Raw genomic sequence first — 71378 nt, forward strand, 5'->3', positions numbered from 1 at the left:
ATAAATGCCATGTAAGGTCAATTCATACATTGTGATAGATTATGTTCTCCACTACAAGTGAATTTAATGACAGTCCCTGTACGTTTGGTATGATTCCTAGGACAAAATATATGAACGGAAGAATTATCAAACAATTATTTTATTTTACATTTCCCTCTGAAGTTTGCATCTCTCAAGTTTACGTACTTCTCGAACCGCTAATTTGCTGGATTTGATGAGCTTCAGGCACTCAATTTCGATTTTGACATGTACGTCGAACGCATATTGTATAATCAATAGGCGTTATCGTAGAAAATGGTTTTCAATATTTTGCCTAACCATCAAATGGTATGCGTAGAAATTCAGTGAGTAGAGGATATGAAGGCATATCCTTCAATGCAATCTTGAATAACCGAGCCAAAGCGTTGTGTTCGTAGCCGCTTTTATAATTCGTGTTAGGAGAACGCTTTTTGGAGTGCAAAACAAAACATACGTGTGCAGAAGTATTACCGGCTTGCATGAATCAATAACTTCTACTTCTACTTTTTATACTACAAATGCTTTAAACTTGAATGTTCTTCTAAACTCTTTGAATTAGTAGTGATGGAACCCGTCTTCTCGTTTTGCAAACAGTACATAACTGATGACCAGCATGGATTCATGCCGAAACGCTCAACATCGACGAACCTGTTAGTATTTTCAAATTATATAGTGGATAGTTTGTCACGGAATAGCCAAACTGATGCCATCTATACGGACTTGACTGCTGCATTCGACAAGATTCATCACGACATCGCAATCGCAAAACTGGAAAAGCTCGGATTCACAGGAAGGATGTTAGATTGGTTCAAATCCTATCTCAAAGAACGAAAACTTCGCGTTACCATCGGTGATAGCAGCTCCAACATTTTTTCTGCAGCTTCCGGTATTCCTCAAGGAAGCCACCTCGGACCCCTGATCTTTCTAATCTACTTCAACGACATTTGCTTGGTATTAGAAGGACCTCGCGTTTCGTTTGCGGATGATTTAAAAATCTATTGCCGTATTAGTTCTGTAGCCGACTGCTGGTTTCTTCAACGACAACTGGATATTGTAGCCGAATGGTGCGCCACGAACTGTATGGTTATAAATCCATTAAAATGTTCCACGATATCCTTCTCTAGGAAAAAAGAACCGATCACGTTCGAATACGTTCTCTCTGGTGTTCCCATTCCACGAGTTATGAAGATCAAAGATCTTGGAGTGATACTGGATTCGAGACTGTCGTACAAAGAACATGTATCGTATGTTGTAGACTTGGGATTCATTATGCGGGTTTCAAAAACTTTCACGGACGTACATTGTCTCAAATTCCTGTATTGCGCTCTAGTTCGGCCTGTTCTGGAATACTGCAGTATCGTTTGGAATCCACACTATCAAACTGGCATTACGAGAATCGAGTCCGTTCAGAGAAGATTCATTCGGTACGCACTTCGCCTGCTTCCGTGGCGCAATCCTCATCAGCTCCCTAGTTACGAAACCCGATGCTTGTTGATCCATCTGGATTCACTGCACTGCAGAAGAAAGCTAGCTAAGTCTTTGTTTGTAGCGGATACACTCACTGGTCGCGTCGATTCTCCAGAAATTTTAAGCCACCTAAATCTCAACGTACCACCTCGACGGTTGCGGAGAGTTCCTTTTCTGCGGACTATACTTCGGCGAACGAATTATGGCATGTACACAGCAATAGCAAGCCTTCAGCGTGCATTCAACACAGTTTCTACGGCGTTTGATTTTAACATTTCGCGTGTTACATTGAAACAACGGTTTTTAGAATTAATTAGAGTTAGATAATTGTATCATTTGGACCACTGTAGTCTGTTGATGCCAGAACAAATAAACAAATTGCCTCTAGTGTCTGCACGATTTTCCCAGGTTCTTAAGTCTAGAAGACCGTGTTAAGGAAACATATTCTAAACTGTACAAAGGCAAGCGAGTATAAAAGATCTCGCATTTTGCATCGAAAGCCGATTTCCCCGGACACCTTGCCAATTTCCACACGCTCCATGGATTTGAAGTCTGTGTTAGGGAAACACATTTCAGTCGGAACAAAAATACCCCCGACTTGCACGTATTTGCAATGCCGATTTCCCCCGGGCACCTTAGTTTAGAAATTTCTGTTAGGGAACAAAAGCTCTCCCTACTTTCATGTATTTGCAATACAGATTTCTCCAACCCTGCTTGGTTTTGAAGTCTGTGTTAGGGAACATATTTCGGTGAGAACAAAAGTCCTCCTACTTCCATGTAGTTGCCATGCTGATTTCCCCAAGGCTGCTTGGTTTTGATGGCTGTGCTGGGGAAACAGTAATTTGGGCCAATCAAAACGAGGCAGTTAGGGCGTTTAGATAACGCATAACATTTTACAATTATTCAATTGTTTATCTAATGAAGAATAACATTTTATTGACTGCGATAGATGCGTAGAAATAATCACTTTCGATTGATGCAAACATCTTTCCGATCCAGTAAGAAATGTTTGAGTTATAAGCATTCGAAATCTTGCATTTTTTCCTGCATGTTCTGTGTTTAGGTTTTCATTTTACCCCCTATATATTCCGGTTAGACGTAGTCCCACGTCAAAATTATGGAAAGTGGCTCGAAACATGAGTGTGGAGTTCTCGCTGGAAAGGGAAATCTCCCGATATCAAAGTACGTCTCACTAGTACGAAGGCCCAAGAGGAAAGAGGCCGAGTCATGGTTGTACATGTAAACTAAAGCATCGCCTGCTATTAGGTACAAGTAGTCGTACGTCATGTTCAATTCGGTTGACACTTGACAAATTCAATAAGCTCATTTCACACTTGCTTAATGACGTATATCACACATCTCCCCTCTACTCATGGGAACTAAATGTTTTAACCGATTTGATGTTTTAGTATATGTGTAATTCCCAAAACCAAGGAATCACCCAACACTATATCGAACCGCTCTTACTTGTGCTGTTGTCCGTATAATGATGGGCAATGATTAGTGCTTGGCAATGATATATCAAGTATGTGCATGGGAGGTACAATATTTCAATAAAGCGTAACAAGCGTTATCGACAAGGTAATAATTTTGAACTTGTGGTGCCACTCATCCTCTCACATCCCTTAAAAAAATTGCCTAGAAGCATAGTCAAGTGTGAAATAACTACAAAAATGATTTCCATTAATTTCACATAACACATTCCTCGGGAATGTGATTACTAGTTCAATCGGTAGATACGATTTCGTCATAACTTGCGGAAATTACAAAACAACCAAATGTAAAACCTTACATATATCTATTCGACACCTTGCTCCGATTCGCACCAAGGGATTCTGAATGTTTCAATCATTTGACGTACTGCGTAGATGGATTCTGCATAGACATTAACTTCATTTAACTTCATCTTGAGTTTTTATCTCATCTGTCGCACAGAAAACAAAAATAACGATCGCAGAAATCCGAAGCAATCCATTCTGAAGCAATTCCGGACTTCAGAGCATCTCCAGAAGAATTGAGCCTAAAGACGGAAGAAAAAAGAAATCAGAACTCCGAAAATTACGATATACGTGAGAATTATTTTTTTTATTTTTGTTTTTCAGCATCCAATTTTTCATTCTCTTCGTTTAGCCATCCTAATACTTGATCTTTCTGTTGTTGGTTTCGATTGTCGCTCTTATTGCTACTATTCATGCTACGGTCAAATGACCCGTGACTCCACGAGCGTTGCATCTACGATTATCTGCAGAACGAGTTTTGGATTAGTAGTACGTACAGTTACATTTAGGGCAACAAGAACGTCGACCAGCTCCATGATTTTTATATTTTATATTCAGCCTTGTTTAGCTTGTGATCGATTAATAGATGCTATGTAACGACGGTTCATTGGATATTTTTCATTCCACGATGCTTGTCGCTCTAATACTACCGCGAACTCCCAAGGTGGCAACGTTTACATTTGAAACTGTTCTTCACGAGTTGCTGGCTGGATGATAAAATACGTTTCGTGGCCAAATGCTTTAAGAGCTGCATTCTGATGCGTCATGAACTATCTCCACCAAACTTGCGTGGAAGGTTATCATTGGTTAATCTGGTCCTTGGTTTAAGGATACTGCCAGCTCCGGAAGAACTATTTGTTCCGTCGTCAGGTGATATCATCCTTGCATAATATGACTGAAAATTGCTCATCGTGATTATTATTCGAGTGATTCCGGCAACTCAACAACCTCTTTGCTCTCGTACACTGTACTTCCGCCAGTTTCAAGAACGCACCTTTACATTCCAATCATGTTAATTCTATGCGGTCGTAATTTCTTGATTTCTCCCGTCTCGCTTTTCTTTCAGCTGAATGCCCTCTCGCTATTTCCCTGCGGACATCCCGTCTCGCTATTTTCCTGCGGACATCCCGTCTCGCTATTTTCCGTGCGGACATCCCGTCTCGCTTTTTTCGTGCGAACATCCAGTCTCGCTTCTGCCGCGCGGACATGTCGTTACGCGCATTTTCCATAAGTTTATTTTCTTTTTTACTTACTTCGTTTGTTCGGGGGATTCCCTTCTTTTCAAGAACGTGATCCAGAAATAATACTCCAAATATAGAACACATTCGACTTTTCGACTATGCCTCCTGGCAGGATCAACAATGTGGAGTTCTCGCTGGAAAGGGAAATCTCCCGATATCAAAGTACGTCTCACTAGTACGAAGGCCCAAGAGGAAAGAGGCCGAGTCATGGTTGTACATGTAAACTAAAGCATCGCCTGCTATTAGGTACAAGTAGTCGTACGTCATGTTCAATTCGGTTGACACTTGACAAATTCAATAAGCTCATTTCACACTTGCTTAATGACGTATATCACACAATGAGAAATCGCTCTTCATCCAATGAAAGCGAGGAATATTCACATCGATGGATTTTGAATTTTGCACGGAAGGTTTGTCCTGATTCCGCTCCTGTGCAAAAAATTGTTCGAGATATACCACAAGATAGGTGCGATCTTGATTCCGAGTTTTCGATGGTAGAATTCTCTCTTGCTCTGCTTTCATGTAACAATTCTGCTCCGGGATCGGATAGAATTAAGTTCAACTTGCTGAAAAACCTCCCTGATGTGGCGAAACATCGCTTGTTGAATTTATTCAATCGGTTTCTGGAGAATAATATTGTTCCAGATGATTGGAGACAAGTACGAGTTATAGCTATTCAAAAACCCGGAAAACCCGCGTCCGACTTCAATTCGTACCGCCCAATAGCAATGCTGTCTTGTATACGGAAATTGTTGGAGAAAATGATCTTGTTTCGCCTTGATCGATGGGTTGAAACGAATGGCCTACTCTCAGATACACAATATGGGTTCCGCAGGGGCAAGGGGACGAATGATTGTCTTGCGTTGCTTTCTTCAGAAATTCAAATGGCTTACGCCGGAAAAAAACAAATGGCTTCAGTATTCTTGGACATAAAGGGGGCCTTTGATTCTGTTTCAATAGAGGTTTTGACAGACAAATTACACTCTCGGGGTCTGCCGCCTCTATTGAATAATATGTTATATAACTTGCTTTGTGAGAAGCATTTGAACTTTTCTCACGGAGATTCGGCAGTAAGTCGGGTCTCTTACATGGGCCTCCCCCAGGGCTCATGTTTAAGCCCCCTTTTGTACAACTTCTATGTAAGCGACATCGACAATTGCCTTACACAAAATTGCAGCCTAAGACAACTTGCAGATGATGGAGTGGTCTCTGTCGTAGGATCAACAGAATCCGACCTACAAGAACCCTTACAAGATACTTTGAACAATTTTTCAACCTGGGCCATTGGGCTAGGGATCGAATTCTCCACGGAGAAAACAGAGATGGTGGTTTTTTCTAGGAAGCATAGACCAGCAAAACCAAAGCTTCAACTTTTGGGTAAACCGATCACTCATGCTATGTCATTCAAGTATCTTGGGGTCTGGTTCGACTCCAAATGTACTTGGGGGGCCCATATTAGGTATCTGAGTAAAAAATGCCAACAAAGAATAAATTTTCTCCGTACAATTACCGGCACCTGGTGGGGAGCCCATCCCGAAGATCTTATAATGTTGTATAGAACAACTATTCTCTCAGTGATGGAGTATGGCAGTTTCTGTTTTCAATCAGCTGCCAAAACACACTTAATTAAACTCGAGCGAATTCAGTATCTTTGTCTCCGTATTGCGTTGGGATGTATGCCCTCAACGCATACCATGAGTCTCGAGGTTTTGGCAGGCCTACTCCCACTAAAAGATCGCTTCAATTTATTATCTCTTCGGTTCTTCATCCGGTGTAAGGTCATGAACCTATTGGTGATCGGAAATTTTGAGCGGCTGATGAGCTAAATTTTCACTCCGGATTCATGAGTTCATATCATGAATTCATCTCCATGCAGGTTGATTCTTCTTCGTATATTCCCAACCGTGTTTGTTTCCCTGACTACATCAATTCCTCTGTGCATTTTGATCTGTCCATGAAGCAAGATATCCATGGATATTCAGATTACCAACGATCGAGGATCGCTCCAACGATCTTCGATGAAAAATATAGGGGTATCAATTGTGATAATATGTACTTTACTGATGGGTCCACTATAAATGAGTCCACAGGATTTGGAGTGTTCAACGAATTTTTTAGCACCTCACACAGTCTTCAGAATCCTTGCTCAGTGTATATTGCTGAATTGGCAGCAATTCATTGAGCGCTGGACAGCGTCGCCTCACGACCTGTTGAACACTATTACATTGTAACGGATAGTCTTAGCTCTGTCGAAGCTATCCGTTCAGTGAGGCCGGAAAAGCACTCGCCGTACTTCCTTGAGAGAATACGAAAAATTTTGAGTGCTTTATCCAGACGCTGTTATGTCATTACCTTTGTGTGGGTCCCTTCTCATTGCTCAATTCCGGGTAATGAGAGGGCTGACTCATTAGCAAAGGTAGGTGCGATTGAAGGCGATATTTATCAGCGTCAAATCGCCTTCAATGAATTTTAATCTTTAGTCCGTAAAAATACCATCGCTAACTGGCAACGCAAATGGAACGAAGATGAATTGGGCCGGTGGCTTCACTCGATTATCCCTAAAGTTAGCCTCAAACCATGGTTCAAAAGTCTGGACTTGAGTCGGGACTTTATTCGCACCTTCTCCCGACTCATGTCCAATCACTGTTCGTTAGACGCGCTACTCTTTCGTTTCAATCTGGCCGGCAGCAATATCTGCGTTTGTGGCCGAGGTTACCACGACATCGAACACGTTGTTTGGTCGTGTGAGGTGTATCTTGTTGCCAGATCGAATTTAGAGAACTCCCTTCGGGCTAGAGGAAGGCAGCCCAATGTGCCGGTGAGAGATGTGTTGGATTACATGTCCCAAATATATGTTTTCCTTAAATCTATCGATGTTCGTGTGTGATTATCCTTATATCCTTATACCCTCCATTTCTTCCATTGTGAGTAATTGGTCCGCTTGCTATAAACAGAAGAATGAAATGTAAATTCACAACTGATGTACGAATAGATTTAAGAATTGAGTGTGTGTGATTATCAACATTGTAATAATTTCCTTATACCCCATCCTTTTCCTGAGAAAATGTCACCCTTTTAATCTCGAGTCCACCACGAGTAATCGGTTTCCCACATTACTAACCATAGATTTAAGAAAATTGTTCATATATATAGTTTTCAAAATATATTTAAGATTTCGGCTCCTTTAAACTTATGTAACTGAGCCTGTAAAAATAAACGAATTTGTAAAAAAAAAAAAACAGCATAATGTTCAAACTCATGACAAGTGTTACACTTTCTCTTTAACGCTGGACATGGATAGCTTCTGTGAGGATATTGATTACATCTTGAGCAACGAATTTGATGATCATGGTCGCTTAGATCTCGGCGATGCTTTTGTACATCCTTGTAGGGCCGCTTTGCTGGAGCTCTCCTATTACGATCATCGAACCAAGTTCGCTTTCTATTATCTCTTTGGTCTCGTGGTTGTTGACGATCACGACTCATTACGTATATTTCAGACGATTCTGTGACAGCTGTTTCAGCCTGAAATGCTTCTTCGCGAGTTGCAGCCTGCACAATGTATTTTGTGTCATATGCGTAAGTACAAGCTGCCTTCACCAACTCCTTATTTCTCAGGCCTTTGAGTAGTTGGGCTCGAACGAATCTTTCTTGGTCTGCTGGGCTGTACTCACACATGCGAACTTTTCCCATTAGACGAGCATGGAATGCGATAGCTGACTCGGATTTCTCTTGCCTCATATTCGAGAATGCCTCATGTTCTGCTGCTGAATCCGTCATCGATTGGAGATAGGATTTAATGTTACTTACGAATACATCGTAGCAATTAGCATCTGTTAAGCTTGGCCTTAGCTTTGCTGCCTTGATGATTTCTTGCAATTCATTTCCAACAGACAGAAACAGAAGTTGTGATCTCCGGATTGGATCGTTAGCATTATTGAGGGTGGCAGCAATTTCGAAGTTTTCAATGTAACGATTCCACTGCTCCCACATTTTGTTTGCTGCCACGCCATTTGGAAATGGTTTTATGTTATCCCACCGGATGTGAGATGAAGTAGAATCGATAGTGCATGCGAGAGTGATTGGAGAAGTCCAGGTCAGGTCGACGTCTTTGGCTGGGGGCTTCGCTCGGAAAAACTCCATTGCCTTTGTGATATCCGCAAGTACATTCTCGACTCTCTGAAGGCGATCGTCGGTACTACGCGTGGTGCAACTTACAATGTTAACTGGTGAAATTCTATTAGTCTCATCAGTTGCTTCACGAAAGTTTGCCAATTCGCCAGCTTGACTGTTGTTATTGGCGCCATCCTCATTGTGTTTGATGTTTAGGTGATTGTGGTCTCCTACTTCGGAATTCATGTCAGCTATAGAATCAGATACAGTCTTGGGATTATGGTCATCATCACTGCTCTCGTACTCCGAGACAGGTGGTGCTCGCACATACTTTCCCTCGTTTTCCATTTTGATAGATTTTGCTGTCCTTGATAACAATCTGCGATATTCGGAAAATGTTGAACAATATTCGTTATTTATCGATTTTTTCTGATCCACTAAAGGAAAGAAAAAAGTTTGGCCATTGCTTTGACCTTTGACAAAGGGATACGTTTCGTTCTTTTAATGACGTAACAAAAAGCATCATTGCAGATAAGCTGTTTCTGTGGCCTTACTATGCCACAGTAACTAAACGATATTTCCTATAATTGTTTTGGGCTTACTGTGCCAATAAATTTTTTGGTGAACGTAGAATAAGGTTACACACTGTGGTCTTACTATGCCACCTAGAGAATAATGAGTTCATACGCAAGATTTATATTTTTTTGAACGTTCTACTGGACACTGTGGTCTTACTGGGCCACTTAGACTATCAAAATCCGGAATTTTCCAACATGGTGGACTTACTGTGCCACTTTGATCTTTGCAAACTTTAATTCCCAAAGATGTCTGACCACTGTGGTCTTACTGTGCCACTTAGAACACTGTGGACTTACTGTGCCACAAATTCTCAGGAATTTTGCGATTCCTATCTGAGCTAGATGCTTGGGCATCAACGTATTTCTTTGTCAACTTTGTCACTTTTTCACTTATATGCCGCATAGTGGGCATGTTGATAGCGCCACAGAAAACGGGAATGCGAAGAAATTAAAATGGCTTACCATCAAAAATGCTGGTTGATTCCTTTTATTCGAAATTTAGCAAAAAAAATATTTTGATTAAAACAAAAAATAGGTTCTTCTACGTTAAAGTAAAGAAAAAAAAATTTTAATGGGTTGTATCTAGGACACGACCGCAGTTTTCGACGTAGAACTACGGAATTATATCATTCAATCCACTTGTTTATCACTTCGGATATTATTTTAGAATGCATCGTAATTTTTGTAATGTCTTTTTAGCTATTTAAACTTTTATTACTTTAGTAGACTCAAAAAAGCCGAGTGAGTCGAAAGCTATCAGCGCTTCTATTTTATTTGGTTCAATTCGCATCAGACTTTCTCCTTCCCACTCAGATATCGATCACAAACTATGATCCCTTTTTGCTCCTATATTCCGCTTGAGATGTGATCGTACCCCACAACATGCAACAATTTATTAAAAATATCAACCAAATAATACCTGTGCATAAAAATCAGATCTGTTTTCTGCATCATATGCCTTAAGCGTCCGAAATAAGATTCAGCACGTTTTTCTAAATAAATTTAGTGTATATCTATATTCCAAAATTCCGGATACTCTTCCATATCCGCACTAGCACAAAAAATTCTCGTATGCTGCTTTTCTTTGTCGTAGCACATCACGATACAGAGTTCTTCCTCTTCTTGTATCGAGCTGTATGTGTATGTGTATGAAATCAGCATTAAGCATGAATGATATCCGCTTGTTGTGTTATGCTAGCTCACTCGCATCTGTATTTTCATTCCATTCTATTTTTGGTTTCCGCCTCTAGCCCTGAGAAGGGCCCCTTGTGGAAAGAAACTCTATTCCATACTCCGCTCGACGCTCTGCGGCAACCATGTTGCTTCGATGACCACCAAACGAGAAGTGGTGTGGCTTCAGGTTAGGTTAGATTTTGTATTATAGAGACTTTAAACTTTTTCAGTTCATTCGTCTCTAGCCTTGAGAAAGGCCCTTGGAAAACTTTACTCTATTCCGGAACTACACCTCCACCCTCATTGCCTTGAGAGAGGCACTCGATCACTCGCCGTCCAGCTCGTCCAGCAACGATGTTGTCCAGTCGGTGTCCACGCAACGAATGTGTGGCTTCAAATCGCGGATGGCTTATTCAAAACAAATATGTTGGAAACGGGCCGAAACGAATGTATCAGTTGCTCGTTATTGACAGCTCTGTTCGGGAATACACACAAACCGACAGAACAAATGTATGGGAATATGAGAATGCTTCCAGTTTACATTAATTTAAAATGTTTAGCCATTAGTGGATTGTACTGTATAGTATAAAAACCGAATCTTAGAGAATTTCCGATTCCATTGGTGTGCAAAGTATCAGAATTTGTTCTCTGTGAAAATAGTTATTAACGTTAACTTTATTTCACAAAAACGTGACCTGTTTTCTGATTTGGCAGTAACACTATTTGTGCAGTAAGCGCATACCACACATAGACATTGCTCGAGGCTTTTGTGGAGGCAGTTCAAATTAAATCCCGGTTAAGGAAAAGTGGGAGGAATTCAGTGAGGAGCTTAATGCACGGAGACCATAATGGCAGAAAGTAAGTGTTTCTTCTACGATACATATAACTTTCATAAGTAAATTTTATCATATTGAATTCAACTGGCAGATTGAATTAAATTCAACCGGAGATTGGAGGTTGAAGTGAGTCCAGCCGAGAGATTGGAATCAATCCAACCGGGAGATTGAAGTGAATCAAGCTGGGAGTTTGAAGGGAATTCAACTGGAATATTATAGTCTAAGGAAGTGAGTAAAGGTAATCAGGTGATGGAATGAAATCCATATAATCCATATCTAATCAAAAGAATGAAAAACAAATGATAGATGGAAAAGTTGATCGAATTGTGAAAGTTGAGAAAGAACATCAAGTTTGGACCAAGTGTTATGAAAGAACATGAAGAAGTTGAATAAACTGGATGTTCAGGTGTTCAGTGTGCTGGATGCAGAAATTTTGAAATGAATTTCGTTATAGCGCATCCATTTGAACCTTCTTTGCATCGAAGAGATGGTTATACCCAGCAAACATTAAATCGCATAACAAGCGTATATATAACATCATATGCCCTAAAATTTGGTTGGCATATAATGCGCCTAACTGGCATATGCATGCAAAAGTGGAGGCCATATACATACATGGCAAATGCTTGCCGAATTTGTTTGGATGAATATGCAACTTTGACCGGCTATAATAGCGATTATGTTGAAATTGAATTGCGATCTAATATGAATATATTCGTGAATTGTCAAAGCGCCAAATACAACTTTTGCCATACTCATATACGATTTATTACAGACATAGAAAAAAAAACAAATGGCGCAAAATATTTTCGCGAAATGTTTATTTTAGCCGCACGAATTGCCATTTTTATATATGAGTATTCATGTTTGTAAAAATAATAATTGTTTGATTGACTTGTGTTGGGAGTGGAATATGAATGTTTAAAATGACACAGATTGATGTTTGGTGAAAACTGCTCCGATGTGGGTTCGAACTCCGGTCGTCTGGATTATCATCCACCAGCTATCTCGCGCGGCTATTTGAAGCTATCTGAATTTAATTCAACAGCGGTTAAAAGTGCATCAGCATTTCATTGACATTTCAATATGATGTAATATGTTCTTTATTAGGATCTAATATGATTTACGTGCTCCCTTGGCCGAGTGGTTAGCGTCATAACTAACATGCCGGGTGTTCGGGTTCGATTCCCGTTCTGGTCGGGGGAATTTTTCGTCAAAGAAATTTCCTCCGACTTGCACTGTGATCACGCGTATTCTAGAGCTTGCCACTCAAAATGCATTCAAGGCGTGTTATTTGGCATAGAAATCTCAACTAAGTACTAATAAAAAAGACGCAAGTAATACTACGTTGAGACGGCGAAGTTCCTCTAGGAACGTTAGTGCCATTGAAGAAGAAGAAGATGATTTACTGTTTCATGATTTTCTTCAGCATGCAACACGATTTACTACAGTACTGAATCGATTTAAATAATACGCTTAAACGACACAAAAACTGCATCAGCGTAATATACGCATATGATGCGGATTAAATATATTTTACGACATTGTACATCATGAAATTGATGTTTATTATACCGAATTGCGACTTAATTTGATAATAGTATTTAAAATCGAGTTTTTTCATTTAATGCGATTTCAAATATACACGATACATACTTTGATTGATATTATATGCGATCATGATTTATTAGGATTTCTTGTAAGACTTGGCACGTGCAAAATTATACGATTTAATGTTTGCTGGGTAGCCAGTGGCGTCGAGTGAAGCTTTCGCACCCGGGACGGAAAGAGGAAAGAGTTGATTTACACCCCTAGGACGGATGAGTCGGTGTCGCACCCAGGTTGGATGGGTCGATTTGCACCACACCCCCTCCGCCAGAAAAGGAGAATCAATCATATTCATTCAATTTATTTATATTTATTCGGTTCATTCTCCACTCCGAACCCGATTCGCCCCCTGCCCATCCCCCCTCCCTCGACGCCACTGCTTCTAACACTGCGCACTGAAGCTCGGGTTTGCCTCAAGGAGTTTCTGTAGGCACGACGGAAGCACCAACAACATAGGAGCTATGTTCAGCTTAAAACCCCGCAGATTACGCACGACCATTTACGTAACGTGATCGGGTGACACCCAGGGCGGGTATCTTGGGTGTCCCCCCTCCAAATTAACGTTGTTATCAAGCCTTTGTTTTCATTCTCTGATGAAAAATCAAATTTACTAAATGTGAAGTTAATCATAATTAATAAAACGGGTGATTTTTCAAGCGTTTGGGTTTTAATTAACATAATTTGAAAATCACCGCACAATAGCGATCACCATTGTCAGCAACATTGCTCTCATCATCATCTTTAAAGAAGCACGGGCCAATGATTCCTCCGGACCACAAACCGCACCAAACATTACATTTTTCGGGATACATTGGCAGCTCTCGTATTATTTGTGTCTGCTCATGTGACCGAATACGACAATTTTGTTTATCAACGTATCCGTTCAACCAAAAATATGATTCATCGCTGAAACATTTTAAACAGAGCATTGATTTTGATAACAAAATTCAATTATTTGTAGTTTTAATAATGTAATGTCAATGAACACTTGCAACTTTAGTTCTGACACATGGCACGAATTATTTGTGAACTGTCAGACCAATGCGCTGAAAAACTAAACAAATAAAAAATAACGCACAAAAATCGTAAAATCGTGGAGGCGATCTGGCGTAGTGGTAAGGGGCTGTCCACATACCACGTGGACAGAAAAAGCACGATTTTAAACTCCCCCCTCCCCCTCCGTGGACAAGCGTGGACATTTTCATACCCCTCCCCCTGTTGTCCACGTGGACATTTTTCTTGATTTTATTAGAATAATTCGGAAAATAACTGAACTGCGCATGAATTAAATTTTAATTCCATTTAAGTTTATTTTGTTTCAAATTTTACTTGCTGAACCCTGCCACGTTTGCCGTGGCTCATTTGTGTTTTATGACAGAAAAATGAGTAGTAAATATTCCATATAATTCCATATGAGTTTAATTTTGAAATACTTGTATGTTCTTTGTTCTTTGCTTTTAAAAGGCTTTAAACTTTGCAGTTCATTCGCCTCTAATTAAAATACTTGTAATACTTTGTTTTTCTATTATCTTAAAGGCTATCTGCTATCTGGTTTGTCAACACGGAAACGCACAATATCCAGTTGAACAATCCGCATCCGAAAATAAATTACAAAATTCCAAGGATTGATCTTGAGCAAAGCCAATCGAATAAAATTAAATAGATTTAAAATCACTATCAGATACAATTTAAGCTCACTATTCTTGAACACATGCAAAGAATTGTGTTGCTGTCGCATAGAATACATATTCAATACTAGAAAGTTAATTTACTTTCACAGATTTATTTCTGAAGTGTGCTCATTTCATGTGGAAAGCTTGAAGCTTCTTGAGGTGTTGGCAGTAGCAACAACAATTTTTGAAGTGGCTCGTATGTTGTGTTCTAATATGAGCTCCATCAGAGCTCGAGTTTTTGAAGCGCACAAAAACGAACAGAACGATTTTATATACATAGACTCTTTTTCTATCATTTAAAAAGAATTAAAAAAAAAAAAAAGATAAAGTAGGAAGCATGTACTGATATCTATAGATCCTCACTTGACAAAGGATGAGGAGTAAAAGGTCGAAATTTTTCAGAGATTTCGGAACGCCTGAATCTTCGATATAAATGATGACATTAAGATAAAAAATACAGCATTTTCAAGCTACAAATTTCTAGTGTGTGATGTGTATATGTGTTGTAGATAAAATACTTTGCAAGAACAGATGAAGCGTTTGTAGTTTGTTTTGAAAGTTTCTCTAGATTTTGAGAATATATGCTTACAAGCAATCCAATCAACATGATTATTTCGCGTCCATTCAATTCATAGAGAGTTTCAGTAGAACTATTTACTACAGAGGTATTCTCTATCGAATGAAAAATTATTCTTTGATTTCGAATTAAGAATATTTCATGAAATAATGAACGCACAGCAAATCGATGGTCAAATCTACTCATCGCAATCTTGGAAATATTTAATACATGGTCCAGTTGATGCTTTGACGAATGCATTATTTTATAACAGAGTTAGAGCGTTTCAAAGATCACTCAAAACATTTTCGACATTTCGCCACAGGAAATGTCTGTTCATTCACACGATCAATTCACATTTAGTCATCAGCGCAATAGAAACCTTTTCCGCAATAGTTTCAAAGGGTACTAATACCTTATTAAAAATATTTTCAATATCTATATATATTTTTTTATTTTTCAACTGCTTATTGACCATCCTGCATTGAGTGTCTAGATAGCTTCCAAAATGCTCGTGGGGAAAAAACATCAGAAAACTCACGACTCAATATTTTTTTACTAATCTTGCACGATAAGTTATTTGTATTGCTCTTTAGTTTTCCTCCACTTAAATCCTTATTAAAACGTCACAGTTTACCAGAGAGCAATTCAACGCCAAATTAATCCTCCGATCCTCCCCATTTTATTGAAATTTTGTTCATTTTTTCCAAAAATGGCCCTGAAGCCTGTTGCCCGATTGAAACATTTTTTTTTTGAGAAATTCATTAACCTTCTATTATTTTTTTTTACAAATGTTCAAACTATTGAGAAAACTTTCTCATAAATTGAATAAAATATCGAAAAATATTATATCTGTTTAAAATAATATTATTATATATATATACCTAAGCTGATCCGAAAAATTTGAAGAGATAGGGGATCATAAAAAATCTTCCACGCTGATGATCAAATCTTAACTACGAAAGAATTATTGAACTTTCCTTGAGACCGGTTTTTTGCCTTAAAATGACTGAACTGAAAATTCAAAAAGTGCGCACGATGCTTTCATTTGAAAATTTGCATAAAATTATGTTGTGAACACATTTAAATTAGTGGAAGATAACAAGAAGGATAATAGTGTGGTGTCAAGGAAGGAACAGTAGAGTGGTTGGAGAGCTTCAATTTGGCTGATAGAAACAATCCAGTTTATCATGCATTTTTGGAAAATTAATTAAAAACACAATATTTGAAGTTGGTTCCTTACATTTAAAAGTTGATCCTGGGTTCTATTAATTTGAAAGTTTTACAATTGCATTCTATACTAAATTTTCTTATCTTTCCAATGAACAGTATAATTATTCTAAGGAGCGTACTTTCTAAATTAGAGTCAGTTCAAAACATAAAATTAGACTTAACAAAAATTCAACAATTTTCTAGTTGAGAATTGACTACATGCCTAGGATTTTTTCATCAAATATGATCCTCTATCACCTCCTGAAATATTCTATAATTTATCAGAACACTGGCTCAATTGTTTTAAGTTGACGACTAGTGATGCATAGACAATCTCCTGCAAATGTAAATATTTATTCCTAGAAATTAATGGAAAGAAAATACTTTGGAAAAATGATTTTACACGCAATTCTGTATGAAAAACTATACAGATGTTATTATCATATATTGTTCTCGAGATATAACAAAACGTATAGAAAATTATATTTGATAAAAATCATTTACGCATATTATGGAATCTCAACCATTATGGAATCGTTTAATTTTTATAGTTTTGGCTATGAGGGCTCTGCATATCCCGTAACTATAAAAGTTCGATCATAGGAAATAGTTGGTCATTCACAATTTACGTGAGATATTTTTATAATACAGATTTCACTGAAGAAGATCCATGATATGAGAGAAAATATATGAACGTTTGACTGGGCAGCACTCTCAGGCTTCTCAATCCGTTTATTGATAAATACGCAGAGAAAATTCTTCCTGTCCACGTGGACTCAGTCTATACCCCCTCCCCCCTCTCCGTGGACAAGAGTGGACATTTTCTTACCCCCTACCCCCCCTAAAGTTAGCCGTGGAGTTGCCGGCCTAGAATAGCACTTCGGGTCTTGGTCCCTGTCCCTGTCGTATGAGGCGACTAATCGGGTGACAACGCGAGTAAGGGCGCGGTAAAGCCTATTGGAGATTGCACGGGGGAAATACCGTGTACAGGAGCCACGAAAGGAGTGCCAAGCACATCAGGATTGACGCCAGTAAGATCCTGATTACGACATACTGGTTACGACATAGAAAACGGACACGATACGGAAACGATTTCAACACGACGCTAAAGGCTGACAGTCATGCTATCCTGTTCCCTGAGTAAGGAAGGGTGACACCTTCCTGAAACGGCGTGTAGGCTAATAGTGCGATTGCCCCCGTCCCGGTAATAACTTGGCAAGTCTTCGGGTACGTTCAATGCTCGTCTAGGCTCAGGCACTAGGTACTAGGCGTCAGATGTCACATTCCTGACTTGCGCTGATCTGGCTCTGAACACGGTCCCTATGAAGGACCGTGTCAACCCCTGCATGGCCTCACTGCTTGCATAGACAACCATGGGATCACTGATAGCGACTATGTACAACGAGCGGAGATAGCGGCCCGAAGTTGGGACCCAACAGACATGAATATCATCGAACAATTCAACAGACGAAACGACGGTAATGAAGACACACCAACGGGAGAGGCGAGCGTGTTCGCAAGGAGCGGTAAGCTCCAGAGATCACCAATTCGCAACCAGACAACCATAGCGAATCCTATAGGACACCAACAGCATCCACAACAAGGAGAGACTAGCCTGATACAAGTGCATAAAGCCAACACCACCACTTCTTTAGAAGGGCTGCAGGTCGGGAGGTCAAGCTTGATGGAGGTCAAGAAAAAAGTGAACGAGCTCTACGAGTTCATTAAGGACAAAAACAATGTCCATACTAAGATCAAACATTTAGTCACAAGCATCAAATCCGCCGTTACGGCTGCTGACCGCGAACAGAAGGAGATGATCACGCGAGCAGAGGTTGTTGAAAAAGCACTCGCTGAAGCAAGGGAGAAGATGTCCGTCGAGATACAGGAGACGCCTAAGACGCCACGAAACCCACGATCGGACAAAAGGAAGAGGGATACCCCAGGGGATGAAGAAGACCTGAAGAAGGTTAAAAATGACAACCTGGAAAACAAAAAGGAAGGTGAAGGCAGTGGATGGCGAACTGTCGAAAAACAGACGGAGAAACGGAAGAAGAAAGAAGAAAAGAAGAAAGGTGTGCAGGAGACAAAAAAAACCAGGCCCAGACGCGAGCGAAGTAAGGGAGATGCTCTGATCGTCGAGGTGAAGGAAGGAGTGACTTACGCATCACTCCTGCGGAAAGTGAGAGACGATCCGGAGTTGAAAGAACTGGGAGAGAATGTGGTGAAAACCAGGCGCACCCAGAAAGGAGAGATGCTCTTCGAGCTCAAGAGGGATCCGGCGGTCAAAAGTTCAGCCTTCAAGGAACTGGTTGCGAAGTCGCTCGGTGAGGAGGCGAAGGTGAGGGCTCTATCCCAGGAATCAGTGGTCGAATGCAGAAATCTCGACGAAATCACGACAGACGAGGAGTTAAGGCGCGAGTTAATAGAACAGTGTAAGCTGGACAATACACCAATGACGATCCGTATGAGGAAGGCGTATGGTGGCACGCAGACGGCGTCGATACGGCTCTCAACAGTCGCAGCCAATAAGATGGTAGAAACGACCAAAATAAAAGTTGGCTGGTCGGTTTGCTCGCTGAAGATGGTGCCCCGGGTGGCCAAGCGGATGGAGAGATGCTTCCAGTGCATGGGCTTTGGACATCAGGCAAGAAGCTGCACAGGCCCCGACAGGTCTGAACTGTGCAGGAGATGCGGTGAGAAAGGGCATGTTGCGAGAGACTGCACGAAGCAACCGAAATGCTTGCTCTGCAAACCAGAGAACGGCAGCGACCATGCGACAGGAAGCTTCAAGTGTCCCTCGTATAAGAAGGCGTTAGCAGAATCGCAGTAACGGAGATAATTCAGATCAATCTGAACCATTGCAACACAGCTCAGCAACTGTTGTGGCAGTCGACAACAGAGACAAAATGCGACGTTGCAATCATAGCGGAGCCGTACCGAGTACCCCGTGATAATGGCAGCTGGGCGACGGATAGCTTAGGGATTGCTGCAATACAGGTGATGGGCAGATATCCTATCCAGGAAGTGGTTGGAGGTTCACATGAAGGTTTCGTAATCGCCAAAATTAATGGAATCTTCATGTGTAGTTGCTACGCACCCCCGAGATGGACAACTGAGCAATTCCACCAGATGCTAGACGCAATGACCGAGGAACTAATCGGTAGAACACCGATCGTCATTGGAGGCGACTTCAACGCGTGGGCGGTGGAGTGGGGAAGTAGATGCACCAACATCAGAGGGTACAGTCTACTGGAAGCTCTAGCAAAGCTGGAAGTAACGTTACTAAACGAAGGTACCACTAGCACTTTCCGGAAAGATGGGCGCGAATCCATCATCGACGTTACTTTTTGCAGTCCGTCGCTGTTGGCGAGTACGGAGTGGAAAGTGTGCGAGTCGTATACGCACAGTGATCACCAGGCGATCCGGTACAGAATCGGTCAACGAAACCACGTGCTAGTTCGGAGGACAACAAGCGGTGAGCGGAAGTGGAAGACGAATGCTTTCGACAATGACCTTTTCGTCGAAGCACTTCGTCTAGCTGGCGGAGCTTCAGATTGGAACGCAGAAAAGTTGACAGATCTACTGGTGAGAGCATGCGACACTACCATGCCGAGGAAAGTTGTACCAAAAAATGGAAGACGCCCAGCTTACTGGTGGAACGACTCTCTTCGCAACCTTCGCGCTAGCTGTCTTCAAGCCAGAAGACGCGTTCAGAGAGCACGAAATAGCGCTGATAGAGAGGAACGAAATACGGTGTACCGAGCAGCTAGAGCCGCCTTGAAACGGGGAATTACACTGAGCAAAGAGAACTGTTTCAAGGAGCTGTGCCGAGATGCAGATGCCAACCCATGGGGCAACGCGTATCGAGTCGTGATGGCGAAGATCAGAGGACCTGTGACGCCCGTCGAATCGTGTCCCGAGAAGCTGAAGGTCATTGTGGAGGGTTTATTTCCGATGCATGATCCTACGATATGGCCACCGACACCGTACGCCGAAATAGCTACCGAACGTTCTCAAGTTTCCAGTGAAGAACTGGTAGCAGTGGCGAAGAGACTGCAGGTAAACAAAGCGCCCGGCCCCGACGGAATCCCCAACGCGGCCTTGAAAACGGCGATTCAGGCGTTCCCGGACATTTTCAGGATAGTGCTACAGAAATGCTTGGATGATGGTCACTTTCCTAAGAAATGGAAGATCCAAAAGTTAGTGTTGCTGCCAAAACCAGGAAAGCCCCCGGGGGTACCAAAATCCTATAGGCCTATATGCCTGCTGGATACTCTTGGGAAACTCTTGGAAAGGATTATCCTCAACAGACTGACGAAATGTACGGAGAGTGACCATGGTCTGTCAAAGATGCAGTTTGGATTCCGGAAAGGTAGGTCCACCGTTGATGCTATCCGGACAGTGGTTGAAAAGGCAGAGAAGGCGTCACAGCAAAAGCGGAGGGGCGACCGACATTGTGCTATAGTAACGATCGACGTGAGGAATGCTTTCAACAGCGCTAGCTGGGAAGCCATTGCCGAGTCCCTACACCGTATGAAGGTTCCTGGGTACCTGTGCAGAATTCTAGGAAGCTACTTCCAGAACCGCGTCCTAGTCTACGAGACGAGCACGGGGCAGACAACGTTGAATATAACGGCCGGAGTACCACAAGGCTCTATCCTGGGCCCAACGCTCTGGAACGTAATGTATAACGGAGTACTGAATCTGAAGCTTCCCAAAGGCGTGGAGATCGTGGGCTTCGCGGATGATATCGCTCTCACAGTGGCAGGCGAGACACTCGAAGAGGTGAAGATGCTTGCAATCGAGTCCATCGTCTCAGTAGAGAACTGGATGCAAGCAGCGAAACTGCAGATTGCTCATAATAAAACGGAAGTATTGTTGGTGAGTAACTGCAAAGCCGTGCAGCGAGCGGAAATCACAGTCGGGGAACACGTGATAACTTCTAAGCGTAGGTTGAAATACTTGGGAGTTATGATCGACGACCGGCTGAATTTCAACAACCACGTCGACTACGTCTGCGAGAAAGCAGAGAAGTCCATCAGCGCGATAGCGAGAATAATGCCGAATAACGCAGGACCTTGCAGTAGCAAAAGGCGTCTCCTGGCTGCTGTATCCTCGTCCATACTGCGGTACGGAGCACCAGCCTGGTCGGCGGCTCTCGAAACCCACCGGAATCGTAGAAAACTGGACCGTACGTTTCGGCTCATGGCGATGAGAGTTGCGAGCGCGTATAGGACGATCTCGTTGGAGGCAGTCTGCGTTATCGCCGGCATGATCCCTATTGGCATCACTCTGGCGGAAGACAGAGAGTGCTACAGACGAAAGGAAATCAGGGGTATCCGGAAAACAGCGAGAGTAGAATCACTCTTGAAGTGGCAGCAGGAATGGGACACGGCGGAGAAAGGCAGGTGGACGTATGGGCTCATACCGGTACTATCGACCTGGCTGAACAGGAAGCACGGGGAGGTGAATTTTCATCTGACACAGTTCCTGTCTGGACATGGCTGCTTCAGGCAATATTTGCACCGGTTCGGGCACGCAACGTCGCCACTCTGTCCGGAGTGTGAAGATGTGGAGGAAACACCAGAACACGTGGTATTTGTGTGTCCCAGGTTCACCGCAAGACGCGAGGGGCTGCCTGCCCTTCATGCCGGGAACATAGTAGAGAAAATGTGTCGCGACGAGGGCACCTGGAACGCTGTGAACAGTGTAATCATACACATCATGTCCGAGCTACAGCGGAAGTGGAGGGCCGACCAGCGTAGTAATAACCCCTGACCATAGAAGAGGAACAAATGCGAGGGCTGTTGCAAAGTGTAGTACCCCACGAGAATCGTTGTGACGGAGTGCGCGTTATGTTGGAGGGCACTGCCTAAACGGCGCTCCGTTGGGAAGAGAAATCCTGCGAGGGTGGCTGTGACGGGGCGCGCGTCAAGTTGGAGGGCGCTTCCTAATCGGTTCACGTCTCGACAGGTGAGAAACCCCGCGAGGGTGACTGTGACGGGTTGCGCGTCAAGCTGGAGGGCAATTCCTAATCGGTACACGTCTCGACGGATAAGCGGAATCTGGAGAGCAGGGTCAAGAAAATGCTGGCAATGCCTGTTGGTGGATTGAGAGAGGAACATTGCGAGGGTCGTTTCGGCGGAGCGAGAGCCTAGGAGAGCATCATCAAATCGGTGGGTACCCCCACGAGAGTTGCTGTGACGGAGTGCGCGTTATGTTGGAGGGCACTGCCTAATCGGCGCTCCGTTGGGAAGAGAAATCCTGCGAGGGTGGCTGTGACGGGGCGCGCGTCAAGATGGAGGGCGCTTCCTAATCGGTTCACGTCTCGACAGGTGAGAAACCCCGCGAGGGTGACTGTGACGGGTTGCGCGTCAAGTTGGAGGGCAATTCCTAATCGGTACACGTCTCGACGGGTAAAAGGAAGCCTGTGCTGCGGATGTGCGTGGCGGAGTACAACGGAAACGTAAATGAGATGTATAGAGAAAAAGGGAAGGATCAACGCTAGTTAGCGTTGAAAACTCGTGAAGTGCATGAGCACAGCCGCCCCCTGAAGTAGTCGCCTAGATGTGGTCCCGGGGGGAATGAGGCTACGAGTAGAGGGCTTGGTTTTTGTGGGTGCGATCCCCACTCGACGTCTGGGTTATCCCTTCCCAGATAAGGCTGGAAGAGCGTTCCTCACCTCTATAAAAAAAAAAAAAAAAAAAAAGATGTGGGTGACATCCGGTGCGGACCTCTCCCATCCGCCCCCTCAACCCCCCCCCCCCTACACTACGCCACTGCGCACGACATTCTCAAAGATAATTTGTCGGGATTAATTTTAATGTTATGTTCCAGATGGAATCATTAAGGTAAGGGAGGATTGTAGGGCTCATCTTAACATAATAATCTAACAATCAGTACACTGAGAGAAATAATTAGTATATATTACAAATTGTCTTGTAAATAATACCGATTCGTTAGTCATTTTCGACCGCACTAATTATTTGTATATTTTACGCGAGTAAATTGGTAAATACAAGTGTCAAAACATGTACCCGAATATCGCCCCAGCCTCGATCCTGCTATCGGGATTTAGGGCCTACGCACAATTTGTGGAGATCGGGTTGCATTCGTATAATTATTGTATTTTTAATTATTGTTTTTTTAATTAAGATGAAAAAGGTTATGTTTTGTTAATTTATTTCTATCAAATACATCTTCAACATACAAAATGTAATTGTTTCGGAATTGGGCACTTGTTTGGGCTCTGGTTTATGTTGGATTTTCTTGCTGGATGATTGGTAATTTTGTAATTTATATCTGCGCTGGTATTTTGTTGCCGATGCCGTCTGGAGTTTTCTTAGAACAAGAATTGTTCGTAAAGTTCGCTGACGTAATATTTGTGCAATTAACGGAAAGGACCGGCTGAAAACTTACTGAAGAAGTGTACAATACCGGCTCCCGGAAACTCTTTAAATTAACCTAGAAAGAAAAAAGGCAGATTTGATTTCGTTTCGTTTCTTTTGAGGGCTGTATTATGTGTAGCCCTGCATTTCTTCCAGCAAAAATTGCTTAAAAGAAATATACAAGTATAATTATAATTAAAATAAAACAAACTGCTCACCTTCGAATTGCATCGCTTCCACAAGAGAAATGGCGAATGCACACACACAGTTGCTAAGCATGAAAATGCTCGAGGTTACTCATGCTATGAAGTAAAATATACGAATCGTTGGTAGGAATGTACATTGCATTTGACATTAGTTTTACAAGGATTTGGTAATATGTACAAAAAATGTGTACATTTTACCAATGTTTCGGTTACTAAAGATTTCGTAGCTGCGTTTACTAATGTTTTTATCCAGTGTACATGTTGATCAAATTTTATCTGTCAAAAAGAGTCAAATATTTGGTTTCAGTCAAATAGTGTTTGAGCACCTATAGAACTGTTTTTTGGTACTTACGTATTTGCGTCACCGGAGCCGAAATTCAATAGATAGCAACTTTTTTTTACATGGTTACTGAATTATCTTTTGCATTGTTGTTTCCTTGTTGTTGCACTGTTTTATCATTTTAAGTGCTACGAAAATGCGTGTTTGGAATTTGCGGTATTTACATATGAATGCCATCGGCTCGTCACTTATATTTCAAAGCAAAAATTTACCGCGCAAACGTAATGCACCATACAAATGTATGTCGTCCAAACCGAAGGATCGTTTCCTATGTTTCGAAATAATCGGCTAATCGGTGGGACAAAGGTTTGCTTGCGAGAGACCGCCGCTTCGACTCGGATTTCGTCAACTCGGTGGCTTTGGGGCTTCTCGATTCCTCATCCCCGTTAGATAAAGACTTCGTCAATTCCTAATGAAAATTGCGCTCCGGTGGCGTTCATATATTAGGCTGTCAAAAAAGTCCTGCGGTATTTCCGCGAGGTGTCGTTGTAAGCGCGTAGTTCTAGTTGTATTCATTGTATCGAGTCATACTATAGCTTGTTGGAAAGGTATTTTTATACCTATAATTTAGCTATAATATAGTCCTTGACAGTGTTTTGTTTGGTTAGTGTCGCAAATATGGAGCAAAATAAAGAGAAAACCCGACATATTTTACAGTACTACTATGACAAAGGCAAAAATGCATTTCAAGCTGCCAATAAAATTTGTGCAGTTTATGGACCCGATACAGTTTCCATTTCCACCGCACAACGATGGTTTCAACGTTTTCGTTCTGGTGTAGAGGTCGTCGAAAATGCGCCACGCTCCGGAAGGCCTGTCGTCGAAAATTGCGACAAAATCGCTGAATTAGCCGAGAAAGACCGGCATAATAGCGGCCGTAGCATCGGCCAAGAGCTGGGGATAAGTCATCAAACCGTTATTAACCATTTGAAGAAGCTTGGATTCACAAAGAAGCTCGATGTATGGGTGCCACACACGTTGACGCAAAAAAACATCTTTGACCGTATCGACGCATGTGAATCGCTGCTGAATCGCAACAAAATCGACCCGTTTCTGGAGCGGATTGTGACTGGCGATGAAAAGTGGGTCACTTACGACAACGTGAAGCGCAAACGGTCGTGGTCGAAGCCCGCTGACGGTGGCCCTCAGACGGTGGCCAAGCCCTCATTAACGGTCAGGAAGGTTCTGCTGTGTGTTTGGTGGGATTGTCAAGGAATAATCTATTATGAGCTGCTTCCCTATGGCCAAACGCTCAATTCGGACCTCTACTGCCAACAACTGGATCGCTTGAAGGTACTCATGAAGAAGAGGCCATCTTTGATAAACAGAGGCCGCATTGTCTTCCATCAGGACAACGCCAGGCCACACACTTCTTTGGTGACGCGCCAGGAGCTCCGGGAGCTCGGATGGGAGGTTCTTTTGCATCCGCCGTATAGTCCGGACCTTGCACCAAGTGACTACCACCTGTTTTTGTCCATGGCGAACGAGCTAGGTAGTCAGAAGTTAGCCACAAAAGAGGCCTGTGAAAATTGGCTATCCGAGTTTTTTGCCAAAAAGGAAGCGAGCTTCTATAACAGGGGCATTATGAGGCTGGCATCTCGTTGGGAACAAGTCATCGAACAAAACGGCGCATATTTGACTTGAAACAGATGATTGTAACTAATTTTATGAACAAATGAAAATTAAAAAAAAATACCGCAGGACTTTTTTGACAGCCTAATATAATTACCACAAGTTACAAATACGCATTTTGGTAGCACTAAAAAATAATAAAACACTGCAAACAACAAGACAACAACAACGCAAAAAATAAGTAAGTGCCCATGCGAACAATATATTTTTTTAAATTCGTTTATATATACAGGCTCAGTTACATAATTTTAAAGGAGTCGAATTCTTAAGTATAATTTTAAAATTAAAAAAAAATATATATATATATATATATATATATATATATATATATATATATATATATATATATATATATATATATATATATATATATATATATATATATATATATATATATATATATATATTTTTTTAATTTTAAAATTATACTTAAGAATTCGACTCCTTTAAAATTATGTAACTGAGCCTGTATATATAAACGAATTTAAAAAAATATATTGTTCGCATGGGCACTTACTTATTTTTTGCGTTGTTGTTGTCTTGTTGTTTGCAGTGTTTTATTATTTTTTAGTGCTACCAAAATGCGTATTTGTAACTTGTGGTAATTATATTAGGCTGTCAAAAAAGTCCTGCGGTATTTTTTTTTAATTTTCATTTGTTCATAAAATTAGTTACAATCATCTGTTTCAAGTCAAATATGCGCCGTTTTGTTCGATGACTTGTTCCCAACGAGATGCCAGCCTCATAATGCCCCTGTTATAGAAGCTCGCTTCCTTTTTGGCAAAAAACTCGGATAGCCAATTTTCACAGGCCTCTTTTGTGGCTAACTTCTGACTACCTAGCTCGTTCGCCATGGACAAAAACAGGTGGTAGTCACTTGGTGCAAGGTCCGGACTATACGGCGGATGCAAAAGAACCTCCCATCCGAGCTCCCGGAGCTCCTGGCGCGTCACCAAAGAAGTGTGTGGCCTGGCGTTGTCCTGATGGAAGACAATGCGGCCTCTGTTTATCAAAGATGGCCTCTTCTTCATGAGTACCTTCAAGCGATCCAGTTGTTGGCAGTAGAGGTCCGAATTGAGCGTTTGGCCATAGGGAAGCAGCTCATAATAGATTATTCCTTGACAATCCCACCAAACACACAGCAGAACCTTCCTGACCGTTAATGAGGGCTTGGCCACCGTCTGAGGGCCACCGTCAGTGGGCTTCGACCACGACCGTTTGCGCTTCACGTTGTCGTAAGTGACCCACTTTTCATCGCCAGTCACAATCCGCTCCAGAAACGGGTCGATTTTGTTGCGATTCAGCAGCGATTCACATGCGTCGATACGGTCAAAGATGTTTTTTTGCGTCAACGTGTGTGGCACCCATACATCGAGCTTCTTTGTGAATCCAAGCTTCTTCAAATGGTTAATAACGGTTTGATGACTTATCCCCAGCTCTTGGCCGATGCTACGGCCGCTATTATGCCGGTCTTTCTCGGCTAATTCAGCGATTTTGTCGCAATTTTCGACGACAGGCCTTCCGGAGCGTGGCGCATTTTCGACGACCTCTACACCAGAACGAAAACGTTGAAACCATCGTTGTGCGGTGGAAATGGAAACTGTATCGGGTCCATAAACTGCACAAATTTTATTGGCAGCTTGAAATGCATTTTTGCCTTTGTCATAGTAGTACTGTAAAATATGTCGGGTTTTCTCTTTATTTTGCTCCATATTTGCGACACTAACCAAACAAAACACTGTCAAGGACTATATTATAGCTAAATTATAGGTATAAAAATACCTTTCCAACAAGCTATAGTATGACTCGATACAATGAATACAACTAGAACTACGCGCTTACAACGACACCTCGCGGAAATACCGCAGGACTTTTTTGACAGCCTAATATATGAACGCCACCGGAGCGCAATTTTCATTAGGAATTGACGAAGTCTTTATCTAACGGGGATGAGGAATCGAGAAGCCCCAAAGCCACCGAGTTGACGAAATCCGAGTCGAAGCGGCGGTCTCTCGCAAGCAAACCTTTGTCCCACCGATTAGCCGATTATTTCGAAACATAGGAAACGATCCTTCGGTTTGGACGACATACATTTGTATGGTGCATTACGTTTGCGCGGTAAATTTTTGCTTTGAAATATAAGTGACGAGCCGATGGCATTCATATGTAAATACCGCAAATTCCAAACACGCATTTTCGTAGCACTTAAAATGATAAAACAGTGCAACAACAAGGAAACAACAATGCAAAAGATAATTCAGTAACCATGTAAAAAAAAGTTGCTATCTATTGAATTTCGGCTCCGGTGACGCAAATACGTAAGTACCAAAAAACAGTTCTATAGGTGCTCAAACACTATTTGACTGAAACCAAATATTTGACTCTTTTTGACAGATAAAATTTGATCAACATGTACACTGGATAAAAACATTAGTAAACGCAGCTACGAAATCTTTAGTAACCGAAACATTGGTAAAATGTACACATTTTTTGTACATATTACCAAATCCTTGTAAAACTAATGTCAAATGCAATGTACATTCCTACCAACGATTCGTATATTTTACTTCATAGCATGAGTAACCTCGAGCATTTTCATGCTTAGCAACTGTGTGTGTGCATTCGCCATTTCTCTTGTGGAAGCGATGCAATTCGAAGGTGAGCAGTTTGTTTTATTTTAATTATAATTATACTTGTATATTTCTTTTAAGCAATTTTTGCTGGAAGAAATGCAGGGCTACACATAATACAGCCCTCAAAAGAAACGAAACGAAATCAAATCTGCCTTTTTTCTTTCTAGGTTAATTTAAAGAGTTTCCGGGAGCCGGTATTGTACACTTCTTCAGTAAGTTTTCAGCCGGTCCTTTCCGTTAATTGCACAAATATTACGTCAGCGAACTTTACGAACAATTCTTGTTCTAAGAAAACTCCAGACGGCATCGGCAACAAAATACCAGCGCAGATATAAATTACAAAATTACCAATCATCCAGCAAGAAAATCCAACATAAACCAGAGCCCAAACAAGTGCCCAATTCCGAAACAATTACATTTTGTATGTTGAAGATGTATTTGATAGAAATAAATTAACAAAACATAACCTTTTTCATCTTAATTAAAAAAACAATAATTAAAAATACAATAATTATACGAATGCAACCCGATCTCCACAAATTGTGCGTAGGCCCTAAATCCCGATAGCAGGATCGAGGCTGGGGCGATATTCGGGTACATGTTTTGACACTTGTATTTACCAATTTACTCGCGTAAAATATACAAATAATTAGTGCGGTCGAAAATGACTAACGAATCGGTATTATTTACAAGACAATTTGTAATATATACTAATTATTTCTCTCAGTGTACTGATTGTTAGATTATTATGTTAAGATGAGCCCTACAATCCTCCCTTACCTTAATGATTCCATCTGGAACATAACATTAAAATTAATCCCGACAAATTATCTTTGAGAATGTCGTGCGCAGTGGCGTAGTGTAGGGGGGGGGGGGTTGAGGGGGCGGATGGGAGAGGTCCGCACCGGATGTCACCCACATCTTTTTTTTTTTTTTTTTTTTTATAGAGGTGAGGAACGCTCTTCCAGCCTTATCTGGGAAGGGATAACCCAGACGTCGAGTGGGGATCGCACCCACAAAAACCAAGCCCTCTACTCGTAGCCTCATTCCCCCCGGGACCACATCTAGGCGACTACTTCAGGGGGCGGCTGTGCTCATGCACTTCACGAGTTTTCAACGCTAACTAGCGTTGATCCTTCCCTTTTTCTCTATACATCTCATTTACGTTTCCGTTGTACTCCGCCACGCACATCCGCAGCACAGGCTTCCTTTTACCCGTCGAGACGTGTACCGATTAGGAATTGCCCTCCAACTTGACGCGCAACCCGTCACAGTCACCCTCGCGGGGTTTCTCACCTGTCGAGACGTGAACCGATTAGGAAGCGCCCTCCATCTTGACGCGCGCCCCGTCACAGCCACCCTCGCAGGATTTCTCTTCCCAACGGAGCGCCGATTAGGCAGTGCCCTCCAACATAACGCGCACTCCGTCACAGCAACTCTCGTGGGGGTACCCACCGATTTGATGATGCTCTCCTAGGCTCTCGCTCCGCCGAAACGACCCTCGCAATGTTCCTCTCTCAATCCACCAACAGGCATTGCCAGCATTTTCTTGACCCTGCTCTCCAGATTCCGCTTATCCGTCGAGACGTGTACCGATTAGGAATTGCCCTCCAGCTTGACGCGCAACCCGTCACAGTCACCCTCGCGGGGTTTCTCACCTGTCGAGACGTGAACCGATTAGGAAGCGCCCTCCAACTTGACGCGCGCCCCGTCACAGCCACCCTCGCAGGATTTCTCTTCCCAACGGAGCGCCGATTAGGCAGTGCCCTCCAACATAACGCGCACTCCGTCACAGCAACTCTCGTGGGGGTACCCACCGATTTGATGATGCTCTCCTAGGCTCTCGCTCCGCCGAAACGACCCTCGCAATGTTCCTCTCTCAATCCACCAACAGGCATTGCCAGCATTTTCTTGACCCTGCTCTCCAGATTCCGCTTATCCGTTCACAGCGTTCCAGGTGCCCTCGTCGCGACACATTTTCTCTACTATGTTCCCGGCATGAAGGGCAGGCAGCCCCTCGCGTCTTGCGGTGAACCTGGGACACACAAATACCACGTGTTCTGGTGTTTCCTCCACATCTTCACACTCCGGACAGAGTGGCGACGTTGCGTGCCCGAACCGGTGCAAATATTGCCTGAAGCAGCCATGTCCAGACAGGAACTGTGTCAGATGAAAATTCACCTCCCCGTGCTTCCTGTTCAGCCAGGTCGATAGTACCGGTATGAGCCCATACGTCCACCTGCCTTTCTCCGCCGTGTCCCATTCCTGCTGCCACTTCAAGAGTGATTCTACTCTCGCTGTTTTCCGGATACCCCTGATTTCCTTTCGTCTGTAGCACTCTCTGTCTTCCGCCAGAGTGATGCCAATAGGGATCATGCCGGCGATAACGCAGACTGCCTCCAACGAGATCGTCCTATACGCGCTCGCAACTCTCATCGCCATGAGCCGAAACGTACGGTCCAGTTTTCTACGATTCCGGTGGGTTTCGAGAGCCGCCGACCAGGCTGGTGCTCCGTACCGCAGTATGGACGAGGATACAGCAGCCAGGAGACGCCTTTTGCTACTGCAAGGTCCTGCGTTATTCGGCATTATTCTCGCTATCGCGCTAATGGACTTCTCTGCTTTCTCGCAGACGTAGTCGACGTGGTTGTTGAAATTCAGCCGGTCGTCGATCATAACTCCCAAGTATTTCAACCTACGCTTAGAAGTTATCACGTGTTCCCCGACTGTGATTTCCGCTCGCTGCACGGCTTTGCAGTTACTCACCAACAATACTTCCGTTTTATTATGAGCAATCTGCAGTTTCGCTGCTTGCATCCAGTTCTCTACTGAGACGATGGACTCGATTGCAAGCATCTTCACCTCTTCGAGTGTCTCGCCTGCCACTGTGAGAGCGATATCATCCGCGAAGCCCACGATCTCCACGCCTTTGGGAAGCTTCAGATTCAGTACTCCGTTATACATTACGTTCCAGAGCGTTGGGCCCAGGATAGAGCCTTGTGGTACTCCGGCCGTTATATTCAACGTTGTCTGCCCCGTGCTCGTCTCGTAGACTAGGACGCGGTTCTAGAAGTAGCTTCCTAGAATTCTGCACAGGTACCCAGGAACCTTCATACGGTGTAGGGACTCGGCAATGGCTTCCCAGCTAGCGCTGTTGAAAGCATTCCTCACGTCGATCGTTACTATAGCACAATGTCGGTCGCCCCTCCGCTTTTGCTGTGACGCCTTCTCTGCCTTTTCAACCACTGTCCGGATAGCATCAACGGTGGACCTACCTTTCCGGAATCCAAACTTAAATTAAAAAAAAATACCGCAGGACTTTTTTGACAGCCTAATATAATTACCACAAGTTACAAATACGCATTTTGGTAGCACTAAAAAATAATAAAACACTGCAAACAACAAGACAACAACAACGCAAAAAATAAGTAAGTGCCCATGCGAACAATATATTTTTTTAAATTCGTTTATATATACAGGCTCAGTTACATAATTTTAAAGGAGTCGAATTCTTAAGTATAATTTTAAAATTAAAAATATATATATATATATATATATATATATATATATATATATATATATATATATATATATATATATATATATATATATATATATATATATATATATATATATATATATATATATATATATATATATATATATATATATATATATATATATATATATATATATATATATGTATATAAACGACACGTCAGTCTGGTGTGAACACATCGATAAGAACACACACGATTAATCGTAAACGTCACACTACCCGCCCATGCCACGCTGACGCCCCGGTGCAGTGAGAACATGCCTACGGAAAACGGCGTTCGGCAGTCAACGATTCGATAGCACTGAAGAAATTCGTGACGCAGGTACATCGTACTTCAAAAAGTTGGACGTTACGCACTTCGCGCTCGAAATAGAAAAACTCGTGCCACGCTATGGAAAATGCCTCGAACGTTAAGGCGATTATGTAGAAAAATGTAGATTACCAAAACCGCCTTGTTTTTGTCCTAACTTTATTTTTTCGCGATTTCACGAGCCAACACATCTCTCACCGGCACATTGGGCTGTCTTCCTCGGGCCCGAAGAAACAATAAAATTGATATCTATTGAACTTCGGCTCCGGTAACGCTAATACGTAAGCACATTTTCTGTTATTTCTACTTTTTTTACAAAGCCTCAATTTTTTGACAATATTTCCATCACAGAAAAGAACCAAAAGCAAATAATAAACCTGACAACCCTGCTCTGTTATTTTCCTTGAACCGGTTCGAAGCAAATAAAACTAACCGCACGCAAACGGTTATTGTCAGTCAGGTTAAGTTTTTCTTACCGACAACAAAGCTTTTCAGTGCTCCGTCCCTCCCGGTTTATTTGTTCAACTTTTTCCATTCAATTTGAATATTTTTTGCTTCTCCAGTGACTTGTGGTAATAGACTACTATTTATCCTTGTGTGTGCAACCAGGTGCTTATATAATATCGGCAGACTAGTAGTAACCACTTTGTGAAGTTAAATTGCGCAATAAAGCAGCGAAACAAAATGTCTCGGAATCCGGCTGAGAACCAATTGAACATCTACAAGGATAACCTGAAGGTAGGCAATGCACTATGGACCATTCGAGATAGTTTTACTGCGTTATCATGTTCTATGTTATCAGTTTGAATGACTACTTGGATTGGATGCTAATATTGCTCTCGTCCTAAAAATATGTTTTAACATAAACCTTTAAAAACCTATTTTTTTATACTTGTTGCTATCATCAAAACAGAATCGTTTGAATGATACGTACCACACTTCAAAACAACTATTTAACGCTCATTAGATCATGGTTTTTTTCAATTAAAGATCGAGTGAGAACAAAAATTTATTCAGACTCATTAGAGTATCCCTCTCCACGGAAATCTTGAGTAAAAGGCGAAAGATTTATTCGACAATTGAGAGATCAGAGTAATTTCGTACTAAGCCATTCTAGAAATACAAGTGATTTATATAGCAAGAAAATTTCAAATAACAAGATTTACAATCGAAAGTGCAATAGTGTAATCATACTTATAATCGAATGTAGTTAGATAAACAGCAAAACAGGGCTGCTCAGCGTTTAGTGAACATCTTATTTAACGACAATTCAAATACTCAATATGCAGTTTATGATTCACATAATGTTTGAAACACGTTTTTGTTATTTTGAGCAAACTTTCGTTTGTCAGTAAAGTAGAAAACAAAAGTGACAACGGATAATCTACGATCGTCTCGCAATAACTCCAACCAATTTTCACCTTTAAAACGCCTTTTGTTTTAAATGCCGGTATGAGCCGGCAAAGCAGAATACAAAGTAGATGTTCTATTTCGGGGGGCGATTGAACGATGTTATCATAGCCGGACAATGTTGAGTTGCAAAAATATTAAATAAAAATCGGGGAGGTCACATTTGCAACCTGTGAGATAAGAAACCTGCTATCAGACCTGGTGATAGAAAGTTTGTTTTCACTGCGAGTTTTGAGGATGACATTAATTTCGTTGTTTTTCACCTCTGGCGTAATAATTGATTGTGCAAAGCTCAACTGGAAGAAACTCGTTGATAAAGGTGTCCAGCAATCAATCGACTACAAAGTTAAGTTTCGTATTAATGTCTTTAATGTCATTGTTTTCCATTCGGTCATCTTAATAGCAGCTTACAAGGTTAATTATAAACAGATTAACATTGTTCACGAAACAAGGAAATTGTTTACTCGTATTGATTATTTAATGTGGTTACTGATCATCCATCAAAAAGGGTGAAGATATATCGAATTATCGATCCACTCAGTATATCTATGATAACATCGATCGTGTGCATTCTCACAAACAGTCTGCACTTCCAGCTCGTTTATCATACACTGAATATAAAATTACTCAACAGCTAGTTCCAAACAGTTGTTTCCGCACCATCAAGATATGAAACGGAATGAAACTGTTCGCACTACGAAAATGGACAGTAGGACAGACAATGCAGTTCAGTTGCAATTAACATTGCGTGTTTTTTTCTAATATATTTCACTGCGATCCACGGTTCATTTACCAAGCATGAGTGAGGATATAATCGTGTATATCTAGAAAATCTAGCAGTGTAGCGTGTCATACCTGATTCTAGTCTAGTGGAACCACCGCATTTTAATAATTATCCATTTGTCATATCTGCAAGAGCTCGAAAATGCATCGCCAGCTGCTGCTAATGATCGATCGATTTTTATATTCATACCAACCTTAGCATTTGCATGAGTTAATCAATATGTTTCTAAGATCTAGTTATTATGCTTATTGTTATGGACATGTCTAACATGCTACTATATCGTATTCAAATTTTCGGATTCCAAAGCTAGCTATATCAACAACAATGTTTAAGACAAGACCTGCCAATAGAAGGGTTGAATGAACTCAAAACTATCCTAGGTCACGACACTGTGCCTTCCAAAAGTCGATCAATCGTGAACACAATAACATCTATTTTATACGGTTCCCAATGAACATCATGTTGCACTTGAAAATAGCACGCTTATCGCACCATGTTCTCTCAGTCAGCAATGTTCTTGTCATATCTCGGAGGATTTTATAAACTTGGTAAGGTCGAATTATTATGTATTTTACACACTTTGCAATGTTTTGAATGTTATTAAAACAATGTATGCTCACAAGGTTATAAGAACAATTATGGAGGTTTGTGAAGAATATTGTTCAAATAATAAAGCATTGTTTTTTACAACTTCAGGTTATTTTTCATAGGCAGAAGCGATTTTTTTTTTCAGATGAGTTTTGTTTCCTAATTTTTTTTCATGATACGCCCTTTTTCGGAACCATAATAAATGGTACAGGTGTTTGCAATTTGAACCCGTCTTACCCTTACATATTCCATATTAAATGCAGTGATTCGCCCCAAATTGGACATCCCGAGGCATCACCCAGTGTCGTATTGGAGGCGATTGTGACCTGTAATTGGACATATCAACAAATACAACACGAACGAAAACACTAGGAAACGGGAAAATCGTTGAAAATCTAACAAATAACCATTAGAAAAGTATACAAAATACATAATCTAGTGAAATGAACTCAACTTTCGTAGACTTCGATGAAGCATACATGCAAGAAGAATATTAAGAGGAACATTTTGAAGATATTTATTTACTATGATTCTACATCCCATTGAGATTATTTCTGATTCACTACTCTTTTGAAAATGTGCTACCGGTAAACATTCATGACGAATTTCATGCCAACTCAACTGGCCGTTGGCAGCACCATCTCAGATAGCAGTGAAACGTTGTGTGTGTAAAGACATGGGTCATTTAAGCAACTTTGCATACTTGAAATATTCGAAAAAGAATTAGACAATTTTTTGGAAAAAGCCGAATTTTTTTCTTAAATTTTTACAAAAAATTATAACTTAAAACCTATGATACATACAAAATTCATGGAAAAGAATAAAATTTAGGATATTGTTTAAATTTTTTGCGAAAAAATGCCAAAAATTTTTAGAAAAAAAAAATGTTGAAAGAAAAGATATTTTAAAAATTAAAATTCATTTTTCTCAAAAACGTATTTTTTTAAATTCCCAAAAATATATATATGAATAGCTCTTAAAATTTCCAACAATACATCGGAAGATGGGCACTTTTACAGGGTAAAAGTTTTTCTAACAACAACTTTCTTATATTTTCTTTGAAAATGTATAACTAATCCTAATTTTGTTTAAAATTTAAAATTTTAAAGTTAATTAAGTTTAAAGTTTATTTTGTTTTAAAATTTTGTTTATTTTTTTGTAGATGTTATAGTTTTTTTTCAACTTTTTGTCGAAAAATCTTAATGTAAGATTTTTCGACAAAAAGTTGAAAAAAAACTTTAAAAAATATATCAGACCTACAAAATTTTAGTCAAAGAATGGAATGTTGGAAATTATTTTTGTTTTCATTAAAAATTAGCAAAAAAATTTCATTGAAAAAAAATATTTTGAAAATGAAAATTTATTTTTCTCGAAAACATATGCTTTCAAAATTCTGAAAGAAAAAGATATATATAGCCTTTAAAATTTCCACCAAGTTTTCCATACATCGGACGATGGGCACATTTACATGGAAAAAGTTTTTGGAACAACAACTTTTTCATGTTTTTCTTTGAAAAAAAGTTAATCATGTTCAATCCGTAGCATTTTTTTTGTATAAATTATCGCATTTTAAATGCTCTGCTAACTTTTCTCTATTTAGAAACATGTCAAGAACATGTCAAACGTGAAAATTTACACACAAAAATGTTACGAGCAAAACATTTTTTTTTTCATACAAAAATGACATATATTTCAGAAACTATAAAAGATAGAAAGTTGATGTCTTCGACAAAAGTTTTAACAAGATCTAAAACTTTGTCGAATACACTATATCGCTATCTTGACTTTAAACAAAATTAGCAAAAGTTGTATTTTTTTTCAAAGAAAACATGAAAAAGTTATTGTTCGAAAAACTTTTTCCCTGTAAAAGTGTCAATCTTCCGATGTATGGACGACTTGTTGGAAATTGTAAGGGCTATTCATATATATATATATATATATATATATATATATATATATATATATATATATATATATATATATATATATATATATATATATGAATTATAATTTTTAAAATAACTTTTCCGAAAGCAAAATTTTTTTGGTAATTTTTTTTTTAATTTAAACAATTTGCTACATTTTATCCATTAGCATGAATTTTGTAGGTATCATAGTTTTTGAGTTATAATTAAGAAAAAGAATTTGGCTTTTTCCAAAAAGTAGTCTAATTGTATTTCGAATATTTCAAGTATGCAAAGTTGCTTAAATGACCCATGTTTTTACACCCACAACGTTTCACTACTATCTGAGTTGGCATGAAATCCGTCTCATTCGAACTATTTTAGTGAATTGGAACAAATCACCTTCAGCAAAACTAACAGCAAAAAATATCGTGTTGTAGAAACTCGCGCAAAGGTTACATTACAGGTACTGTCCAATTAGAGGAGAATCACTGTTTTAGCCAATACAGCGTTTGTGGCCTACAAACTGTCCGAAATCCTGTTATTAGTGACATATTTTCTATTTTCTCCAAATTTTCACCCAATTTTTATTGGAGATCAATAATGCCAATGTTCCTTATTTTTCAGGATTATCCAGGCTTTTTGATTGATATTTCTGAAATAACCATTTTTTCCTGATTTTTTTAATTGCACTTGAATTGAGATTTAGGGGAACCGCGGGTAATATGGACAGTGAGGGTAATATGGACAAATGGTTGATCTGTATACTTACATTTTGAATTTTAGATTTCTGTTAATGAGAACACCTTCTACATGTTCTATAATATTTAAGCCACCCTATGGCTATGAATACTAATCAAAATTGGGAAAAGGAAACAAAAACCGAAAATCATGCATGATTCCGCGTGTGGATGTAATATCAGCTTCTGCGATATCAAGCATTTTGAGTGGTTTAATATCAAATTCAATGCGCTGATGGTTATATTTCGGTTTGTGAGTTAGCATAGAAGAGATATTAGGTATGTACGGAAAAATAAATTCATTTTTGAGTGGAAAATTTAAATTTTTGAGATAAATTGTACTGGTGGGTTAAAACGGACAGTTTCCAGTGGAAGTGAGATGGACTGTGAAAAGTCTGTTTAATTTGTTCCTAAGGAATGCCCTGCGTCTATAAGTCTATAAATGGAAATCAAATCACCAAATGTGAACTGTTTAGAGCAGGGGTTCGCAAACTATTTTGGGCAATAGACCCCTTCCCCAGAATTAAGTGATACCTCAGACCCCTATAGCCAAATTTTATAAACAAAAATCTATTTGTAGTTTATGTTGTATTCATACAAAATTCTTACTAATTTAAAGACTTTGCGGTTGGTTAACCTGTTATCAGGCCGTAACAACCATATTGCCACCAACAGAAAATATTTTTTTGCCGCACTTGGAATATTTTTTCAATATTTTTCTTCACCAAAGACTTCTAAAAGTTTCTGGCAACACTCCAATTTTTTAGGGCTGCTAAAATTGTACGATATTGATTTGGGTGTCGTTTTCATGTAAAAAACGCGATTTCGCGCCGCCAAAAAATTCTGTTTAAATTCGTTGAACATGCAACAAGTTGATAAGTTTTTCACTGTAAGTGTTCTATTCAGAATCTGCTACGTGAGTTCATGCAGTTTCTTCAACAAAAAAAATACGGGCAGTGGCAACCATCATTTTTTTCAACTGTTTCAATAGTTTATTTTTATCAATGATTATGTGTTCTTCCTCATGTAAGGATTATGTTCTCTGAAGTTTGCGTCGATTCCTTGCTTAGTTTCTACCTAAGACTAGATGAATCAACTGGCTTCTTACTCTTCTTCGTCGTCCAAAAACGAAGGCATGACATGAAGATGCCAGAGTTGCCAAATATTATAAAATTTAGAATTTTTTCGGTTTTTATGAATCGTAACATTTGGTTGGTGCGAATTTAATGATTTTGCATATCTCGATATCTCAAAAATATGTTTTAAAATGTTAAAATAAGTCTGTTAAATACCCATATCTATAATATAATAATGATATACATAACAACTCGTCCTAGATTGTCTGGTCGAGTTGTTATGGACAAACGTGCAAAACAACGGCGCTCAACTCCATTGCTATTCAGGAACAACTTGAAAATTGTGACTAATTCACAACACATGACCGTAGTACCGAATGCTTCGTATACAGCCGATACACAAGAACATCTTGTTGGATTGATGGACTCGCTATCAAAGCGGCGAGAAGAATGTTCAGCCCAGAAATTGATGAACAGTGAAGCAGCATCGACACCATATCGAATTTCAGCTTCATCTAATTTTAGTGATAATGTGCATGACATGAATATTGAATTCGACTATGAGTACACCGTCGATGAAGCGAAAACTTTCCTCGACAGAACAGAACAAAATTCGTTTTTTTATATAGCTCTTTATATCATCAAAATAAGTCAGCGGGAAGGAACATATCAGCAGTGTAACAATTGGTAGTCAGCAAAACACAACCTGGATGGTATCAACCATCTCTTTTTCATATTTACAAGCTAGAGCTAACAACTCTCCCATCTGCATAGTGAATGATGAGACTTTCCATTTCTTCTTAGCAATGGAAATTATATTCCGAAATGTGAAATCGCATTAGGGACCTAACGAAGCTAAATTGACAAATGAGTGTTTTGCCGTTCACTTTATTCCATTGTGGAAAAACACATACATAAACTTGCATATAATTCCTTCACATTTCCTTTAAACCAAATATCGTAATATTCATTAAATTCACTGTTTCTAAATTGAATACAAATCCAACGCTATGTATTTTTATTGACAACACTGAAAAAGTCGACTTTATTTACAAAATTTATCGAAATCAGCCAATCAGAAATCAGAACGACTGACAGAAATTTGGTCCGTAAAAGACGCCCGATTGTCTGATCTTATCTTAGATTTCTACGGCCTTATGAAAGGTTAAGCTAGGGTTGCCAGGTGTATTGAACAGAAATCTGGAATCAAAAGTCAATATTTGTCTGGATTTTTGTCGACATTATTTATACCAGGTTTTAATTCAAGAATTTCCTGAATCTTTACTAGTCAAGGACATTTACTAGTCCACAAGGAACTGCAGTTAAGACAGCTTTTGGTTCGCTCAATTTCATCTGGATATGCTTACACACATACGAAAAGCATAAGGCAGAACTATAGCAAATACACTTCATAATGAGAAGCGATCTCTTTTAAACAAAGCGCCAAATGAGTTGCCTGGTGAAGTCATGGTTGTTGCTCCATCAACCCCATAGCCAATCAAATAAATTTGATATGCAATTTTGTCCCTCTTGAACAACGAAACCATCTCGTCATACAACGTTCTAGAATCCGTTTCGGTAACCTGTATAAGGTAATAAAAACAATCATTCACGAACAGTATACCATTCTTCCAATAGCTAGTTCTGGCTACAAAGGGTGCTCATACACTGTTTGTCCGAATCCAAACATTTGACTCTTTTTGACAGAAAAAAATTAATCAACGTGTACTTATCAAATATATTCGACACAAAATACGACAAGCGACGACAATTCAGTTTTTGGCTGCCTAAAATATTTGTTGCTCTGTTCTTCGAACCATTCGGTACAGGATTAGGTTACCCCTAATATTTCTGTCGAATTTTTACCATGTTCGATGTTTGACATTGTTTTCCACTGTTGATAATTGAAGAGTGGCAAACAAAATAGTGTTTGTACAAATTTCAAACCAAACTTTATCTATCAAAAAACAGGAAGTGGGTTATATCTATGGTATAACCGCAAGGGTGACGTAGGACTATAGTTGATTTAGAGATCATTTGTTTGAAGTTGAATCTGAATTCATTCTGAATGAATGAATATTTGGAGAACTTCGAAAACGAGAGCGTTACGTTGGAGGCACAAGGTTTTATGCATCCAATATTGGATACGGATATATCCTACTGATGGGGAAGAATAATCTTCAGAAGTTATCCTGTTAATTGCGATTGATTGAAAAAGCACAAAACCAAATGTATTTGGTCACAGTGTTACATGGATAGAAAACATTAAAATAAACTCTTTCACATGAATGTAATTTTAAATTCACAGAGGAACTGGCAGTTTTTTTTTCAGTAACGATTAGATATTTCCACATTTTCCTCGATACTGGAAGCCCACCAGTGGTTAATGCTTACTCGATAACCATCTGTTAATAGCACTTGATTGAAACATATTTGGTCACAGTGTTACATGGATAGAAAACATTCAAATAAACTCTTTGACATGAATGTATTTTCCGGATCTTTCTCGATGCTGAATGGCATCCAAACGGAAATAATTCCGTGCGTGTATGTGTATGTGTAGCGGCTGCTTCGATGGTCACCTTTTATTCTCCTGAAGGATCGGCTTCTCTGTGCTCCCTCATAGTTTCAAACATACTGCTTGCGTTTCAGGGCAGATCTCGATCCTTCGCCGTCCAGCACCCTCAGCAACGATGTTGTCTTGTCGATGTCCTCACGAAAAATGAATGCGTCTCACCACCAGAATATCGCTTAAGTATGCTTTTTGTGCGTGATTGAATCGAGAGAAGGCGTGGTTTACGATGGCAATTTGGAAGGCAAACTAGAGGGGAATGAACTCTCTGAGCTCGGAACTTTCGGCGACTGAGCAATAATCGATTGCGGGCGCATACAATATTGGATAGGGAAATATCCTACTGATGGAGAAGCATAATCTCCAGAAGCTATCCTGTTAATTGCGATTGATTGAAAAATCACAAAACCAAATGTATTTGGTCACAGTGTTACATGGATAGAAAACATTCAAATAAACTCTTCCACATGAATGTATTTTTAAATTCCCAGAGGAACTGGCAGATTATTTTCCGGATCTTTCTCGATGCTGAATGACATCCAAACGGAAAGAATTCCGCGCGTGTATGTGTGTGTGTGTGTGTGTAGCGGCTGCTTCGAGATCTTCCCGGGGAACCGTTTGTGGCATCACTCTCCTGCTGATGGATTCTCTTCTGGTCTAAGGTGCACAAACAGGCTCTTGGTGACACCATTCATCCGCGCTTTCATGATAAATGAAGAGCTTCACCACAACAGCGACAACATGCTCCAATCGCTGTTCAATTAGAACTGAGTGGATTTCCGAGCGGCGCTCGCTTATATACCGATTGGTGATTTCAATAGCCTGTTTTGAAAGCAAATTTAAGACTATTGAAACAAGTTTTTGGATCAGAAAGTAACAAGTATAGAACGCGTAGACATTTTATCTTTCGAATGAAGTGTTTATCATACCATTTCGTTCAGTTGTTTAGGAGCTATTAACACTCAAAATCTCGGTCTCCGGCGTAACGCTTTCGTTTTCGAAACTTTGATTTTACACCCCAGTATAGAAATGAAAGACGTAGTCCTACGTGCTCCCTTGGCCTCCCTTGGCCGAGTGGTTAGCGTCATAACTAACATGCCGGGTGTTCGGGTTCGATTCCCGTTCTGGTCGGGGGAATTTTTCGTCAAAGAAATTTCCTCCGACTTGCACTGTGATCACGCGTGTTCTAAAGCTTGCCACTCAGAATGCATTCAAGGCGTGTGATTTGGCATAGAAATCTCAACTAAGTACTAATAAAAATGACGCAAGTAATACTACGTTGAGACGGCGAAGTTCCTCTAGGAACGTTAATGCCATTGAAGAAGAAGAAGAAGTCCTACGTCAAAATGTCAATTGTTTGACCTCCGGACAAAGAGTGTTCGGCTACCTTAAGGTTAGTGACTTTCTTCGACAGATCCGTCGACTTGTCGACAAATAAACTGAACGGATTGCTTCACAAATGACTAATGGGCTCCTCGTGTTGACCATCTCCAAGAACATTCGTGATCACAGCAGTCGCTCTTGTACTTCTAAGTCGCAGCATGCTTCAAGAAATCTTTCAATCATCCAAGACATTTTATGTATGTACTACATACTTTGTAGAAAAACCAGCATATTTATCGGTGCTCTGAGAAAGCCAGCTCAGTCTGGCCTCCCAATTCCTTCGGTGAAATCAGTGATGCAATTTTGAATAACTGTTTCAACTAGCTTGATTTAAATTAGTAAATGAGTGTCTTCAAGTTCCAACAAATTTCGGAACGCAAATGCCAAATTGTTCACCCGTATAAGATGAACATGCGCGCTCATCTATTTGTTGAGTTTTTGAAAAGTACAACAGTAATATTTTCTACTAGAAATCAAGTTGGATCACGTAACGCAACTTCTACTGTTTCTTGAAGGTTTCAAACGAGAACATGTGTTAATTAATGGGGATCAACTGTTAGACCTCGTCGACCTCCAAAATCAATTTTCGTTCATGTCGACCCAAAAAAAACCAATATCGACCCCAAGGGATCGATATCGACCACTTTGAGAACCCCTGGCCTAGACTGTAAGGTCTCCAAATTTAAGATAACTAGTCCATGAATAAAATACCTCACACAAGACCGTTAGTCATATTTTGGACATGAGAAAAGTCGTAGCACGACTAGTGTCAAAAGGTTCAATTTTCTTCAAAAATTTCATCGCAATTGGCTGAAGACACGCTTGAACATAATTACTGACAACGAGACATGTGTGTGACTTTCTGCTATTTCCGAAATTCAAATTGCCGCTTCGTGGGACCCGTTTTGACAGCATTGAAGACGGGTTCGCTGCGTGAACTAAAGACAATTCCTAAACATGGGTAGGAAAAGTGTTTCGATGATAGGATTGTTCATTGGAAAAAGTGTATAGCTTCAGAAGGGGCCTATTTTGAAAGTGATAATATTAATTCAGATAATAAAGACAGCATTAAAAAAAAAAATAAAACAGTCCCGTTATATATTCGACAGAATGTAAACTGAGAATTAAGTTTTGGCATCGTTGTTTTGGGACACCAAAAGCTATCTGGTAAAACGATAACAGAAAGTGACCAAAATCAAAAACCTTGGCCTGAATGAAACAAATTGCTTGACAAAAGACATGCTTTGCAGATGGAGAAAAAATGATGTATCACCGTGACAATGCCCTTCCTCATCCCAGCTATGTTGTAACGACAAAAATAATCGAATTAAAGTTAGAACGCTAAACGCTGTGCATCGTGGTCATTTATATGTTAAAAATGGCAATTATCAAATGCATGTTTTTCACGCCGGTAGGTTTCACACCTAGTTTCGATTAATAGGGCATGGACTAAATATTTTTTCTTCCATTCGGAAAATTCCATCCTGTTTAATGTTCCAAGCTTGCAACAATGTCCAAGACTACGTAATTAACACGGCTATGATACAGCAAAATCATGCTCATTTATTTAACGGATCAATTTCAAATAAACCAATCGCAACACGAAAGTTTTCATCTCAAATTTTTTTTTGTGGGTTTGTTTTGCTTCTTTAGATTTCAAATTTCACAATAATTAACGCGACAATTATACTTTTTTCGTTCCGTTTTCGTGTTTATATTTCTAAAAAAAGGCTTCTCGTCGCAAACATAATTATCTAATCAACGTATAAGCCGGCAATTGAGCGATACGCAATTTGTGTACGGCATCATTCTGCATGCAAGTGCTAACATAATACTTTCCTGTAATACTAGCTGTTATCATCGGGGTGATAACCAACTGGGTGAACATATGTGGTGCTTTATCAGAGCTGCAATTGCAGACTGGCTGTGGTAACATTTGGCACCTCAACCGTTGAACTCACGGCGAAGTTAGCCACGGAATCCAAAATAGATATATCGGATGAATGAGAAGTGCATACTGAATCGGGGAGAATACTTCCTCAGGACAGCCGGCTGCGAATAACGGGTTATGAAAACTTGCGCGCACTCTCAAGCTACCTACGTAGGTCGACCGTTTACGGAGTGTATATACCTTTGGTACCAGTCTGGTTGTAAGGTACAGAAAAACAAACTTTGCGCACACAGATACAAAAGGGAAAGCAAAATGATTTCGCGGTAAATCAGAGCAAGTTTTGTTGAACATCGTCCGAAAACCATAAGCTCCATTGGTCACGCTGATAACAACAGTTTTTGCACGTCGAATAGGTGCAAGAATCGGGAAAGCTCTTTCGGGGGAAAAATACATCCAAAACAACTCGTAGTTATCTTTAGTTTATCTCCCGTTTGCTCCAAGATCCTCGCGATGATACGGACGTTTTATGGTACTCTAAAAAAGGGTACTACATTCGCTTGTTGCCAACTGTTGATTCAGTCATTCTTATCGTGGTTTGCATTCCTATCGCAAATCGGTTAGACGCACATTTCTCGATGATAGAGCAAACAACACATCAGTATTCGCGTGGTATTCCAGAACCATCGTGAGCTTGCAATTTTTAGAATAGGTTCAATACTAACTCAATGTTCGGGGTATCGGTATGCGTTCCACTGAATCATGCACCAGGGAGCCAAGAATAATGAAAACAACGGCCGGGGAATCGCTATATTTGCGTCAGACACACACCGGTTTCAAAAATGTGTGCGAAAGGTTCGATACTTCGCAATAAATAATTCATGAGTCCAGCCTGGCTGAGCCGGGTCCGGTCTGCAAGTGGTCGAAGTTGAATAAAATGTATATGGAAAAAATGTATAACACAAATAAACAAAACACCGATACTTTTTATAATCACTCTGAGAATGAAGAAATCAATTATTCCTTATCTGAGTTTCCCGGAGCATCATTATGTGCAGCCAGATTCGTATGACTGACCAACAAAAACATTCCAACTACCAACGGCATCTTGAGCATGTTTACCAGGTTTACCCAACTATACAGTCTCGTAAGTTACCAACTTTGTACGCCGTTGTAGTAGGAATTAATAAGTAGAATAAGAGCTGGTAAATCATGGCGGAACGATTTTCTTTTTCTGACCACAAGCGAACAGAGGTGCAGAATTCTTTGCATTATTAACTAGGTTTCTGGTAAACGTTTTCTATTTTACACCGCCAGAGAAAATTAGACAGTGTTTTACCGCAGTCCGCAAATGATTTATTCAGTGGAGTGTTCTTTTTTCAAGGTTCTACAACTGGCGGCGGTATCGATTGCATCGATCCAAATGTTAGCGGAAAGTCAAAGAAAAGCTCTCAACGCACAATAGTTGTAGCACATAGATAATAAGAAAAATTGTCAAAGTATTGAACTCCCGGCCCCGTGAGGCTAACGCCATATGAGCCTTGATAAAAATATATATTTTGGAAAAAAAAAATAGTTGTAGCTTGTTCTGATATTTTTGTCAGAGCTTATCGAGTGTTTGTGTATGCGTTGATGCAGCAAACGAAAGTATTCGCACCGCTCTTTCAGTTTACCACGATCCGATCATTGTTATATTTTTCCCAGCAAAAGCCGGTTTCAATTTATATGCACAGTTTGTCACCCGAAATTCAGTTTGGAGTCGAATGGCAAGACAGCAGCAAGATAAAAGGCATTTGTGTTGGTTCGTTGAAAATCTCGAAAAGTGGTCTCCGTTTGATTGCTTTTTTGCCTTCACATCCGATCGCAATACGAATTAAATACACATGCAACAACTCAAGAAGGCAATTGATCTTCTATTCGTTCTATTCGTAAATTCGTAAATAAATGTTATTTGCACTTCGAGAGACCAAAATACTTAAATCTATTCTCTAACGTATTTCTCGGACGATCCATGCGGTGAAAATATCCCGGTGGTGATGACTTGTGTTCTGTACGAGAACAGGAGATTTTTGGGCGGTTTCCAAGTCATCAAACATCATGCGCAATAGTGCCGGAGGCAATCCATGAATTCGAAGCTTTTATGATGTACTAGCTGATCCGACAAACTTCGTCCCGCCCAAAATTTATTTTTCGTTATCACATTCTCGTTCTCTTACTAAGCGCACTTTCATGGGTCCAATCGCAGAACTGTTCATTGATTGATCTTCTAATCTACCCTTTCTTTGTTGCATGGAATAAATGTTTGATACAGAAAATATGATAGAATAAAAACAGTCCTAAATCGGACAATTCCTTTCTCAGGTTTTGCTCTTATCAACAAAACTCGGCGATCCATTGTTATTTATATAGATAGAAGAAGATATAGAAGTGCGTTTTATCACATTAAAATTTACTTCCACCTTCGAACAAAAATCAATTTCGTTAGCGCAAACATCAAATGGACTAACAACGCTTGTCACTATGTAATTGTAGAACATATGCGAATTAAATTTTCCGAATTTTCGAATTTTCCTTTAGAGTTTTCCGAAAATTTTCAATTGTCATGTTTGGTTGGAATATCTTTGATTGAAATATATGTATTATTTTTACGGGACCCTCTCTCCATTTCAGAGGAGGGAGAGGTGTTATACCACCATAGAAACATTTCTCGTATTCAAAAACCCTCACATCCCAAATTCGGCTCAATTTGCTTGATTAGTTCTCGAGTTATGTAGAAGTTCGTGTTTCATTTGTATAGCAGCCCTCTTGCCTTTAAAGAGAAGGGAAGAATTGTCAAACCATATTATCAACCAATTATATAAACAATTATTGCCCCCTAAATTCTCCATATGCCAAATTCGTTCCTGTTTGATTGATTAGTTCATGAGTTATGCAGATTTTTTTTCATTTGTAAGGCTGCCCTTCACTTAAAGATTAGGGAAGGGGTATGTAACCACCATAGAAACATTTATTGCACCACCACAAGCCAAATTTGGGTTTCATTTGTATTGCAGCCCCCTCTAGAGAGGGGGAGGAATATCAATTAACCATAGACACGTTTTGTGCCCCCTAAAACCTCCACATGCCAAATTTAGCTCGATTTGCTTGATTAGTTCTTGAGTTATGCAGAAATTTATGCTTCATTTGTATGGCAGCCTCCCCTTAGAGAGAGGGGAGGAGTGTCTATTCATCATAGAAACGTTTCTTGTCCCATAAAACCTTCACATGCCAAATTTGGCTCTATTTGATTGATTAGTTCTTGAGTTATAGAGTAATGTATGCCTCATTTGTATGGCAGCCCCCGCTCAGAGAGGGAGATGAGTGTCTATTCACCATAGAAACGTTCCGTGCCCCCTAGAACCTTCACATGCCAAATTTGGCTCCATTTGATTGATTAGTTTTCGAGTTATGTAGAAGTTATTCTTCATTTGTATCGCATTTTTTGTTAACTCAATTTTGAAATTTTGTTAGCTCAAAATTTTTAAAGGATAGCTCATTGGCTTTAATTTGATATGTCGATCATCTAAATCAGTTCAATGGTTCAAAAGTTATGAATTTTGGAATGAGGTCCTTTTGGGAAAAAGTGGAGAAAATTGATTTTTCGGACCACCCTAAAATGGAATTGAAAAAAATAAAAGTTGATGAGTCTGAGCCTAGGGGCACGGACGGGATCTTGACATAGGACTGTGATTGTGTGTAGTGATTGCATTTAAATTTAGTTTTTCATTGTTCAAAATCTGTATTTTTTTTCTTTTTTGATACCTCAAATGGTTGCCCTGGAAAAACCGTTTCCTTTATGTACTTGTATCCTTTGAACGGGTTAGATGACATAACGTGATAGAACTCGGTACCGCATTCTGTCCAAAAATGTACACAAAAATACCATTAAAGCCATTACTACCCTTTTCTTCTGTTTATTTAATCATGCAGAAGAAGACAAAAAGTCATCATGTATCATTTTAAAACACAAGTCTAAATAGTTAAGATCTATATAAATATAAGCCTGAGTCAAATCAATCTATGACTACAAAAATATATTATAGATAAAAATAGCATTATCTCCTTCGTTACCACGTTTTCCGGAACATTGTTTGTAATAACTTTATAGTCCTATAAGATCGCGACTACTTATGCTATCATAATCTTATTTACGTGGGTATACCCTTTCGATTTTCTAAATCAGCAGCCATTTAAATTCATTTATTACATTTTCATATAACCAAACAACGTACTCGATATTATGACATCCTGGACCACAATTACACAAATTGTTAGTAGTGAGACCTACACGATAAAAACATGAATTGATCACAAATTGATTGGACAACATACAATATAATATAACATTAATGCCTATTATCGGTAAATGGAGAATAATTCATTTTACGCATGAACTCACATTATGAGCTAACGCCCGAATTTCGGCGAAAAGATGCAATATATGTCGCAATGACGAAAATCTGAGAACCACTATATAGGTGGCATGGAATGGCTGTATATATAGATAAAACGCAAGAATTCCTTTTGCAGTCCAAATCTTCTGAGCGATGTAATTTTTACACCACATAATTCCGCATGAATTTAGAAGTGGATTCTAATTGAATATTCTTGCACTGTTTCGGTGTTTGGATATGCCTTTCCAAATTATATTTATCTGTAATGGCTCATTGTGGATTCAAAACTTCTGTTTCAACAAAATGACAAAATGCACATATCGCTATTGACCACCAATACAATGAATCACATATGCAACACTTGGGGTCTCATAACCATTAGGTCTTTCTGTGAGACAATAGGACTTTCGGCACAATTCGTCGGTAAAATGATACTTCCATTTAGACATTTAAAAATTTTAGTTAAAAAAAGTTACAGGAGGGTTGTGTCCGAGAAACGACAGCATATTACGTAGGATCACGTTAAGTGTTTAATCATTAGATGGTGCACGATAAAAGATGCCGAATGGGAATGAGATAAGAACTCGGGGAAAGCAAACTTGTCCAACCAAAACGTGGGATTAACCGAAGCAATAACTCAAACTCGTCTAATTCATTGCACAGTCCTATATTCGTTTTGAATGAGCAACTGGGAGAGCACAGATGCCTTGTGCCAATTGGCCAACCAGAACGCGGGGTTTTCGTGTAGAAATTTGCTTGAAATTTTTCAATTCTTTTATGGTTAGTTTCATGAAATATATAACTTTTTCCATTGGCCCTGGTTATGATTCGTCAACAAGACTGAATTTCCTCTAAAAATCAGGACGAATGCTAGAATATGAAAAATAAATCAGGGCGCCCTCAAAGCATCTCAAAATCAGGAGTACTTTGGAGTATATATTCCGTATCTGGAACATTCAAAGTAAGATCAAACAACCTGCGAGTTGTCGTGGCTGACTAGAAGCACACAAACCAAGTTATTATCGAAGAACAATCTACGTCAGAGTATCGTGCCTACATACCTTCCCATGATGTAGCAATTGTGAGGGTTATATCCGAAGCGGGTCTGAACCGCAAAACTGCAGTAAGCAAAAGAACTGGAATGTTCAAGAAACAACCCTCAAGGAATGCTAAAATTTTGGACAAATTGGAAAAGTCTCCCATTGAGGAAATCAAAAAAATTACGACGTCCGATTCGTTTCGAGTCACTTTACTGGTTTCGTCCTTTCTGACTACGTTATGGCGAACAAATTGCAAATCAGCGTTTCAAGAACTAGTAACGCGTACATCGTGGGACCACATGGTCATGATGAATCACTGAATCATTCCATGGAAGATGCGGTAAGGCATAACAGAAAAAACCCGATCGAACAAGCGTGCATAATCATGCATTCAAATAAATAGGATCTCTAAAAATCATTGGAAACTTTAAAGATGAATCCTAGTCGTGGCTTAAACAACAAAACAGAGTCAAGCGATATTCCGAAGTCACGTATTTAGTCCAAAAATATAATATCGTAGCGTGCGAAATTTTCTTGGGTACAATATTCCAAAGTCGCATGCTACCGGCAAAGTTTTGAACTGTCATATAATGTTTAACATTTTTCGCGTAGAACGATCGACCACCAATTGGGAGAACAATCCGATCTCGTTCGGAAATACGAGGGCGATCCGATAAGTACTTAGACTCGTCGCCCGATGGTGTCAGTATCGCAAGAGAGATTACTTATCGTGTAGTACATTCTCATAAACGGCTACTGTCAAAATTTCAGCCGAATCGGACTCGTAGTTTTGTTTTACCGTATGAGGAAGCGGGCGTGTTCGCAAATTTTAGAAAAATGAAAAAAAAAATGGAAATTCCGCCGTCGCCACGGCCAAATTGGTCGAATCGCACTACGAACTGCTGCCCCATCCACCATATTCTTAAGATTTGGCCCCGCGCGACTTTTTTTAGTTTCCAAACTTGAAAAAGTCACTCGCCGGGCAGAAATTTGAGTCGAATGAGGAAGAAATTTAAAATATATTTTTCAAGATCAGAAAAAGTTAGAATTTTAACAGTTTTGCCTAATTCTTGGTCCGTGCAAAAAATGGAAGAAGAATTTGGCGTTAATAAATATATGGCAATTCAAGCCAAAAAAACTGACAAATGAAAAAGGTGTATTGTCGACACCACATAGCAAATATGGACCAAGTTTAAGTGAATATGTTAAATATCATGTTTCGGATTTTTATAAAGACGACGATATCAGTCGATCATTACCTGGAGAAAGAGACTATGTTTCTGTAGCCAAAGATGGGAAGCGTCAACACATCCAAAAAAGGTTATTAATAACATCATTACAGGAAACTTTCAACAGATTTAAGGAACTTAATCCAAATTGTAAAATTGGATTTAGCTCTTTTGCATCAATGGTCCGAATTATTGCAAATTGCTGAGTAGTTCAGGAAATCATAACGTTTGTGTTTTTCATGAAAATGTAAATCTTATGCTTCATAGTCTCAAAAAATATTTTTTTAACATTGAATGCAAAGAATATATGGAAAAAATACTATGTAACATATCAAATAGATCAAAATACTGTTACCTTCGTGAATGTAAAAAATGCCCAACAATGGACGAGTTTGGAAACTGGTTTCTAGATGAGCTTCAGGAACGCAATTTAATTGAAATCACTTATGCGCAATGGATTTCTACTGATCGATGCGACATAGAAACTCTTGTAAAACCGGTGGAAGAATTTGTATCTTATTTTTGCGAAAAAATAGAAAAATTACTTACTCATGATTACATTAAAACACAACAGTCCACATTTCTTAACAATATAAAAGCTTAAAAAGAAAAGACGGGTGGGTAATGTCGGGGACATAACCGGAGTGACGTAGGACTATACAAAGGGGACAGCTTTTGTTAAATATATATTTTAAATATATTGTTTTATTTTCTTCTCCTACGTGAATACCTACCTATCTACCTGAAAAATGGATTAGTTTACTGTTTACTCTTTATGAATATGTTGATGGTTCTGAAAAGAACCTTTGGTATTGTGTTTTTGTTATCACTCGATATTCCCATCTTGTTTTGCTAAACCTTTCTGTTTAGCGATTGCGTTTGCCACTCGCCACAGCTTTCACAGTTAGAAAATTTCTTCCCATCCAGCTTTGTGACATGTTGTACAGTAAATTACATTCAATGCGACGTGCCGAAGCGCCACTCAGTGTCGCATTGGAAGCGATTTTAACCTGTAATTGAACATTTGCGATGACAGTGGTACAGTGTCGACTTTCAATGTGAGGTCATAATTTGGATCTCTATGTTTACAAAAATGTCCAACTAAATAAGTCGCATTACATGTCCGTCCAATTAGCTAAATGTCGAACTAATTGTAAATTACTGTACTTTCAATCTGGAAACAATTTAAGAATTGGTGAAAATTGAATAATCAGGAAAGTCCCCAACTATCAATAAGCTCAGAACAACTGCCAAAGTCACATACTCATCAGATCCTGGCAAACAAATGATGAATAAATCAATTTGTGTTTTATTATTATTTTGGATAATGTTTTAGAAAACTTTGAACTGTATTTCCTAAACTCTTTTTTGGAAGGTTTAATGGCCCTGAAAACCGCCTTGTTTTATGGAATGGTTCCAATATAGAAAACTTAGTACTCGTGGTTTTGAAAAAAACCATTTCGAACGCCCTCGATGCCGCCTTGTTCTGGATTTGCCACCAAAGCAGTTTGTATAAAGAACAAACTTTTTTCTTCTGCTACCTGATGCCGTTTTGCGATTGCGTTTGCCACTCGCCACTCGCTGCAACTGCCTGTTGTCTTGATGTCTACCGAACCGAATGTGTTCTGTTCCGAATGCGGGTTTTCTTATCGTCGCGAGCAGCTTTGCCAGCTAACGCGATCACTTCGGCAGCCGAAACTATATAACGCCGGCTAGGTGTACTGGTGCACTGGTACTAACGCGCTCGGCCTAGCTACCCTTGCGGGGAACTCCAGATCAACACGGTTCGAGCGGAATTTTGCCTTTCCCTTCACTTTTCCTCCGTTGCCATGTCCAGACATGGCTGCTTGGGTTGGTTTGTTGATGTGTTGTGATGCGAACCGATGTGGTGTACGGTTTGAATGAGAATGATCGTTACGGCAGCGGAGCGGGGATTTTTAAGCTGACTGGCTGGCTCGAGAATTACGCATGTGTGAGACTGCGACCAATGTTTCGTTCATTTTTTTCTTTTTCCTTTCCAATCGTGCTTCATTCTATTTCGCTGCTGCTCTGGTTGCCCGTTTTGGTCGGTACGATTTGAGGAGCACAAAATGGACCAATCAAAAATGGGCACATAGTGCATTTTGACAATGCTTGTTATTTCACAATTATTCAATTATTTATCTCAAGAAAAATGAAATGTTATTCGTTATGATAGATGCGTAGATACATTTCCTAACAATTGATGCAAAAACCTTTGCGATCTATTAAGAAATGCTCGAGTTATAAGCGTTCCAAATCTTGCATTTTTTCCTACTTGTTCAGTGCCTAGATTTCCATTTCACCCCCTATATCTTCCGGTTAGACGTAGTCCTACGTCAAAATGAGGTTGTTGTGATTTGCAATTTTTCCGAAAATTATTCATTTGTGCTTCAAGATGAAGTTCAAAGTCATCACTGGAACAATGATCAAGCAACAATCCATCCATTCGTTATTTATTATTGAGATGAAAAATGTTCTCTGGGAAATTTAAGCTTTGTAGTTATATCTTAAGTTTTAAGTCATGACATAATAGCTGTGCAAGTATTTATTTCTAAATTGGTAACATTTTTGAAACAACAAATGCATGTAAAAAGAATAAAATTCATGTCGGATGGTGCTGCATCCCAGTATAAAAATTGGAAAAATTTTGCGAGTTTATGTCAGTTTAAATCGAAATACGACATTGACGCTGAATGGCATTTTTTTGCAACATCACACGGCAAAGGACCTTGTGATGCAATTGGTGGTACATTAAAACGGATGGCAACAAAAGCTAGTTTGGCTAGGCAGCATGAACATCCGATTACGAGTGAAAAAACGTTATTTGACTGGGCTAGCAAGCGAAAAGAAGACTATCTTACAAAATTGTCATTTTCATATATGTCACAAGAAGAATATAATCAGGGTGTGGAAGAGTTGAGTAGCATGTATGACAACACCAAACAAATTCCAGGTACCCAAAAGTATCATTCTTTTGTACCTGTATCCGAGAATGAAGTAGCAGCAAAGTTGTACTCTAACGACAATGCAGCAAGTTATCATAATGTGCATATAAATATAAGAAAATAATGAAAAAATTAAATTATATACAACAAAATTGTTTTTTTTATCCCATTTATTTATTAGGCTCATTAGCATTTAGCTGTAACAGAGCCGGGTTTAATCGTGTACATGTACATATGTTTAAGTTTCTATAAATTGTGAATTACACAGTAGTTAGAAGTAGCCATTTAGGCGTTAAGTTTTCTCTTCCATTACATTATGGTAAATTACACAGTAGTAGCCATTTAGGCGTAAGGGTATTCTTTCTGTTCTTCCATTGTTCAGCAGACCGGACAGCGGAGACAGTTGATATTGATCATTGTTGAGTTATTTATAGAAAAGCAGCCCGATATTTCTTGCAGAGCAGAGCAGTTGTATGGATGAATCGATCTTTGTTCCACCGTGGATCGATTTCCATCGCTGATGATGGTTGCGTGGACGTAATTATTCTATAACAACACAAAGATGGTCAATTGAGGGCCCTGAGTTTGAACTCACGATCGATCGCTTGGTAAGCGAACGCGTAACCAAGTGGCTACGAAGACCCCCAACAACAAAATTGTTAGTTGATAAAAATAAATGTTGATAAAAAATAAATGCTAAAAATTCTAGTATTATTATTAGTATCTCTTAAACTCCGATAAATATAGGAATTGTTTGACCGAATTGTAGAGAATTATTTTTTTTTCCTTCTATAAATGTTGTGTTCTGTTGGCGCAACATGTATAACGTTAAAAGTTTGTATTAAGATTTAAAAAAACATTTTTTAATATCGCTACGTTTTTTATTAACCCACATGTGTTCAAATGATTTTCAACGTAACTCCTAAACATATATTTTTACCATGATGATGTATTTGGAAAAGTTGTTGGAAATTATAAGCAAATTCATAAAATTTCATGAACATGACGGTATAACACGACAAACATATTAAAACGGAATATTTATTATAAAAAAGACAATAAATTAAAAATATGTCTCAAAATATCTCGAGAATGGCTGCATTTAGATTTATAATGAGCTTTTTTGTTTTAAATCACATCAGGAGTCATAATTTGTGGCTAAAAATAATTGTTAACTTACAAAAATTCGAAGTTTCGAAAATTCATAAAAATTCGATGTTCAACAAAGTTCGTCAAAAATAGTTTTACCATCTTGGACCCGATTTTTAAATTTTCTACATGACTTCTATTTTATATGAAAAAATTTAAAAAAAATAAAAAATACGTATTTTGGATATTGCAAATTAATGTTTTTTTTTGTAAATAAAAAAAGAGTACTAATTTTTTTTCTCAGTGTATATTTTTTTCATGTTCAGACATCAATACTCTATAACTCTTTATAAGACATTATTTCGGTACGACTCGTAGTTTTTGAGATATAAATTATCAAAGATTTCTTCTACTAAAACGATACGCCCTTTTCAAAAGTTACGCTTGAGTAAAAAAAATCCCAATTGCTGTGGAAAACTCATATTTCCTTCAACCCAAACGGAATAAAAACATTCATTCGAATCAAAAATACTCATGTTTTGTCATTTGTCGATTTCATTTGGAATTGCTGAATAACAAAAGTTGCTTCACTCTCAATGCTGTAACTTACGAACCAATCGACCGATTGATGTTAAATTTTGACACGTATCCATTGGAATATTGTGCTTTGTGATAGTCAAGAAGATTTTTCCAAGAGGCGCCATCTAGACGTCAACCTTATGAACTGTTAAATGAAATTACCTCTTTCCGTCGGTTTTCCCTAAAGATACATTTTTAATGTTTTTTATTTGTTAATTGGCATAAACCTCTATGTAACTTAAACTCTCAATCTAAGATATTACAAATTTTTGATCAAATTAGACCTCTGTGGAGAAAGAATTGCACAGTAATTTTTTTGCATAGGCCTGAAAATAATCTTAGGCGTTGTGCACAAATTCTTGAAAGGCGTTAACGTTCCCTGTGGAACTTTTGCCGTCTCAACGTATGCATTAACTAGCGTCATTTATTAATACTTAGTTGAGAGTTCTTAAGCCAAATAACATGCCTTGAATGTATTTCGAGGGGCAAGCTCTAGAATACGCGTGACCACAGTGCAAGTCGAAGGAAATTTCTCTGACGAAAAATCCCCCAACCAGAACGGGAATCGAACCCGAACACCCGGCATGATAATGTGAGACGCTAACCACTCGGCCACGAGTGCACAAATTACGTAACCCTAAAAATCTGGATTCTGGACACCATCCACCTCCCCACGCCTCTACGTAACGCAATTTCCTATCTCTAATACACAGTAGGTAACGCAACCTCGACCCCCCTCCTCCCCCTTCTCGCGTTGCGTAATTTGTGCACGACGCCTTATTCAGAAAACTACTGGCAATCTATTCCAGTGATCATGAGATTAAATATATAGATAAGCAGAATATATACACTTTACTACAAGTGTGCAATTATTACTTCGTACTTAAATCTAACGCAAAAGTCTTATCAGGTGCATAGTCCGCAATACAGATTCCAATGCAAATTTTCTATTTCTCTATAAATAAAAAAGATTTTTTAGCTCGGAAATACAGATTTCAATGTGGCAACATTGGATGCAATGGTATCCAAGAGTATCAGTTTCTGTTTTGCTTTCGCATGGTATGGTCATTAGAGTGGCAGTGAAAATGGTCTTGCCAAATTTCAAAAACCGACCACGTACATTTTGTTTATTGGCCCAAAAAAATTATCTGTGCAAAGTTTCAGCACCATCGGACATGATTTAGAAGTGCCTCAAAGCGCTCAAAGTTTTGATTTTTTGATCCTCGAAAATCTTTCAAGGGGGGAGTAAAGGAAATTTGGTAAATCGAAATTTATTTTCGATGCCAAATGACTTAAAAAGGCATAAAACGTCGAGATCTGGTGTTATCACAAAAAAAATTGCCGAAAATCGACTTTTTGGGACTTGGCCTAAGTGGCCAAAAAATGAAATCTTTGAGTGCTTTGAGGCACCCCTAAATCATGTCCGATCGAGCTGAAACTTTGCACAGGTCATTTTTGTTGGGCCAATAAACAAAATGTACATGGTCGGTTTTTGAAATTCGATGATGAAATTTTTCCCATACATCCATTGCCCCCTAATGGTCATGAATGAATGTTTGCTTTCATAATTGCGTTCAAGCGAAGGAAGATTTGCGCATTCGGTTTCAGTTTCACTTTTAGTTTTTAAGAGGCTTTAAACTTTTCAATTCATCGCCTCTAAAAGTTTTGAAGATCAATCTAGCTCCTCAAGTATTTCAAGCAATATAGTTTAATGAATCCTTTCTCCTGCCTCGAGGTCTTTGAACACAACGTCCACTGACCTCGTTTCCATCATGTTGCTCAGTAAAAATATAATTTTTCAGTTATTATAGTTAGTGCGTTAGTTTTGCATAATAGTGGGTAGTAAATTATGATCTCAAGTATTTTGGAAAAGTCGTTGAACGATGTGATCCCTCGATAATTTCTACATGTCTCTCTTCTGTTCCAACAAATGAAGACATCCAAAGTGTTGGAGACTAACCATGCTGCAACGTAATATTTAACAGTTAGGACAGCAGCGTTGGAGAATTTTAGTTTTTTTATGGGAGCTTCTACACAGACTTTTATTCCTTAATTTGGAAAAAAAAACACTGAAATAACAAAACAGGTATGTAAGGTTAAAGACTGACACATATTCTGCTCTAGTTGGGTTTGCCAATTTTTTTAAAGATGCATTCATTATTTCTACTAAACAAATTAGTTTTCCGTCTTATAAAACCCTACAGCCCACGGTTAAAATCCAGTCAACAACCAAACCTGTATTGACGGCGGTGGCGGTAACTAGCCGCAAAAAAAGTAGTTGCATTCGAACAAGCGTGACGAGATTCTGAGAATACTTTTCCCATTCATTTTCCTCTAAACCGGTTGCGCTTTTATATACAGTCACTCTTACTAACAGGCACTCACCCTGATTATAGCCGTACCTCTCGATACACATCTACGAGGGGCGAGAAGCATCACAGGTTTTGTTGTTTTTTCTCTCAACATTTTGTTGTTTACGCCGGCACAATGTTTGTCTATTTTGATTCATAGGAAACAAGCGAAGATTGCCAATTCAGAAATCGTTTTGTTTAATGAAATTTCATTTACAATTCTTCAATGATTTTTTTAAAGGCTCATTTGCCACAGTATTTTTTAGTCGGTGTCTTTTCCATTTGAACAATAAACTACAAACTCTAGAGGCGAATGAACTGAAAAGTTTAAACCCTCTTAAAGCCAAAAAGAAGAAGAAGAATAAACTACAAGTTACTATATTTATAATCTTTAATATTTTTTGTTCAATTATTTCGAACTAAATTTGGAGATAGTGCTGAAAAATTATCTTTTCCGTTTATCAACAATATCTTTCGGATTCCTCGCAGTCCATCAGATACTAAAATCTCTTTATCCTCTTATTTTCCAGGAAAAATCAGTTGCTACCACGGGAAATGGCGCCGCACTGGGCACCAAAACCGCCACCCAAACCGCAGGTGAGCGGGGACCGATAGTGCTGCAGGATGTTCACTTCCTGGATGAGTTGTCCCATTTCGATCGCGAGCGCATCCCGGAACGTGTGGTGCATGCGAAGGGTGCCGGCGCGTTCGGTCATTTCGAGGTAACCCACGACATCACAAAGTACTGTGCGGCTAAAATGTTCGAAAAGGTTGGCAAAAAAACGCCCATGGCTATCCGGTTCTCGACGGTAGGCGGCGAAAGCGGATCGGCCGATACGGCTCGCGACCCGCGTGGGTTCGCGGTGAAGTTCTACACCGACGATGGTGTGTGGGACTTGGTCGGCAACAACACGCCGATTTTCTTCATTCGTGATCCGATTCTGTTCCCAAGCTTCATCCATACACAGAAGCGAAATCCGACCACTCACCTGAAGGATCCGGACATGTTCTGGGACTTTATTTCACTGCGTCCGGAGACCACTCATCAGGTCATGTTTTTGTTTGCCGATCGTGGTATCCCCGATGGATATCGCTTCATGAATGGTTACGGTTCGCACACCTTCAAGCTCATCAACGCCGACGGTAAACCGGTTTACTGCAAGTTCCACATGAAGAGCAACCAAGGTATCAAGAATTTGGACGTTGATCGTGCGAATGAGCTCGCTGGTTCGGACCCAGATTATAGCATCCGTGATCTGTACAACGCGATCGCCAAGAAGGACTACCCGAGCTGGTCAATGAAGATCCAAGTGATGACCTTCGAAGAGGCTGAGAAAGTCAGCTTCAATCCATTTGATGTTACCAAGGTTTGGCCACAAGGTGATTTCCCTCTGATTCCGGTGGGTCGTCTGGTGTTGGATCGCAACCCGAGCAACTATTTCGCGGAGATTGAGCAAATTGCTTTTGCTCCTTCGCATCTGGTTCCTGGCATTCAAGCATCTCCGGACAAGATGCTTCAAGGGCGTCTATTTTCATATGCCGATACTCATCGTCATCGTCTGGGAGCTAACTATCTCCAGCTTCCAGTGAACTGTCCATATCGTGTTGCCGTCAAGAACTACCAACGTGATGGTCCGATGAATTCCACTGACAACCAGGGTGGAGCTCCCAATTACTATCCGAACTCTTTCGGTGGTCCGGAACCGTGCGAATTCGCCCGTAAGCTGCAAAATTCGAAATTTCATGTGGATGGCGATGTCAACCGTTTCGAAACCGGAGATGAGGACAATTTCACTCAACCCGCTATCTTCTATCGTCGCATTCTAGATGAGCCTGCCCGTCAACGTATGATTTCCAACATTGCCAACCATCTGAGCAATGCATCACAGTTCATCCAGGAGCGCACTGTTAAGAACTTCGCGCAGGTCGATGTCGACTTTGGACGTCAACTGTCCGAAGGCCTCAAATTGCGTCGCTCAGCCAACTTGTAAGGAGTTTTCGAAGAGGATTGGAGATGCCGTTGGTACAATCACACACATGCAAGCTTAAATTTTTATAATATTTTCACTGTAATTCATACACGAAGGAAGACGGGGTTTATATATAGCTGTGGGCATGTATCACAATGTTTATTTACAAATTTTGCAATGAAGATGTAACTGTTATATTTTCTAGTTTTTAAAATTTTTGGGATTGCATTTCATTCCAATAAAGTTTAACGGTTTCCTAAGGGTACTGTATGATTATATATCACCGCCTTATCTTCTATATTATTTTTAACTTTAAACACTCATTATAACTGAATCCTATTTTCATAGACTAATTTACCCACGTTGAAATCGAAAACTTCAAAGACGTTTGAATTGTTTCGGCCATATCTGACAAGGTGACTAGGAATCGTCAGGAGATGCTGCTCACGTTGCTGTCGGGATGGTGCGTTTAGGCTGATGTTTCGGAGAAGGTTACTGCAGTCAATTTTGTCTGTTACTAACGTCAAAAATCCAAAGCCTTTTCAGAACGGCATGGTTATGGTTATACAGAAACCCACGTAAATAGCATTTACTTGTTGCCCCTTTAATACTGTTGGAACAAATGAGAGTACGCCACAATGCCGTCGCGCGTTTTGCAATGAAGCTGTGTTGGAACTCTGATTTTTTTCGTATCGGGTCCTTGAATGTGTTCTCACTGTTTTTTTTTCAATAGATGATTACGAGAACCTCGTGGAATAGTTTAAGATGGTAATGAATATATAACGATTTTTTTGCCAACAACAATTCGCTATAGATGCAAATGCAACACAGACTATGGGTGGAGGCGATCTGGCGTAGTGGTAAGATCCATACCTCTCACGAAAAAGTCACGAGTTCAGTTCTCATTTTTTTCTATCTCTTGACATAACCGATATAGCGCCCTTTTCCTTATTTGCGTTGGGGTCACCATTAAAAAAACTGTTTTTTTGCTCTAACTTTTATATTTCAAATTCTACATACAAACTGTCATCGAAAGACTTTTGGAACATACTGATACAAACATTTTGCTATGTAGAACTCGTCAATATCGCTACCTCACTTAAAGTTATTGATATTTCATCCCAAAAAACAAGTTCTCTTAAATTGTTCGTCATTCTTTCTGGGGCAAACATAAACAAAGTTTATTGGCGACATTTGGAAGAACAGAGTTTACTCTACATAATGTGTGATTTTCAAAACTATGTTATTTTTCCTGTTTGAGTAAATTAAAATTGAAATCATGAGTTTTTGGGTGAAAAACCATCAATAACTTTGAGTAGGATTAAGATATCGACAAGTTCTGCACCGCAAAATGTTGGTCTTGATAAGCTCTAAAAGTCATACGAGGACATCTTTGATGTAGAATTGGAAATATAAAAGTTAGAGCAAGAAAACCCGCATTTTCATGGTCACTCTAATGCAACTTAGGAAAAAAGCGCTAAATCGATTGTATTAAAAGATAGGAAAAAACATTTGTTCTACAAAGTTAATTAAAAGATTTGGGGCTACAATATTGTCGAACTATTTTTATCTCTATCTATACAGATAAGAAAGTTAGATTTTTTATTTCATCAAAAATGTTGGTCACCCTATTTTTGACAACATGAAACAGAGCGCTCCATCATATGTAACAACTTTGTCGAAGACAGTTTTTGTCTAGAGAATAACTGTCGAGCTCTAGATGCTAATTTCCACTTAAATGCATCTCCTGGACCATTGTGGAATGGTTACAAATTTTATATTCAAAGTATTGCCCATCGCTAGTCACAACTTTTTCCTATCTTTCTGGCAATTCACGGATCCCTTTGTGGAAATAATAGGCCGGTTTGTCGGCTAACCACGGTTCGATCCAAATTTTGATTTCATCAAAATTGGAGAAGTACTGGTCAACCAGCTCATGTTGCATCGATCGAAAATGGTAGAAATCGGACGGAGCAATGTCTGGAGAATACGGCGGGTGGGATAGAACCTCCCATTGCAGCCTTTCCAAGAATGTTTTGATCGGTTTCGCGACATGAGGCCAAGCATTGTCGTGCTTCAAAATAACTTTATCGTGAATTTGCTCGTATTGTGGCGGTCATCCCTTCAGTGCACGATTCAAACGAATCAATTGTCGTCGGTAGAGGTCCCCCGTAATGGTTTCATTCGGTTTTAGCAGCTCATAGTACACCACACCCGGCTGGTCCCACCAAATACACAGCATAACCTTCTGGCCGTGAATATTCCGCACGGCCGTCGATGCTGATGCATTGCTGCGGTATCCACACATTGTCGACCCACTTTTCATCGCCAGTAACGATTCGATGCAAAAAAAAACCTTTCTTTTATGCCGTGGGAGCAGTTGTTCGCACGTGGAAAAACGACGTTCAACGTCTCGTGGCTTTAATTCATACGGCACACAATGTCCTATCTTTCGGATCATTCCCATTGCTTTTCAACGACCGGATATGGTTTGCTGATCTACTCCAAGTGTATCTGCAAGTTATTGTTGCATTTGTGACGGATCTTGATCGAGTAAAGCCACCAGTTTTTCATCTTCAAACTTTTGTGGCGGTTCGGAACGTTCTTCGTCTTCCATGTCAAAATTACCAGTTTTAAAACGTGCAAACCACGTCTGACACGTTCGCTCAGTTGGAGCATGGTCACCATAAACTTCCACCAATATGCGATGACTTTCCGCATCTTTTTATTAAAATAATGAGGTAACACTCCCCGCAATAACACTCCCGAAAATTTTAGACAGTAAAATAAAAACTATTAAACAACTTTTGGCATTTTCCATTTTTCATACTTCGAGCCCAAGCCCGTATGCTCGTACCTTACTCTTTACCCCGTCCATAAGGTTCTGTACAACGTCAGGTTGTAGTTTTTTTTGAACAGAAATCCATTTTCTCTTGAAGTCCACCTCCGATTTGACAACTTTTGGGTTCTTCCGGAGGGCCTGCTTCATAATCGCCCAATATTTCTCTATTGGGCGATGCTCCGGCGCGTTGGGCGGGTTCATTTCCTTTGGCACGAAGGTGACCCCGTTGGCTTCGTACCACTCCAACACGTCCTTTGAATAGTGGCACGAAGCGAGATCCGGCCAGAAGATGGTCGGGCCCTCGTGCTGCTTCAATAGTGGTAGTAAGCGCTTCTGTAGGCACTCCTTAAGGTAAACCTGTCCGTTTACCGTGCCGGTCATCACGAAGGGGGCGCTCCGCTTTCCGCAAGAGTAGATCGCTTGCCACACCATGTACTTTTTGGCAAACTTGGATAGTTTCTGCTCGCGAATCTCCTCCGGAACGCTGAATTTGTCCTCTGCGGAGAAGAACAACAGGCCCGGCAGCTGACGAAAGTCCGCTTTGACGTGGGTTTCGTCGTCCATTACCAGGCAATGCGGCTTCGTCAGGATTTTGGTGTACAGCTTCCGGGCTCGCGTCTTCCCCACCATGTTTTGCCTTTCGTCGCGGTTAGGAGCCTTCTGAACCCTCCCGCTGGACGAATGAACTTGACAAATTCAGCTTATTGGCGACATCCCGGACCGAACTTCTCGGATCACGTCTAAACTGCTTAACTACGCGCTTGTGATCTTTTTCACTGACGGAGCATCCATTTTTGCCGTTATTCACCTTCCGGTCGATGTTTAGGTTCTCGAAGTATCGTTTTAGTACTCTGCTGACCGTGGATTGGACGATTCCCAGCATCTTACCGATGTCCCGATGTGACAACTCCGGATTCTCGAAATGAGTGCACAGGATTAATTCACGACGCTCTTTTTCGTTCGACGACATTTTTCCAAATTTACGAAAAATTGACAGTGAAGCATGGCCAACGTGATCTATACACTCTTATCTGATTTTAAAGCGAAAGCTGAAGATATAATTCCTAGAAATTAAATTTCTACAGCGTTTTTTCCGTGATGCAATTTGATGTGACACACCCTTTAATAATCAAGTTACGCCATCTGTTGTAAAACCGAAGAAACTTACCGGCACTCCTATTATAAAATTATTTTCAGACACAATCGTTCAAGATTTTTCAATTACTTACAAATAACATATTTCTCCGTTACATGGAGTACACGTTCGATACAGAAAATATAACAAAATGTAGACGTCTCGAATCGGACGATTCTTTTCTCGAGTTTTGCGCTTACCAACACATTTGGCGATTCGTTTTTATATAGATATAGGAGCGTTTTTTTCACTTGAAAATCCATTTCCACTTTCGATCAAAGATCAATTTCGTTAGCACAAACATCAAATGGACTAACAACGCTTGTCACGATGTAATTGTAGAACATATGAGAATTCAATTTTCCGAATTTTCCTATTTCCTTCGGAGTTTTACAAAAGTTTCCTTAGAGAGTGGGGAGGAGTGTCGAACCACAATTTCTGGCCCCCTAGAACCGCCACATACCAAATTTGGGTCCATTTGCTTAATTAGTTCTCTTATAGAAAAAGGAGGAAACATTTAATGAAAATTTCAAAACAATCGGAAAATTTCAAAACAATCGGAATATTTACATGTCAATTATTGGTAACCTTGCCATTTCGGTTAATAACCAGGAAAATTCGTGTTGGCATACTAGTTACCAAATTCTCGCAACTGATTTCTCGATATTTTCCCATGTCTTCTAAGTTGCGGCCTTGAGTTCATCAACCGTGATGTGCTGATTTCTCTCAGCGTAGATTATGCGTAACAGGATATCCCAAAGTTTTTCATCAGGATTCAAGTCTGGAGAGCGAGCCGGCCAGTCCAATAAGACAAGTTTTTTGTCCTTTAGTTTCCTTGCTGGTATAAATAGCGCAATTGTCTTGGTTGAATGTGAATTTTTGCGGACAGCTCTTGTAGATAGAGCGATCCACTCTATCCCATTCTATTAAGCATTTCCATAGCCATAGCCGATTATGCTTCAGCACTACGAAGGGATTTCTCTAGAGATAGGCAATAGGCAAAAATCGAAGATGAACGAAAACACATGTAAGAAAAGCAGTTTTCAAAAACTAACTGAACATCCAAAATAGCTGTACTTGTCAGCATGCGTGAGAGACATGAGTACCAACATAATGTCACAAAAAAAATCTAGAATCGAATATACGTAACCGCGTAAATTCGAAAGTCGCGATACTTTTTGAATAGCGCTCGTATTCTTTTGAAAACATTCTTTGTCATAACACACCATGTCCCACTGTTGTTTCATGCAACTTTGGCAAAAGCGGCATTTTTCAGATTTATTGATCAAAACAACTTCAACAACGGAAAGTGTAACTGGTCTTATACTTGCCACTTGGAAAATACAAAAACATTTGTTTACGCTCAGCGCTTGCACACACACATATAAAAATCTTGTACTTTATGGTAGCTGTCGATACAAAATACACTAGAATATAAATTGAAGCGTTGTTTGTTTACAATGACACGGAGCAGCGCGATCATCACCTGGTCTTTTAGAAGTTGGACAGAGTGTATGGTGGGTACATCAAAATTTCCAAACCAAGCTCCCGGAGTTTCTAGCGATTCACTACAGACGTGTGTGGTCTTGCCGTTTTTGGCCAAGTGTGTGTGGAAGACTGGGATCGTTATACCTTTACCTAAGTCCAAAGAGAAAAGTCAGTGGATATAGACCCATAACGCTACTCAGCTGCGTGGGGAACGTAATGGAAAAGATGGTCAACAGAAGACTGACTGAGGTGCTGGAAAGAGAGAAGCTCTTGGACGAACGGCAGTTTTGATTCCACTATGGTAGAGGAGTCGAAAGCTACCTAGTAGAACTTGAAATATGCCTCCATAAGCATTTCAAGCCCTCACATGTTAGCACCAGTGCTCTCTTAGACATTACTAAAGCTTACGACCAGGGGTGGCGGCGCCATATTCTGGTAACCCTCGTGAACTGGAGTTTTGCGGGAAGAATGATGGCGTACCTTGCTAGCTTTCTAGCCGATAGAACTTTCGAATTAGCAGTTGGGGATTGCCTCTCCAGTGAGAAAATTGCTGAAAACGGAGTTCCCCAAGGTGCAATCTTATCGGTCACTCTTTTCCTGGTATTGATGAATTCGATTTTCGATTTCATCCCTGATGGTGTGAAGGTCATCCTCTATGCGCCTATGGCAGAACTCCACGAATCGATTGCAAAGCGCAATGAAGAGTGTATCGATGTGAGCAGGCGAAGTTGGGTTCACGATTTCTAGTGTGAAATCATGTATTTTAGCCATAACAATAACGACAGGCTCAAAGAGCTCCCATTTTTATGAATGGCAAAGCTATCCCCGAGGGGTACAGCTCTAAACTCCTCGTAGTCTTGATTGAGAAAAACTTAAATTTCAAGCTCAACGCAAAACTGGTCAAACCCTAACAGGTGAGATACTGCCTCGTACGATGTGGTTAAGTCGATGCTTCCCTAGAACATGGGATGCCGCTCCTCTCAGTATTAGCTGGAGGATAAAACGGTACGCTGAGGCTGGGGATAACCCCCAGAAGGTGCGAGTGGCGGTGAACGAGGGCCTACGGACTGACTTTGCTAATAAACGCATTGTCCATACCAACGGGTCCGTTACCGATGATGCCTTAGCCATTGGGGTACTCGATGGTAAAGCTAAGACTAGCATTAGAGTTCCCAATGAGTTTGGCATCTTCTCGTGCGAAGCTCTCGCCATGAAGTTGCCATTAGAGAGCGTGCTTAGAGCGTCATAGTTTGTTCGGATTCGGCTAGGGATTGTTAACCGATCTTTCCGCTACCAGTTTTACCGGTAAATACCGGGTCATTTTCCATTACCGTTAATTTTACAATCAATAATCGGTAATTTCGGTAATTTTTATTTTTCCACCATAAATAATATTTGCCTTTATGCTGCTTTGAAATATTACTCGAGAACCAAATAAGATAAAAAAATACAACTGGCAGTGTTGCGCCGATTCTACGACTTCCAACTTCTGTTCAAAAATCCCTGCTCGATCTGAAAACGAACCAGTCCTGGTCACTGTTGAACTGCTATTGCGGATGAATACACCTGACGTCAAATTGAAATTTATGCTAAAACAGCTATCAGAGCAACCATCAGAAATTTCGAAGCAGCTGTTTGAAAGCCCTGATTGGAAGGGTTGCAGAAAGACGTTTGGTATATGCAGACTTGTTCTCGTATATGAATAATCATTCTGCTCGTGATCGCGACATGATTAATCATGACTTTGGCGTCTTCTATCAAACGTCAGGGACTGCATTGATCAAGCAGGCATTTGGAATTGTTCCTGATTTGATCAAATTTGATGATGATGATATTGCTTCAGTAGCTGGACAACAGGAGGGAAAAATCCACTGGACGATGCGAATTCTGCAGAACAATTGAGCATAAAGAAAAAACTCGATCGACGATTGCAACAATCAAAGGTATCAACATCCAGCCCAAGCTTAACGTCTATGAACGGATTGAGAAAACCCTCGGACAAAAGTTTTCGTACAGAGGGCATCAGAGGCAAATACATTGGTATTCGATACTCTTCGTACTGTACGTCCAACAAAATTGGACTCTGAACTGGCGTATTTCTCTTCTAGATACTTTGTCAATGAGATCCGATCTAGATTAGAAGACGACAAAATTAACACTCTCTGTATCCTTAAGAATTACTTTAACCAGCAAAAACTTGCAAAATGTTTTTTGTAAACTAATCATTATAAATAAAATCCATTTCTTCAAGAAAATTTTTTATATTAAAATATGTTTTACCGGTAATTAACCGGTTTTACCGGTAATGAAATTTTCATTACCGAAAAACCGGTTATTGAAATTTTGGCACAGTAATGCAATCCCTAGATTCGGCTAACGTCCTCAAATCTGTAGAGGGTGGTAAGATCAAACACCCCATTATTCAAGAAATTGATGAGCAGCTGAGAGGTGCGTCGTCCCCATGTTGGATTTCGGGTCACACCGAGATCCCAGGAAACGAAGAAGCTGTTCGGCTTGCTAACGAAGAAGAGCCCCCACCTGTTGCGGCACCCGCCTAACAGTGGGGCGTATTCTTAAGGAATACATGCGAACTGCAGACCTTTGAAAGAGGCAGTGCCCCCTTGGCCCCCTGTGAAAGTAGAAACAATCGCACCCAGGACAGAAGAGTCGGTGTCGCACCCGGAGCGAAAGAGTCGATTTGCAACCCCACCAAACAAACCCCCCTAGTAGAAGCTCTGTTAATCCAAAACATAAAGTGTGATTGCACATTTTCTAAAAAAAAAAAGATCAGAAATCGTTAAGTCGATAATATCAAATGTTAATATCAAATAACTAAGTCATTTCATCAGTAGGGTAAGTGGGGGCAAATTGGACCCCCTAAGCCTAAGATTTCCGAACCATTGCGGTCTATAATAAATCCTCTCAATCAATGTTTTAATGTTTAAACTACCAAACATATCATCAAATAAAAGAGATGATTTTTGGACATTAAAATTTGATGCGGTTGATTTGGTGTCCGGTGTGTGTTCTTCATCGAAAAAAACATACTTATGTTTATTTTTAAATTGCATTGAAACCATTTCGAATTCTGCATAGATCTTTTCACTGTTTTTCAAGCATTTTCAAACACCTTAATTGCTTGGTCAAAGAAATCCGTCCTAGATGGCCTGTGTTGCTCTTCCAAGCTCCTCCTTCTTCCAACGTTATATGTCCCTTTTTTTTGTTATTCCGCGACATCTGGAATCAATTAGACCAAAGAAAAGCTTCAAACCTGTAGGACCAATTCACCCCACAGAAACGTGTCCATGTCACCCCAAACAACATGCAAAAATTAAGATGCAAATAATTCTATTTATTGTTATCAAACTTCCAGTTTCACTGTATCAAATTGTTCCTTTTCTGTAGGCGAACAGAACTTTACTGCACTATACACAAAAAGTTTGTTCAATCAGCGGAAAAAACTCTAAAACCACGATCTAAGAATTAACATTTTCTTACAATCAAATGCTTGTTTCTCCCAACCTGTTAAGTTTTCCAAAGTTTTTTACATTAGGTACATACGGTTCAACGATTAAAGAAGATGACAATTAAAAAAAATCCAAGTGGAGCCGTACTTTTCGAGATAAAGAGGTGATCCAAGTTTTGGCCAGTGAATGGAACCATACAACTAGCATGCAAAATTGCTCGAACACATCTGTACCAGCAGACTACATAGACACACAAAAAAGTCTTGGATAGTGTCGCTATTACGCAGGCTAGTGGCCTGATCATGAACGTCACTTCACAATAACAACAAAGTGATTTGTATGCAAGGTTATATGCACTTCATTTCATTTGCACCGTGAAATGACGTTCGTGATCAGTCCCATAGAACCATGATCAATGAAATCATGTTTTTTTTTTTATCCCATCCGTTTATTAGGCTCATTTAGCAATTCAGCTGTCACAGAGCCGAATTTATTCGTATACATTTTTTATGTTAAGATAACTATTGTTGTATATTATTTAGGCTTAAGATTCCTATCCATCGATAAACATTTGTTTTTTTTTATGTATAACACAGTAGCTGTTTAGGCTTAAGAATATTCCAATTCTATCGATACACAACACATGCCGAGTATTCCATTTCTATCGATACACAACACATGCCGCCTTTTTTCGGCGTTAGAATATTCCTATTGTTCGAATGTTCACAGTTGGACTGTTCACAACGGGACTGCTGATATGAGGCTTCCATTGCTGTGTTAGAATTAGCACCAATTACCGATGCAGCAGATCGTAATGTGAGCGGTAAGGGACTGGGATTACCGACACATGATGATTGTTGCGTGGACGTAGTAGCTAGAATAACACACAAAGATGGTCAGTTGAGGGGCCCTGAGTTATTAGCTCATGATCGTTCGCTTAGTAGCGGACACGCAACCAATTAGGCTACGAAGACCCCCTTGAAATGAAATCATGTTGCTCAATTACCTTTCATCCACAACATTGAATCTCAGTCGTGGTGAAATGAATGTGCCAAAAACTACGACATCGAGTCTCACTCGCAGTGCAGTCGCATATCATAGGGTGTTAGAATGGTTAGGGCGCTCAGGAGAGTAGTGAAATTACTCGATGCGTGACCGCTCTTTTATTAATTTAATCGTAGCCTAATAAATTATCAGAAAAAAGTGGTATGATAAGATGCACAGCCGCATCCAAATACGTAAACAAAGGCATTGTGTGGGGCTGCTTTTACTCAAAAGGAGTTATTCCCTTGATTTTGAATGCCCTCGGTATATTGAAACCATATCCAGTATCCCTCAACGGTACCTCGATGAGACTTTTGATTATAATGGCGACGAGTGATTCAACGAGATAAAGGTTAGGTAATAATACCAATGCAATGGTTTCAAAAATCCGAATTTTAGGTTCCCCTCCAACTAGCTGTAATCCGATTGAGAAAATATGAAAATATGTGAATAATCTGCTACAGAAGTATCAAACGAAAGTCAGATCAGAACTTAAAGAAGCCACCGTAGATAGTAGAACTACACACAAAATCAATTCTAAAAAATGATCAATTTATTTCCAAATCGCACAAAAATTCGTTTTTGTTCTGTTATCCATAAAAAACATCCTGTATTTCAATCAACTAAAAATAAAGGGAAATTCCATGTTAGCATCAACCTCACTGCCAATAATTTTGAACAGTAGGGGAAAGGGGTCACTTTCGGACGGGGGCAGTTTCGGACAATGCTTGTAAAAATTGTGTTTTACAATTTTCAACCAAATTAAAAATATAAGTAAGTTAACAGCCCTTCCACCAACAGCTGTCACATGGTTTGACATCTCCTGGACGTTTATTACTTACGAAAACAACACAGTGCCCTTTTTCATACACGTTTCGAAACTTTTGAGCTTGAAGTTATAAGTATTTCCCAAATTCCTCTGTGAACAATTTAGAAATTTAAGTACACCACCTCAGTTAGTAACTAATATGAAATGAAAAAAAACGTGCAGACAACTGACAAATGTGCAGACAACAGACAATGAAAGTCTATTTATTAGATAAAATTATTATTTGTCTTTGGAAGGTGGTGGGGCA

General features: G+C 39.8%; 1 protein-coding gene and 1 non-coding gene across 2 annotated transcripts; one reads left to right on the top strand and one right to left on the bottom strand.

Moving 5' to 3' along the window:
• The first annotated feature begins 32785 nt into the window (after window positions 1–32785).
• On the top strand, window positions 32786–60586 carry LOC129768781 (catalase). The gene is made up of 2 exons (XM_055770657.1): window positions 32786–33062; window positions 58887–60586. Exons 1-2 carry the CDS (start codon window positions 33009–33011, stop codon window positions 60345–60347), a joined length of 1515 nt encoding a protein of 504 aa, XP_055626632.1. The 5' UTR covers window positions 32786–33008; the 3' UTR covers window positions 60348–60586.
• Window positions 33304–33420, bottom strand: LOC129772417 (U5 spliceosomal RNA). The gene has a single exon (XR_008742615.1). It is a non-coding gene; the product is annotated as a U5 spliceosomal RNA (small nuclear RNA).
• Window positions 60587–71378: the final 10792 nt, after the last annotated feature.

The sequence above is a fragment of the Toxorhynchites rutilus genome, chromosome 2 (assembly GCF_029784135.1).
Source record: "Toxorhynchites rutilus septentrionalis strain SRP chromosome 2, ASM2978413v1, whole genome shotgun sequence".
Lineage (NCBI taxonomy): Eukaryota > Metazoa > Arthropoda > Insecta > Diptera > Culicidae > Toxorhynchites > Toxorhynchites rutilus.

Bases quoted from the DNA above. Each gene is read 5' to 3' on its own strand.
- LOC129768781 (XM_055770657.1), top strand. From the start codon at position 33,009: ATGTCTCGGAATCCGGCTGAGAACCAATTGAACATCTACAAGGATAAC. The intron at 33,063-58,886 runs GTAGGCAATGCA...CTTATTTTCCAG, and splicing joins TCTACAAGGATAACCTGAAG to GAAAAATCAGTTGCTACCAC.